General features: G+C 36.9%; 1 protein-coding gene across 1 annotated transcript; it reads left to right on the forward strand.

The window, feature by feature from the left end:
- Positions 1 to 18,607: 18,607 nt before the first annotated feature.
- TYRP1 (tyrosinase related protein 1) lies at positions 18,608 to 37,123 on the forward strand. The gene is made up of 7 exons (XM_004765758.3): positions 18,608 to 19,072; positions 20,355 to 20,677; positions 23,202 to 23,406; positions 28,597 to 28,764; positions 30,967 to 31,146; positions 35,704 to 35,850; positions 36,709 to 37,123. Exons 1-7 carry the CDS (start codon positions 18,688 to 18,690, stop codon positions 36,912 to 36,914), a joined length of 1,614 nt encoding a protein of 537 aa, XP_004765815.1. The 5' UTR covers positions 18,608 to 18,687; the 3' UTR covers positions 36,915 to 37,123.
- The last annotated feature ends 34,966 nt before the right edge of the window (positions 37,124 to 72,089 follow it).

Genomic DNA, 72,089 nt, shown 5'->3' on the forward strand with positions numbered 1-72,089 from the left:
ATGTATTTTATCAGGCCATAAAATTGACAAAATTGAACTAGTTAACTATAACAGGAATAAGCCAACACTGAAAGCAGAATTCCAAGGTAAAAGAAATTTAAGGGAAGTGATTTGTCTATCAACCACACATATAAAGAATTCAGGTTTGGATGCTGAGGCTGCTAAAAGCAACAACAACAACACAATCTTAGGATTTATTTTAATTAAAGAATAGAATTCAAAAATGGTGACTGAAGTCCCACATTATTCCATGGTGGGGTGAACATGCTTAAAGACCTGGACATAACTCTAGGTACCACAATTTAAATGGTCCATTGACCTGAGGGAGAATGTTGGCTAGATATCAACAGAGTAGGCATAGTCCTGGAAATGGTATAGTTAAAAAAAAAAACAAAACTATATATGTATGTATATAAGTATGTGTGTTTGTGTGTGTGTATGTATGTGTGTGTGTGTGTGTGTGTGTGTGTGTATAATCATGGAATAATTGTGGAGAAGAGAGAATGCTGGGGTAGGTGGGGGCAGATGACAGCTATAAAGACATCCCAGCTCAAACTGGTCTAATCCTTTGTGACTGTGTACATGACACCATGGAGCAGAAATTACTAAGAGACTTAATCTGTTTCTGCGGCTGAACTTTAAATGCTATACCTACAATAAGGGGGAAAAAATTCCTGCTTCATTGCCTGTATCTGATTAGCTCAAGCCTTGGCTCGATAACTATTTAAGAAACCAACTTTTTAGGAATGCCTCCAGGAGGGGTGCCTGGGAGCTCAGTTGTTTTAAGTGTCTGCCTTCAATTCAGGTCATAATCCTAGGATCCTGGAATCTGTCTTTGCCACCTGTCTCACCAGGGTTGGACTGCCTGCCAAATGGGGAATCTGTTTCTCCTACCCCCTGCTCTTGTGCTCGCTCTCGCTCTCTCTTCCACTCTCAAATAAATAAACAAAATCTTAAAAAAAAAAAAAAAAAAGGAATGCTTCCAGGATATTGTTGAAAACATTGTAAGATACAATGTCTTTGCCCAGTATGAAACCCCATCAGAGAAATATCTTCATTATTTTTAACAGAAAAATTTTCATCCTTTATCAGGAAAACATTTCCTTATTGGACAATAAAATGTCTGTAACTTATCATATCCCCCTTTCCCTTCTATTGCTTACAAACGCAGAATTCACACACTCACTCACTCATTTATTCTATGTGGATTATTATAAATGCCAGGTACAGTTCAGAAATTGCTGGGTTCTAGGTACTGGGAATGCAGCAGTGAAAATGACGGGCAAAGAGCATTGTCTTGCAACATCCATTCTTGTGAACCTGGGAAGTAGAAAGATGAAACAAACAAATGAAGGAATACCTGAGAGAAATAATTTCAGTAAAGAGGATGTTAGGAAGAAAATGAAATACATTCACATGATTGAGAGAATCTGGCATTTTAGATTAGAATTGAGTCCTAATTCAGGGCAACTGTCAAAACTCTGGACCAGAGTGTCTAAACAAAGCGAACTTCAAGTAAAAAAGCCCCAAGAAAGTCAACAACTAAACCATTGATGGAAAATGAGAGGAGAAGGAAGAGGCCACAGATGTGGCTAGACTTAGCGTGTAATCAGGTGGGACAGAGAAACGGGCAAGACGAGGCAGTGCCAATATTGTAGCATGAAGAAGTGATTAGAACCACGTGTGAGGAGAAATCATTTGAGGGTCTTCAATAGGAAACAGCAATATTTATCAATCACTCTATAATGTGGTAAACTCTTTAGAAATCTTGGATATACATATATAAGCATGTGCAATCTTAGTTTCTCCATCTTGATCTTCTAGTCCGGTTTCTTTCCTCTCTAGGTTTGTCAGTTTATTATTTAAATTTCTCTCTCTCTCTGTCTCTGTCTCTCTCTCTCTATGTATATGTATGTATACACACATACACACACATACATGTATATATATAAAATAAATCACACATATTTACACACACACACACTAAATACATATCATTGCTAGCATCCTCATTTACTTAGCTCAGAATGACTACCCAAAATGATGTAGCTTTCCGCGTATTGTCACATATTGGGTATAGAAATATTAGGAGCCTGTGATCCAAGTCCTACCTCCTTGAGTATACCATGTTACCAACCCCTGTGGGACTTGCCACGTTCTTTGTTTTCCACCAGAGAGCACTTCTAAGGTAGCCATTACTGTCTAGACAACTCCCCCAATATATCCCTACACATGCCCACCTGTCTCATTCCCTTACATAATACAGCTTCCCTAAACTTCGTTATGATACTTTGCTCTCTTGCAGTAAATCAAATGGAATCCCTTCAAACCTTTATTCAAATGTGAGGGACTAGAGAAATAAATAAAGATTAAATGAAAACTATTCCTTCAATAACATACTGTATCTTTTACAAATCATTACCATCTGAAGGTACAGTTTTAGTCTAAAAAGCATATGAAAATTGTGGCAGCAAGTCACTAACAAATCACAAATGTTGCTTTCTGAATTTTCTTCCTATCAAATTTGTTTTCATTATAAATGTCATTTACTTAAGGAAAATATAAAACATTATATGAAAACACATGCTGGCAAATTAGTGAAGAAAGTACAGAAAGTACGGACTTTTTTAGGACAAAGGAGCAAAAGGAATTAAACTACTCAAAGGTAAAGTAATGAATGTAAAATCCTGATGTTTATGAGTTTTAGAGGAAATTAATTGTGAATTTGCAATTTCTGCCTTCAGTCTCTGATTATATGATTATAAAACCAGTATCTGTGGTTCTTTGATTATTCCAGGGGCCTTCTGTAAATGGGTCAGCCATAGTATCCCATATAGATCAATCATTTTTTGTAATGATTAGATAAGATCAAGAGTAATGGTTTAAAATGTTTAATAACAGTAAGAGAGCTTCACTGATCAGCGGACAGATATAAGTAAGAGAGTCCTATAGCTCCTGGCTTTAATCCAGTACTTGTAAGATGGTGAGAAGTACACAGGGTCTTAAGAAAGGAGCTTGAGTGGGATGGGCTCTGGGGACTATTTGCCCATCGGTGGAGAAGTGTTTCAGTGCTTTAGTAGCTAACAGCAGCTCTGCTGGTATGTAGCAGCTGTTATGTAGGTAACCACATAAATCCCACTCTGTGAGCTAGGGAAGTTGGGTCAAGTAAATTCAAGTGTTTCTTCTTTCTATATTAAAAGCAGAAAAATGAAATTAATTACCTATGTTACAGATGGTATATGAAAGATGTAATTTGAAATTCAGTGTAAGCAGCATTTTAAGAGTTTCATATTAAATGCCACCTCCTCAAAAAAAACCCTTCCTGATCTCCTCATTAAAAATGAAATAGGTTTCCGAACTCTCCACTGTGAGCTACTTTTCCATCCCTGTATCTGTTCCTTCATACTGCCTTTCACAATTTACATTTCTAATTCTTGCATCTGTTTGTTGAATTGCAGGGTTTGGGACTCATTTTTTAATTGTTCTCTCTCTCTCTAGAATGTGTGTGCGTGTGCACATGTGTTTATGTATTTGCACTCGTTCTTTTACTAGAATACAAACTTCTTGAGAACAGGGCCACTTTTGCAATGTACAGTCAGAATTCCCTTTGTATTCACAGTGCCTGGCACGTAGGTGATCAATAATTTGTTGAAGAAAATAATGATCCTAGATCATTAACCAAAAGTAATCACTCCATTCTCTGTATTTCCATTTCTTCGGTCATTTATCTCCATTTTAGCAATTAATAATTTGTGCCATTTTATAATGATTTGAGCTCCTTGGGAATAGGAGGCACACCTCATTCCTTTGTGCGCCATTCCATTACCCAGTGCCAAACCCATAGACAGAGTTACTAAATATTAGCCAAAATGAGAAAGGAAGACAGAGAAAGCTGCTTCTGTTACTTTCCTTCAACAAAGACATGATTATTTGGCCAGACATTGAGATACTTAGCTACTCAGAGACTGGATCTCAGTCTCAAAACATTGGGTGTTTTCCAGGATCATATGAGTTACAATGAAAAAAGAAGAAAGGTATGTAAACTATTTCTGCCTGAAAGCACAGTCTCACTGTAAAGTCATATGAAAAATCCAGCAACAAGTACTGACAAATCAGAAACATTGCTATCTGAATTTCTCTAATTACATATTCCAAATACTTTGTATTAGGAAACAAAGAATACCATTACCTAAAACTGGTTTTTCTTCCAACTTCTAGAAAGCTGGGGAAATGATTAGGCTATGGAACTTACAAATAGCTCAAATCTTGCTCCACCTCAGAGAACCAAAGATTTGGGACCCATAGAAGGATTATGTTAAATTTTTAACAAGTTGATCCAAGGCAGCATCCACAGCCCATGAAAGTGGTGAATTGGTGAAAGTCCTCCATTGAGGTGAATGCTGGCAGGGAAAAGGGCCCTGTGGTCAGTCTAGTTCTACTATCACATGGCAGCTTAGGCCAAGGGGTGGCAGCTGGGTCTTTGCATTTCAGTTGAGGGGCAAGGAGTTTATCAGTTTTATTCAAATCAAATCATCCACATTTTTTGTTTGAGAATAGTCTGGAAGAATAATAACCAATATTTTTTTTGCATTTTAATGTGAAAAAAAATTACACTGCTCTTCATGATATAGTGTTTACTGTGACTATGGAATCGTAGACATAGTGTGTGCCTTGAAGACTCTATGTTAGGGATGCCAGATTCAAAAAATAAGGTTATAGGATTTCTGGGTAAATAGGGAATTTGTTTGGGATTTTATAAATAATATTTATATTATATTTTACATATTATGTGTCAATAAGCAGCATTTTTTTTGGTTAAGTATGCCCCATGCAACATATTTACAATGAAAAAATCATTGTTTATTTGAAATTCAAATTTATTTGGGAGTCCTGTGTTGTATCTGGCAACTCTTCCCTAAGTTCAAATTCCAATTTTTTTTCTGGACTACCTTTTGATAGTTATTTATAACCTCTCTGAGACTTACTTATCTAGGAAATTTGAATGAACAAATCTTTCTTCCATGGCTTTTAAGACAATTTTTTTTTTAAAGATTGTATTTATTTATTTATTTGTCAGATAGAAAGAGTACAGAAGCAGGCAAAGCAGCAGGCAGAGGGAGAGGGAGAAGCAGACTTCCTGCTTAGCAGGGAGCCCGATGTGGGGCTCGATTCCAGGACACTGGGCTCATGCCCCGAGCCCAAGGCAGACACTTAGCCAACTGAGCCACTCAGCCATCCAGCTTTTGAGATAATTTAACAAGACTTTGTTGTGTTGTTAGCATGGATGCCAGATCAGAAGTAAACTCAAACATATCTCTTAACGTAAAGGTGTATTATTAGTCAAGGTAAGGTTAACCAGATACTGTGCAAAAAAAGTCCAGCTCGGTCTCCTAACATGAAAAAAGCTTGTTTCTCACGCTTGCAGTACTACTTTGAATTCCAAGTATGCCCTGTAATTTAGACTGCCTGGATGTTGTAGCCCTGCCGTTCAGTTCAGTATGGAGCCTCCTTCAGATCTGTCAGGCACAAGCGAGAACGCTGTAAGAATCGTGCCAGTAATTAAATCCTTCAGCTTGGAAGTGATAGACTTCACTGTCATACGTGATCCATAGGCAAAACTCATCACATGGGACTACTTATCTACAAGGGGGCTACTTACTATACACCCCATGCCTGGGGGTGAATGGTAACAAGAGTGGGAGAGTGCTAGATGCTTTCACCACAATGTGTATCATGGTACTGTTAGGTAGGCGCTAGACAACAGTAGTGTAAGGAACACCCTGAGGCAGAGTCCCATGTCCTTGAACTCAAATGATAGAGACCTGAGCTGGAGGCAAGGACAATGATATATAAACTAAATATTCAAAGCCTGGGACTCAACATCCTGACCTTGTGGCTTCCAAGATCTTAGGCCGGCCCGGACAGACCAAGAGCCACAAGTACAGAACCTGCTCCTTTTCCACCTCTGCTGCAGGGTAACCCCTGCCACAGGGTAACCCCTAGACTCTTTTTTTTTTTTTTAAGATTTTATTTATTTATTTGACAGACAGAGATCACAAGTAGACAAAGAGGCAGGCAGAGAGAGGAAGGAAAGCAGGCTCCCTGCTGAGAAGAAAGCCCAATGTGGGACTCGATCCCAGGGTCCTGGGATCATGACCTGAGCCGAAAGCAGAGGCTTTAACCCACTGAGCCACCCAGGCGCCCCAACCAACATTAGTTTTTGATGTAGTGTTTAATGACTCATTAGTTGCATATAACACCCAGTGCTCATCACAACGGTGCCCTCCTTAATACCTGTCACCTGGCTACCGCATCCCTCCATCCCCCTCCTTTTAGTAACCCTCAGTGTGTTTCCCTGAGTCCAGAATGTGTCCCGCTCTCTGATTTCTTCCCATTCAGGTTTTCCTCCCTTCCCCTGTGGTCCTCCATACTATTCCATATGTTTCACATAAGAATGAAACCATATGATAATTGTCTTTATTCTTCATTCCTAAAATAATTATGCCTTCTGAATTTGTACCTTACTTTGTATGGTATTTAATTTTTATTCAAGTTTTTAAAAAAAAAATTTTAGTAAAATTCAAACACTGGCTGTGACATCCAGAGTGAAGCAAATTTTAGGAATTATACAGAAGCAGATTTCAGGTTAACAAAGCCCAACAAAGAAGAAAATCTTTAATAATGAGCCATGAGCCGCATGTCACTTTAGGCATTCAATAATAATGTCAAATAAACAAATAAAAATCTTAAAAAAAAAAACTAATGTTGACTAATTGAACATAAAAAACATTTAAAAGAATGAAGAATCAACAAATACTTGAAAAAATAATAGACCACTTTAAAGGCTAAGAATGCTTAACAAAAATCACAATATAGGGGCGCCTGGGTGGCTCAGTGGGTTACGCTGCTGCCTTTGGCTCAGGTCATGATCTCAAGGTCCTGGGATCGAGTCCCGCATCGGGCTTTCTGCTCAGCAGGGAGCCTGCTTCCTCCTCTCTCTCTCTCTGCCTGCCTCTCTGCCTATTTGTGGTCTCTGTCTGTCAAATAAATAAATAAAATCTTAAAAAAAAAATCACAATATAAATCAGTTTTTTTTTAATTTCTTACAAGCGAATCTTCTGAAGGTGGGGATAGAGGTGCAGTGGTGGGGGGTACTTAACGCTTTTCCTTTTGCTCTTTGTTCAGGTTGCTATGTGTTTTCCACTTTTATTTTGAAAGAATAGTTTTAATGTGGAAAATTCCTAGCTGAATAAAACAATTTAATTGCTTTGGCCAATTTTAGGCTAAATTTCTTAATCTAATAGCCAAGAAAAGGATGTAGTTTACCACATTATGTTTTAAAAATAAATAATAATAATAACAAACTGCAGTGACAGCAGTGCCTAATATTTTAAGAACCTTTTTCTAATTCAGGGATCAAAATAATAATCAGAATATTTAATATATACTTAAATGAATAGAAAACACGAGTTATTTTGTAACTGGACTACTATGCTTCATCTATTCAAAGGAAAGCTTCTGTTTGCTTCCATTTGATCTTTCCTACTGATTAGTATCTGGGCTTAATTTTCCTTCTCATCAAGTTCCTATTTTGTTCGTTTAAACCTCTCATGCATGCTGGGGGAAAATCACTGAGCACTTCAGAAATACAGAGCTCTATTTTTACTGACCTACTTGTAGCTTTGCATAGGATAACAATCCGGTGGTAAAGCTCATTTCCAAATATAGGAAAACATTTAATAATGACCACTGATAGAAAGGAGACTCAAATAGCCCCAAAACATTGCACCACAGTTAGACAAGGAGTTTGATATTAAAAGGTTGTAAGACTATAACCTTTTATAGTCTCAAGAGCTCATAAATGAAAAACATGTCTTCTATCAACCAATTTATCAGTTCCTTCGACCATTTTTTTAAAATTCCGTCTGTGCTCCATTGATCCCCAAAGCCTGCCACAACTGTCCTGTTTATTTCAAACTATAGAATAACACAACTACAATCAGCTGTAATGTTATGGAAATGTCACTGAAAATGAGACTAAGAAAACACATTCAATCCCAGATTGCTTATTTACTGGCGTACAAACTTCAGCAAATCATTTCAGTCTTATGAACCTCTACGGGTAAGGATATGTATCTTATAGAGTTGGTGTGAGGATTATATGCAAAATGGGTTTCAAATGTGCCCCCAATATTGTAAGTACTCTTGGAGTGTGAGTGCCTTTCCCTTACTGATGTCCACAGAAATGAAAGGGTGGATAATGAACGGTTAAGTGAGGAATGTGTTTACCATGAACAGCCCAGACAAAGAGTTACATTATGGAACAACAAAAGACAAATATAAAAACTGAAAAATGGCAATTAATGAGTCCTTGAAAGATATAGAATATGAATTAAGCAGTGCTAATAGGTTATTTCCTAATAAAAAACAAAAGACCCATCCCTATAAAGTCTGTATAAGCACTTTTCTTAGAACCCTACCCAGGAATGTTTACAATGTTCTTAAAAGGTAAGAAGTCACTGTTGACATTATCAAAACCTTTTTGTAAATCTCAGAAATTTCTAGATACTGGAAGCAATATGTGGAATAAACAGGCATGCCATTCACAATGGGTAGTATACTACAATCTGCCTCACTTTCTCAGTGTGACCCATAAGAAAATCAACATATTTTTTTCTTCTACTTTCATCTATGGTGTGCATTTCTGCCTGAAGACTACTGTTCCCGACGCCCGTCCACCCTCACAGCAAACATTCCAGGAGAATAATCAAGTGCAGAAAATTCTTTTACATTAGAGATAGGAATTGTAACTCTGCTGTGACCCTAATTTATAAGGACAGGGTGGTTGAGCGCTTCCAAATATAAGTTTTAACCGACAAAGTTCACTCAGTTTTAGACAGAACTCATTTTTAACTATCTGCTTAATTTAAATTTAAGGGGTGTTTCTCAACGATACAGAGTCCATGGGGTGGCAACAATCGAGAGTGCCTTCTCCAGGGTACAGCAAGATCCATGGGACAGCCTCCTGACTCAGTCCTGGTCTTCCAATGTCACCTTAAAGAACTCTGCACACCCTTCCTCTGCCCCCTCTACCTGGCTCCCAGGACTTCAGACTTCAGACCTGACCGCTTCCTCGTACCCTCCTGTTGTGGTATAACTTCTGAGGCCCAGCCTCTCTCCCATGGATTATCAGAGGGAGTGTGGAGGGAAAAGAGAGTGAATTTTGGTTCTGGGGAAAAAGTAAAAAAGGTAGGGGAATCCTCCACCATTGTGTCACATCTCAAAGGTTATCTAAAAATTAAGGGGGTATCTTTAATGTGAGTATTCACCAAATGTTAGCTGTCTCTTCAAACTTTTTTTTAAAAGCTTCTTATAGTAAAAAAAATAAAACAAAACAAAACAAAAGAAAAACAAATCTGTCTTCTTATCTAAATATGATTTAATTTACCAAAATTCCCTCAGACAAGTTTCAGTGTAAGGAATGTATGTGTCTATGTGTGTGTGTGTGTGTGTGTGTGTGTGTGTGTGTGTGTGTAAAGGGAAAAAGGGAGGCATGATAATCCTTCAAAACATATCAAAACTACTTATAAAAGGGGCACCTGAGTGGCTCAGTGGGTCAAGGCCTCTCCCTTTGGCTCAGGTCATGATCCCAGGTCTTGGGATCAAGCCCCGTGTTGGGCTCTCTGCTCAGCAGGGAGCCTGCTTTCTCCTCCTCTCTCTCTGCCTCTCTGCCTACTTGTGATCTCTGTCTGTCAAATAAATAAATAAAAATCTTTAAAAAAAAACTACTTATAAAAAACAATATCAGTAATCACATATGCAACACAAATCCCTTGATGTTGATAATGCTTTTAATTTATATCTCTGAATTCCCTAATTTTAAGTTTTTAATGTTCCATTTTCCCATTCTATAAATAGGAAAATTATAATATTAATTCAATTGTAAAAAATATTTGAAATGAAAATAAGCTAATTTGATCTTCCTCAATTCATGACTGCATATGGATTTCGTCCTATTTTCTTAGTAAATTTGACACTAATTATGGTAAAACCTTTCCACTGCCTTACTTCTGCATCTGCATATTTCAAAGTTTAAGTTTAACTTCTAAGGGAATGATTTTTTAAAAATCTTTAACCTCTTACAGGATTTCAAAGAATTTTTTCCCCCCTGAAGGAGAGCTGTCTTTTGGCTGACAGGCAGTAAACAACCTGTCCCTAAAGGCAGTGAACTTCTCCTTCCAAAGTCCTCACATTACCTGCTCTGGTATATACCATTTCCATTTTATAAGTAATTTCTTCCAAATTTCTTACTCTCTGAGTATTTCCCTAATACTTCCCAAAGCTAATCGTTTTTTCTGGCCTCAGAATCATCTCATGTCCTTTAGCAGAAGAGGCAGTTTCTATAAAAGATCTGTTAAGAAAAAAAAAAATTACCAATGTCCTTCAAGAAGGTAATAAGAAGGGGAGTTGAATCCAAGACTCAGGACACTTCCTTTGGTTAGCAGTATTTAATTTCTGGTAGGACTCATTTTATTGCATTAGTGAAGATACTTCTAAAAATCAGTGCAGCAGTCTAGTCAATGTTTCAAAGAAAACAGACCTTTTGTACTTCTTTTAATGCTTGTCATTGCATTATCTGTGAATGGGGACCAGATGTGTTGTGAAACAGGAAAGTGATTTTGCCACCCCTAGGCTTCCCGTTTGGTAGAGGATTACTAAGAGAATGATAATTGATTTCTCAGTTGAAAATGTCCCTGGCTTCTCTAGCCCATAGAATTGCCCCCTGCTGTACAGACTAGGCCAGGGTTTGAATGTCACATTTTTTTCTCCACATCTATTTATCTCCTGGGTCACTGAGTTCCTCACCTCCTCCTGGGCTTCTTTCTCAGTGGAACAGTTATCACAGAAGCAGTTAGGTAGTGTGCTGCCAAAAGTTTAATGATATTACAAGCATGTGATATCCATTCTATCCAAGCAACAGCAGTATAAGCACAGAATGTTATCTTGGCGCCAGAGCACTTCATTCAGTCCCCACTCAATCCCCAATCCTCAACACGATTTTCTTCAAGACTCTGCCCTGAAAAACAACACTGATCATGCATCAAGTCATAATGATCTTACTGTTGGTCAAATTTCCATGTCTTATATAGTAAGTCTCAGTTATTTCAACATACTTTGGGGATCGTCATTCTCTCAGCTAGATGTACCCTCATTGAGAAAGAGGGGTAGTTCCTACTTTTCTTTTATGTTTGAGACATTGGCCAGGATATGAAGAGTTTTACCCATGAGCTATATCCATCTATTTAGAAATCCTGTCAGAGGACTTCTAATGAGTGGTGTGAACATAGGTCAGGTCCAAGAAAACTGAATCAAGTGAAATAATGAATCATTAATGAAATCTACATCTCAAAAATATGAATCTTCCATCTGCAACATTAATAAATTTATATTTATAATTTTTATGCTGGCTTTTTTGGGTCCTTAAAAGTACTTAATGGTTGGTCAGTGGAATAGAGACTACTGGGTATGTGTATTTCCTCTTTCTCCTTAGCATATAGCTCATCTACATTCTCCAACCTCCCTTGTAGTTGTGTGGACCACTGACTAATGATGAATAATTTCTAGCCAATGGAATTTTGTAGGAAGTGATGAAAGCTCCTTTCAGTTCTAGCTAGTAAAAAAAAAAAAAATTCCTATGTGATACTCCATATTCCTTTCATATTTACTATATTGATGCAAACCATGGTGATCTTTGAAGCCATTATGTTGAAGTTGAAAGACTCACAAATGGAAGGAATATAAGTTCTCTCACTTCAAGAAGAACCACTGTGGTAAGAAGCATCTATTTCACACATCACATGAAGAGGAAATTGATAAGCTATTGGGTGAGATTTGTAACTAGAGTTAGAAAAATATATTGCACAAGTTATCATGTTTAAAGAAGAGAAAGAAGAAATGTCAACAACCAGCTTCTGGCCTCATCCCCAACCACGAAGCCAGACTGGTGTGCCACAGATGTTATAGGACTCTGTCATGTAAGGTGTATCTCAGAAAAAGCCCCAATGTCCATTTTACATGTGCATCAAATTAAACACAGAGACTAATTTCCAGAGCAGTCACTTCCACAAATTTTATACATATATATATATATATATGTGTGTGTGTGTGTGTGTATACATATAAACACACAAACACACACATACATTTTATTACATACTATATTTGCTTACAATTTATTTACTACACATGATATATAGCTATTATATGATAGACATCTATACGTGTAACTTATAAATAGAACTTATATATAAATTAAAATTATAACATATATGTTACATTTTTGAAGTAATGAGCAAGAAAAATATTGTTTACTATTCATTATTCATACATTGACATCTTTTTCACTATGTGCCTTCTTAAATCTCTTTTTACTACTAAAATTTATCACTATCCCTTTATATTATGAATATTGTAATAGAAGTTAAAGCAGAAACAGTGTCAACATTATTGATACAGATTATGCAAACTTGATATTTTGCTCTTCCCTACATCATTTCAAAATATGGATGGCTCAGTGGATTAAAGCCTCTGCCTTTGGCTCAGGTCATGATCCCAGGGTCCTGGGATCAAGCCCCGCATCGGGTTCTCTTCTCGGCAGGGAGCCTTTCCCCCCCCCCCCTCTCTGCCTGCCTCTCTGCCTACTTGTGATCTCTGTCTGTTAAATAAAATCTTTGGAAAAGAAAAAATAAATATATGGTTAAAAAGTAAAGAGCCAATATGTGCACTCTTTCTCACTCATTCTTGCTCTCTCATTCTGTCTCTCTCTATATATACATGTATATATATACACACACACACACATAAACACACATAATCTCTGTATGCACTTTTAACTATTTTATAAGCATTTGGGGTATAACAGCCATATTACCCATCATTTTCAAAGCATCAGCCCTGGTTCAGCCTCTTGCACACGGTAGATGCTAAATAAGAGGAATATGTCTATGATGATGACTACAGAGATAGGTTTAGAAATGTCAAGATAAGAGAAACTTCATATTTTACTAATATTATAGGGCAAACATAATCTTTGGAAATAAACACAATAATTTTAACTAAAAAACAAATGCACTACTTAATTCAAGTCCAACATACGTATTTCTCATTGTTTTGACTTTGATGCCTAACACACATGTATTAAGAAATCTTTCCATAGGGAAAGCTTACAATATCATTGGCTGAAACAAGAAGAATATAAGCCATCAGCAAAAGAAATACTTTACATGTTTTAAAACATGTAGTGAAATTCTCTCATGTTTTTACACGTTTTAAAACATGATTCTTTCTCAAACTCAAATTTCTTCATGTTTTCACATGTTTTAAAACATGTAGTGAAATTCTTTCACTAGAAATTCTTTCTAGTGAAACCAAATTATTGTTAACTGTCTTATGCCAGTATTTGCAATATTGTGTAAAGATCTGAAAATGCAAATAAGAAACTAATGGCAGGTTTTACCAAAGACCACTTTAGCTGAGACCTCAATTTTTAATATTCTACCCTAAAATAGAAATGTTATGTTTGACAGAAACTCTGTTTAGTGACACAAAAACACAGGCCTAACATTCTTCCCCTTTGCTTTCACTGAATTTAAGCTTCTCCATGAGGTGAAAGCACATGACTGACCTAACAGATGACTTGGAGTTAGTTGCCTTAATGCCTTTGGAATTCTAGCCATTAATCTAAGCTTAGTACAAGTAAGCACACAATTTAATAACATATAATCCAATTGGACAATGAATATACTCAGTATCATTTGCCACAGATGATCATGAAAGATATTAATATTCATTAACAATTTTATGAGAAAATTAAGATGCTCCTAAAACTTTTTTCTCTTCAATTTAACCTCAATTCCTGGTCATTATCATTTAGATTTCTGATAACTTCTTTTATAAATGACATTCATAAGACTTGAAAGGAAAAAACAGGAAGTTAAGAACTAATCCTTTTTCCTGAGATGCGATTTTCACATCCGCTGTGATGGTATGGCATACACACCAACGGTGACCCCTGGCAAGTTTTCTTATGCTGCTAACATGTGCATTTCTGATCAGCCCAGTTCTTTAAAAATTACTGTATAAAATGTAATTTCCATTAAAGAAGTCTTAGCAATAATTTCTGTAGTGGGTCAAGGAGTATCCCCCATGTATTTTAACATTCATTTCTGACCTATGCTTTGCTGGATGATGGCATTTTAACCACTCCACGATGTTGAGAATGACATCCGTGTATGCAGTAAAATGTACTTCTCGTCATCTACTTGCAGGTTTTCACAATTAATGACACTGCCATTTCAGCTTTTCCTTTCTTCAGTGCCTGGAATTCTTTTTTTTTTTTTTTTTTTTTTTTTTAGATTTTATTTATTTATTTGACAGACAGAGATCACAAGTAGGCAGAGAGGCAGGCAGAGAGAGAGAGGAGGAAGTAGGCTCTCTGCCGAGCCAAGAGCCCAATGCGAGACCCGATCCCCGGACCCTGAGATCATGACCTGAGCCGAAGGCAGAGGCTTTAACCTAACACTGAGCCACCCAGGTGCCCCAGTGCCTGGAATTCTTATTCCACAGCACTACTTGTAACATTGATTGAATATTTAGTAATAATGAAGACACTGTAAAGTGCATTCCAGTCTACTAAGATAATCATGAATAAGATATTAATTTCAGCATTTTCAACTATTTTACAATTTCTACCATTGTTCATTTACTAGTTAAACTAGAATTGATCAATCACATGCATTCTGCTGGTTATTTTTATCTGAGTTTATTTACCTCAACAGTACATTTTATTACATATAACTTACAGATGAGGGATGGAGACTCAGGGAAGTGGCACTTTTTTATGAGTGTATTTTTACTGGTATATTTTATGACTCAAAGTGCATTGCTTTTTCCATTCTCCAGCCTTCTTTTTTTAGAATGTCAGCAGTACTTGCAAAGCACAAACATTTAGTTTTTGAACCAAACTAAGTTGTCTTCAGAACCTAAAAATGCCACTTACACACTAAATGATTTTTAAAGAACTTTTAATCTCCAGAAGTCTCTCTGTCTTCATCTGCAAAACAGGAATAAAAGTAATAGTTTAATATTTTTTTAAAGATTTTATTTATTTATTTGACAGAGAGAGAGAGAGATCACAAGTAGGCAGAGAGGCAGGCAGGGGGAGGGGGGAAGCAGGCTCCCTGCTGAGCAGAGAGCCCAATGCAGGGCTCGATCCCAGAAACCTGAGATCATGACCTGAGCCAAAGGCAGAGGTCCAACCCACTGAGCCACACAGGCGCCCCTAGTTTGATATTTTTAAAGAATGATTTGTCTGTATAAAATTTAATCTGCAACATATAATGTATGTAATGTATAACATATAATAGTGTATGTAACACATTTAGGAAGTAATAGATGTATATTAATAGTAAGAGATAAAGGGGAGCCTGGTGGCCCAGTCAGGTAAATGTCTGCCTTCAGCTCAGGTCATGATCCCAGGGTCCCGGGATAAAGCCCGAGTTGCCTGGATCCCTGCTCAGCAGGGAGCCTGCTTCTCCCTTTCCTCCCCACTTGTACTCTCTCTCTCTCAAATAAATAAAATCTTTTAAAATAGTAAGTAATAAATACCTACTTATTTCCTGGAAGAAATAAGAAAATATTACTGGAGATAAGTTATATCTATTCCTTTAAATGGGAATACGGATTAATCACTAGGCTGGGAGTAAAATAAATCAGATGTCTAGCCCTTCTTCGCTGAAAAAAAAAAAACTATATGGTACATGGTTCTCTAAAGATCTCTCGGGTCAATATTGAAAAAGAAAGACAAAAAATGTCTCTCTGATGAGTGAGAGAAACAATGAAAATATACTATGTAATAAAAATTACAGGAAGTGTTTGGTACTACAAAGACTAAGTCCTTAAAAGGAAGTGATGAACCATGAGGTTAGGAACTAGCATGCGGGATTGTCAGGCAAGGCCTCTCTGAAGAAGTAACATTGGAACAGAGACCTGAATGAAGTGACACAGAAAGTCATACATACACCTGGGGCCATGGCAGAGCAGGCAATAAGATTGCAATTGAACAAAGACGTTAACAGGGAGGACGGAAGGAGGTTGTCAGAGATAGGAGGGGCCAGATCACATAGACTTCTGTAAGCATTTGGGTTTCATTCTATGTGTGTTTAGAAGCCACTGACGGGTTTTATTGAGAGCAGTGGTCATCAGGTATTAGCAATAAAAGATCTCTCAGGCTGCTAAGTGTAGAATAACATCTTATATGGAGAATACACTCCTGTGTGGTTAAGCATGGAAGGTAAGGAGATAAATTAGTTGCCACAGGGCAGGAAAGAGCTAATGATGGCTTCAAGTTAGACTCTGTTAGTTCAACTAATGAATAGTTTGCATTAAACAGAGAAGAAAAACAAAACAAAACAAAACAAAATGACTTCTGTGTGTAGGGTTTTTTTTTTCCCCCAAAGCAATAGGATAAACAATGATTCCACTTACTGAGATGGGAAAGTAGAGGAACACATTTTATAAGTGTCTGATGAATCTCCTGGGCACCAAAGTGGATTTAGCAAGTAGGCAGTTAGATATGTATGTCAGGACCTCTGGGGAGCGAGTGTTATTAGAGCTCCTAACTTGGGATTCAGCAGTCCATAGATGAATTCCATGTGACTGGATGAGATGGTCTCCCTTAGTAATGATCTCCAGAATGGGAGTCTCACAATCACCTAAAGGGGTCCAGAAAGAAAAGACCACGACATCATTTTATATTTATTCTTACATTTAATTTTAATTAATATTATGTGATTTGATACTGATGCCCTCGCATTGTGCTTATCGTGTACCACACTGCACACAGGGTACCCTGAGGTCACTGCAGGAATTACATAACAAGGAGGTATAATGGGCAAAGCTTCATTTTTTTTTTCTTTCAACATAATGTGACACACTGTGGTATACTTATCTCTGCCCACATGAATATATATGTGAATATATATGAATAGATTACCTAGTTTTTAAAATAGCTTTTTAAAATAAACATTGTATTTTTATAATAATTTTAGATATACAGAAAAGTTACACAGATAATACAGAGTTTCCAAATATTCATCACTCTGTTCTCCTAAAGGCACCATACATGACCTCAGTTCCTTTGTCAAAATTAAGAAACCAAGGGTACATGACTACCACCTTTATTAGAGAGAAAAATGATCATCTACTTTGATCCAGTAAGAAGTTGGACTAAAAAATTCAAATAGCCAAAAAGACTATCTGAATATCATTTTCAGACCTTATTTTTCACCCTTCAATGTACCCCAAGAGTATATGAACGTGAGATATTGACTAATGTTTGTATGAAGCCACTAAAATTCCCACACTTTTAAAATTTAAAATTAGTGTCCTTGGATTAAGACTGCTTACAGAGAAAGCCAGAGAGAAGAAGATACTAAGTGGTTACCTCCTAACCAACAGAAGTAGCAGTGTCCCTGGGATGCTCTGCCACCGAGACAGACCCTACCCCAAAGAGGAAAGGGAGTTGGAGTACTCAGTTGTCAACACCAGAGGCACCAGGGAAGGCACTGCCATGTGATTTGATGGAATTGTATCTGATGACTTTTCTACTACAATTATTCTCCATAGAAATTATAAGAATGGCAGCATCTGTTTTCAAGACCAAAGGTAATCAAAAGCAGATAAAGTACTCGTCTAGCCCTGTGTCACTAAGTGTAAATAATCTCATTTATTTTCTAAAGATATAAATCAAAGGAGAAAAAAAAAAACCTAAATCTCTACAATGCAAACAAAAGCTCCCTAGTTTCTCTGACTTCTATTCCAAATTACCGCCTCTGACCTTTTCTTAAAACTTTAAGCATCACAAGGAAATCAGTGGGAAGGGAATCATGTGCTAACCAAGTACTTAAAGAGCAGAAAAAACGCACTGGAGTGAAAGGGGATTAGTAAAGGGTGGGGAAGAGGACAAAGACCCTCCCAGTTCCAGTGAGCAGATTTGGGATTAGTAATCAAGCAGAAACCCGCATGCAATTAACGACTCTGACATCAGGGGAGAAGCCAATATAAAACACTCAGCTGTAAGAGGGGTTCATCGGAGAATCCCCTCCGGAGTGAAAGGTACTGGAGAGAAGCTCTATGGGGAGTGGGTGGACTCCCGCCAAATCTCCATTAGGATGGGAGACTTGAAGTCACGGAAACTAACCCGCTGAAGATCCTCTGCCAATTCTTCCAGCTTCATGGTTAAATGTAATTAATGGCTGTGACCTGCTAATGAATGCTTTTGATAAGAGACATCTATGATGAGTTCTTTTTTTAATAAATAGAAATTTAAAATGAAGAAAACTAAATGCTCAGAGAGGGGATTTAATTATGTAGGTATTATACATGTCAAGTTTCTCAAGGTAAATTCGTGTTTTTATGATTCGCTAGAAATGTCATTTTACAGATACGAAAGGTATTTTGAAGGGGGTTGGGAAGGGCTCATGCCTGTTTATAACAAAACCGAAAAAGCACTGGCACAATTTCATTTTGTTTTCTTCTTTTCAGCCTCCTTTTTTTATTGGTGTGCTTCAGTCTCCACACAAAGGGCTGCAAACCAGAGATTTGTTCTTCGCTCTTGTTTACAGCAGAATGAAAGCTCATAAACTCCTCTCCCTGGGATGCGTCTTCTTGCCCCTGCTTTTTTTTCATCAGACCTGGGCTCAGTTCCCAAGAGAGTGTGCCACTGTCGAGGCCTTGAGAAACGGTGTGTGTTGCCCCGATCTGTCCCCGCTGTCTGGGCCTGGGACTGACCGCTGTGGCTCCACATCGGGGAGGGGCAGGTGTGAGGCAGTGACCGCAGACTCCCGACCCCACAGCCCCCATTACCCCCATGATGGCAGAGATGATCGGGAGGCTTGGCCCACACAGTTCTTCAACAGGACATGTCACTGCAATGGCAATTTCTCAGGACACAACTGTGGGACTTGCCGTCCTGGATGGAGAGGAGTTGCCTGTGACCAGAGGGTTCTCACAGGTAAGTGAGGATATCAATGGAGGAGACACAGTTCTTCCTGAGACTCAATGCATTTAACAGAAACCTAAATCACTGGAGCTAGAAAAATACCTGGAAATCCTATTACTCAGCTGAGGGAGATGAGGCTTGAGAGGATAATAAGTTATGCAGTTTAAAGAGTCAAGGCTCAGATGTGAGTTATGCGATTTTCTTCTAAAACACTAACTGGGCAACTATGCTATTCAAGGAATTGTGCTAGGTGTTTATGACTAGAACATTTTTTTTCTTTTTTTTTTAGATTTTATTTATTTATTTGACAGAGAAAGAGAGAGATCATAAGCAGAGAGAGAAGCAGGCAGAGGGAGAGAGGGAAGCAGGCTCCCTGCTAAGCAGAGAGCCTGATGTAAGGCTTGATCCCAGGACCCTGAGAGCATGACATGAGCCGAAGGCAGAGCCTTAACCCACTGAGCCACCCAGGCACCCCATGAATAGACCTTTTTGTAACTTCTCAAGGTAGTTATGTTAATGGTCATAAGCGAGGTTCAGAAAGGTCTAATCCATATAGCTGGGACTTGGAAACCCTGGAATTCACCCCTGAGGTCAGTCTAGCTCTAAATCATGAGCTTCTTCCACTGCCCTTGCTAAGCCACAACGAAACTGCCCACTGTTATGGTCAAGTTCAGCCATTTTAGATGACGAACCTCACCTATGCCCTATTAAATAGCAATAAATAGCAAAGCTCTAAAGAGTAAATCCAGAAATACTTGCTTGTTTTCTATGTGCCAAACACTGGACCAAAGGGTCTAACAAGAGTTTTATTGAGTCTTTATTATGAGCCAGGCTCTGATAGAATTTTATGTGTGTACTCTTTAATATTTACAATTCTGTAAAGCAGATATTGTTTTTACATACACCTGACAGATGAAAAACTGAGACTTAGAAAAATGAGTGCAGTCATAGAATGAGTTTCTGGCCTTAACCACTGTACCATGTTCTTGCAAGGCTTATGATTTTAAGAATGTAGAAAGTTCCCAAAATATAGCATTGTTAAGCAGAACTAATTACAAGATCACAGAATCATAAAGTCCACAGTCAGATTAAAGAAAACTAACAGAAATCCTAGGGTAAGGGGTGGGGGATGAAAACAGGCCTAAAGAAGGCATTTTAGTAAGAGGCATTTTAAAAAAGTATAAAATGATTTAAACATGCATGCAGATTATCGTTAGTGGGTAAACGGGACACGGCGTTATGATTATGGTTCATGAGGCGGATGCTTTCATGGTTGAATTTTGTATCCTTGAAGTCAGGAGAAACCTTCTGGACTTAAGTGCAGAAGAGAAGAACCACTTCATCCAGGCCTTAGACATGGCAAAGCGCACAATTCACCCTCAATTTGTCATTGCGACCAGGAGATCAGAAGAAATACTGGGACCAGATGGCAACACGCCACAATTTGAGAACATTTCCATTTATAACTACTTTGTTTGGACACACTATTACTCAGTTAAAAAGACTTTCCTCGGGCCAGGACAGGAAAGCTTTGGTGAAGTGGATTTCTCTCATGAAGGACCAGCTTTCCTCACGTGGCACCGGTACCATCTCCTGCAGCTGGAGAGAGACCTGCAGGTATGTGTGGAACATTTCTGTTCTCGGGTCCAGTTTGTACATCATCTTAACTCACTGTGTTCTTAATGATCTAAACATGTGATTAATCTGCCTCTGACATTCGTGAAGTTTCTCCCTCTACTGATTACTTACTCATTTATTAATCTTTCTCTTTTGTGAAGGGTTTATGAAAAGATGGTAGTGTCAATGATGAGAGAGCCAGTTGGGACATTTGTAGGTGTGATTTAAAGTGTTGGACATATTCTATAGCTCTGTAATTGAAAAAATGATCTTCATATGGCTTGCAACAAAAGAATCTCATTTGCTATGTCTTCCTTCTTGAATATAAACTAATACTCCCTCCTCCTGATTTGGACGAAACAAGTGTGCATACACTTCTGAGGCTACCAAGGCCCAAATACATCCCCCATTACGCCAGCTGATGATTCTAATACAGTACAGGGTTTAAATTATGGAAAATATATTTTACATTTATATAGTCATATTTTCATTGAGTGCCATTTTGCTTCCATGACCCCTGACACTTCAAGGCCTGTGGAAGAAACCTAATAAAATATCATATCAATCAGACAGCATTTTTCTTTAAATAGCATCAACTTTTGGGGGTGCATAAAGTGAACCTCAACCCAGACATAAGTATTTCCTGCTTATTTTTAAGCAGAGAAGCTCTAGCCACATTAAAGGATCCGTTAACACAGATATCTTTATTACCGTAGTTTCTTTTGCCAATTGCTTTTTCTTGAGAGAAGTATTGGAATTTTCAAGTGACATTTTAAATTATTATATCTCAACTAGGAAATCCAGAGTGAACCCATTCTCTAAATGAAATGAATTCTTTCCCTCAAATTAAAATCTGAAAACTAATCTGAAAATATCTGAGGGTAGAAAAGGTGTTTAGAGTCACCTATTGATTTGTAGTATGCCTGCTGTCAGCATTATCACAAGAAAATAAATGGTTGGAATACAGAATAAAATATGGGTATGAAAGCCGTCCAAACATACGCAGTTTGAGAGTGATTAAATTAATTCATCTGATACTCTGAACTTCATATTTTATAGTTCTGATTACAAGTAAGACATTTAGTAGATTATGAGTAGATAAATCTGTCATCTGTAATCAGCTCCAGATCTCCGTGCCTTTAAGTCATTTTCCCATGGGCACACCAAAATGAAAGGGCAGGTGGAAAGTATCTAAATGCTTCGTTTTTGCCTGTGTAAACTTCAACCTCTATGACTTACAATTTTCAAACCCAACAGCACAAGGGATCCAACAAATTACAATCTAAATGTAATGCACAGTTGAAATGCCACATGAATATGTTCCAGCTCCCAAATGTCAGCTCTGAACCACAAACTGACTCTTATTGATCCCTTGGAAGCTGTCACTAATTTTTGTGAACCAGAACAATGGCTTCTAAACAAGGGCTCTCAACCCCTGGAGATCAATAACTGAGGCTCCTTGGAAAGCTTTGGGTCCTCTAAAACACCTTGAGGACATGGGAATACTTCCTGGGAAGGGTTTAAAGTAAAAAGGCAGAAAAGTACTAAATGCTTTGGAGGTGAGATAAAACAATAGCAGGCTCTCCATCTCAATTCCATGCTTTAAACATACTCACCAAAGGCCTAAGGGGAATGAGAACAAGTACAATAAATGCATGTTTTAGGGAACTCAATAAAAGAAGCATGTGAGCATGAGTCCAGTACATTTAAGAACTGTTGAGTCAGCTCAGAAGGGAAACTTGGTTTAAAGAACAGTATGCACAAAGAAGTATTTTGCTTCTGTTCAGTATTTCCTGATGGTATTAGTTTCGAGCAGAAACCCAAGTCTTAACAGTTTAGATTCTGAAGCAGGGGTCTTTAAGTAAAACACCTTCAGTGTCCCGGCGGGTAAGGTAAGTGCGAAACACTATGTAACCTGCGAAAAGTCAAATTCTTGTGTCTGGGGCTTGGAAAACCTGGATTGTACCACTGCGGTCTTCGTCGCCCCGATCCATAGGCTTCTCCCACTGCCCTTGCTAACCCACAAAACATTTTAAAGGCCAGACTCCAAATGCCTGAAGTCGTTCAAGTTAAATTTTAAAAGACAGAAACAAAACAAAAAGTACTGCTCTACTTATTTAAAGGCTGGATCTGGCTCCAGACCCAGACTTACTGAGGCTTGAATTCAAGATCTGAAAACAGAAGGAGGTAAAGTGTCAAAGGGTGAAAGTTATTATTGGTATTTTTTGGTATAACCAATAGAAATGTGATTACCTGCTTAAAAAAGAAAGGGAAGAATCCCTCCTTCCCCCCCAAAAATCATTTGCAGAAACTTCTGTATGCTGAATGACTTCTTGTAGTACATCAGAAGCCTTGTTAAATAAGGTGTTTAATTCCTCTGGCCTCTCAGACACTACTGATACATTCCCTGGTTCGAATTGCTCAGAGAGAGCCGACAAAAAGACACCGCTGGGGAGAAAACCAAGCCAAGATGGAGAATTTTAAACAAAAGCAGAGAATACTAATAAAAGTTTCTGTGATCTAGGAAATGTTGCAGGATCCCTCGTTCTCCCTTCCCTACTGGAATTTTGCGACTGGGAAGAACATCTGTGACATTTGCACCGATGACCTAATGGGATCCCGAAGCAACTTTGATCCCACTCTGATCAGCCTGAATTCTGTCTTCTCTCAATGGCGAGTGGTCTGTGAATCCTTGGAGGATTATGATTCCCTGGGAACTCTTTGTAATAGTAAGTTCTAAATGACATCCAGGGTTCAGAATTCCCTATTAGATAAAGAGATTAAATGTGTGGCCCTTCATTCTGATGAAGTCCCAGAACCTAAGTCAGGTTCAGTGGGGTGAGGTTCGGAGCTGATGACTAAAGAAAGAATTCTTAAGACATCTTTGGTGCAAAATGGTGGTTTATTAAAGCACGGGGACAGGACCCGTGGGCAGGAAGAGCTGCTGCCCCGGGTTGTGAGGAGTGGTTGGTTATATACACAGGAGTTGGGTAGGTGAGGACAAAGGGGTGTTCAGAAGGGCTATTGGGGCAAAGAATACTATCAGGATATTGAAGGCTTAGTTGCTATCAAGTAAAGACAATTGGAAGTCTGGCGGAATGTTACATTCCTGCTATCAAGCATCCTTGTTAATGAGATTTAGGTTTTAGAAGAAATTTAACTTTATTTACTTTTCCTTCTACCTCCACCTCCTTCGGTTTTTATGGAGGGGAGGGTGACATTAGGCTTGAGGAACTGAGTTCTGTGTCTTTGGAAATTGGGCTATTGATAAGGTAACTTCTTTGTTGTAATCTCAAGGACATTTGCAAACCAAGGGAGACTCCTGTTTTGCAGGGTTGCGATCTCAACAAGTTAACTATTTATCATTTTATGGCAGTCAAGGGTGCCTGAGCAATGCTACACATATGGAGGGGAGCGGATGAAGGGGGGGTGCAAGGTGCCAGCTTTTGCTTTGTCCTCAGCCAGCCTCCTGCTTCCTCATCAATTCTACGAAGGACTTCAGAGTAACGTCTACTTTTGCTATATAGAGAATCCATGTACAGATCTATTCCTTGAACACTGGGGCTATTCAAGGCAATCTCAAAGGTCCCAGGGGAGACTAAACATTTTGAAATGGCTTTTCTTAAGCACTTTGGTTAGTGCATTGCTCACTCTCTCTTATTTTGTAAATGTTCACTGTCTTATTTTGGAAATGTATGATTGTATAAAATTCACCCTCTTAGCACACTCAGCACTGCTCAGGAGTCATGTGTCTTCTGCTGGACTTTCACAGAAAATTGTTTCCCTGAGAAATCTGGAATGTGCAGAAACAGTTGAAGAGCCCAAAGAGTAAAATTCGAGTCAAAGGGTCAAACCCAAAAGGTGATATGAAGGATATCCTTAAGTAAAGGAAGATGCTGGGGCACCTGGATGGCTCAGTTGGTTAAGTGTCAAGAGTCTTGGTTTTGCCTCAGGTCATTATCTCAGGGCTCTGGGATGGAGCCAGGTATCCGTCTCTGTGCTCAGCAGGGTACATGCTTGAGATTCTCTCTCTGCCTTTTCCCCCTGCTCTCTCTCTCTCAAGTAAACAAAACTAATAAATAAGTCTTTTTTAAAAAGAAAAGGAAAGGAAGGTTACTGCACAGAAAAGATCTGCCAGCCAATCACTTTCCACCTCTCTCAAAGCAAACACATAAAGAGAATGCTTAACCAGCTGTCCTAGCTAGCATCCTCTCTTCAGTGATTTAAATGCCACTTCTGCCTTAGGCCAAGTTTCTGTTGTATGTGGATGTGTTCCTGAGTGTACCATTCTCTTCCTTGGATCACATTATTAGTCTCTGTGGTACTAACACAGGTCTTAATTATTAGAGTCTCCCTACCCTGTCTTATTTTTCTTCTTCAGGCATGCTCAGGGATTTTAAGTTTGTTCTTCCATGTAAAAACTAGATTTCAGGAATTCATTTTATTACTATCTTCATAGCACATTTTATGTACATTCTTTTAAGTTTAAAATATTAAATTCCTTTATAAACGTAAAAAAAAGGATATTCTTAAAAAGAATATTCTAAAAAGAACAAAAAATTCAGTAGATTTTTCTTACCATTAGAAAATTATTTAGCTGTGTATAGGAATAAAGGATGAGGGAAATGACAGTATATTAATTTTTTTTTTCTGTAGAAGCTTAAAACTTAGAGTAAAAATTTTATTTGTTTGGCATGCTGAATGAGTAACCACACCTTGAAATACAATTGAGAATTAATATATCTTTAGATACCAAAACATTAATTTTTGAGCAGGCTATTGTATTTTGGCCTGGGATTTTTTTTCCCAGACATTTTCGGATGATGCAGATAATTGGATACCAAAATGTAGCATAGTTTAAATGGGTAAATAGGAGAGAAGTCCCTTGGTCACAGTATCTTGGTCAATTAGTCTAAGTCTCATAACAGGACACAGAGTTTCATGAAAAATTGAAGATTATGTATTTTAAATGAAGCAAATTTGAAGATTACTCCTTGTCTTAGTTCAAAATATAAATGCCAAGCATTTTATTTATTATTAGCCAGTGAAAGATAAAAGGAAACTAATAGTTGATTCAACACATGCTATGCAACTGATATGGTGCCAAATGCTTTAATATAACACTGTATTTAATTCTCCTAGAGAGGGGTACCTGGGAGGCTCAGTTGGTCAAGCCTCTGTCTTCTGCTCAGGTCATGATCCCAGGGTCATGGGATCCATCAAGCCCTAAGTCTGGCTCCCTGCTGAGCAGGGCTTCTCTCTGTGCCTTTTGCCCCTCCCCCCTGCTTGTGCTTACATGCTCTCTCTCACTCTCTCTAATAAATAAATAAAATCTTTTAAAAAACAATTCTCCTAGAGATTCTTTCCTTTCTTTACTATTCCTGTGGATTTCTGTTATCATATTTTACAGGAGAGCCATGCATAGACATATCACATGCCTGTGTTTTCATGGGCTTGTTGCACCATGTCTCTCCAATGTTCTATTAATGCACCAAACTTGGTACTTTGAAAGAATGAATTAGGGACATCTAAGCCTCTTCTAACCAGTAAAATATCATGTTTGATACATCACATGAAAAACACTGTTGTTTCTACACAGTATTTCCTCCATCTACTTTCTCCTTCACACACTCAGAACTTTTTATTCCTTCCTACATGAAAACTTCACAAGACTCCAATCTATACAATGTTTTTAGGTGTATTTTAGGCAGAGGTTGTCCATGCCTGTTTGGTCCAAACCTAAAGACCCTTGGGTTGGGGCACCTGGGTGGCTCAGTGGGTTAAGCCTCTGCCTTCTGCTCAGGTCATGATCCCAGGGTCCTGGGATCGAGCCCCACGTCGGGCTCTCTGCTCTGCCGGGAGCCTGCTTCCTCCTCTCTCTCTGCCTGCCTCTCTGCCTACTTGTGATCTCTGTCAGATAAATAAAAAAACTTAAAAAAAAGAAAAAAAGACCCTTGGGTTAAATTAAACTGCTTTAAACTAGTTTCTTTACTATCTGAATTCTCCACTATGAAACTCCATGAGGGCAAAATTAGAAATGTAGTGTTTTCAAAACCCACAGGATTTATTATTTTTTCTTGGAATTTATTGACAGTTCCTGAACAATAATCCCTAAAACATAAACTTGAATTGATAGATTAGCCCGTGGTATCTGAAACTTCTAGTAATAATATATACCTAAAAAAATGTACATCTACTTTCTAATCTCAATATTGCCATATGTTTAATTTTTATATTATATAAATAAATTTGCTATGCTAATTCATCAGGTATTAACCGTTAGGTCAGTTATAAACATTACAACATAATAAGCTTTATGAATGAGGTGAAATGTATACAAGTTGCAGTTGTAAGATCACCTCTCCCATCCCATAAATGCAGATTATTCTGCATATACTAGTAAGACACACACATTCCTCTGGGGACCACCGAACAGATAAATGCAAAAGGCTCCTAACCAATCTCCTTTCCTCCCAACTATCTAAGATTTCTCTTCACTTCCTATTGAATTAAATAAAAATTTTCCTATTGCTCTTGATTTCTTCACGTATGGTTCTGGTCTAGCTTTTCATTGTTCTCACCGTCCACTACTCTCATACATCACCCTGTGCTCAAGGCAAGTTATTTCCCACACAGGCCCTCTTTTATAGCCGACATGATCTTTCCATACATCAGCATATACCAAACGATGATTTAGCATCTGTTACATGCCAGACACTATACCAAGATTAAGGGGTGTGCTGGTGAGCGAGTACAGAGAGCATTCTTGCTCTGACAGAACATATCTCATAGACAGGAGAAAGCTTATCATCTGTCCTTATTACCTCTGTCTAAAATCTCTGACTTGTAACATTTCTCCTGTTTCACTTGAAAATTCTCCTCAGTCCTTCAGGGTTCTTTGCAAATCTCTCTTCTTTAATGACACCCTTCTGGAGTCATTCAACTAAAAAGGATTGATATTCTCTCTCAGTCTCTCTCAGTCTCTTTGTCTCTCTCTCTCTGTCTCCCTCTCTGTCCCTCTCTCTGTCTCCTTTCTCTACCTTCCTGTCTGCCTCTTTCCCTCTCTTTCTCTCCCTCCCTCCCTTAAGGCACCTATCCCATTACCCCTACTATCACAGTTCTTTGTTTCCTGTTTGTCCTACTGCCTTTTAATTTTTTTTTAAAGATTTTATTTATTTATTTGACAGAGAGAAATCACAAGTAGATAGAGAAGCAGGCAGAGAGAGAGAGAGGGAAGCAGGCTCCCTGCTGAGCAGAGAGCCCGATGCGGGACTCGATTCCAGGACCCTGAGATCATGACCTGAGCCGAAGGCAGCGGCTTAACCCACTGAGCCACCCAGGCGCCCCCTACTGCCTTTTAAAAAGTCTAATTGTTTCTCACATCAATTGCTGTAAAACATGAATTGATTGAAGTACAGACCATGTCCCAAAGAGTTTTGGATTGTTTTTCTTTATTTCTCTGAAGGCTTGAAACAAATAACATTTGAGTACAAAATTTCACATATATGTGAAATACAGATTTCACCGTGGAATTTAGGTTTATGAGGTTTTGGTAAAATTCAATTTTCCAAGGAATTTTTATGTTAATATAATCTCACTACAGAAGCATACATCGATTAAAAATATCAGAACCTCTACCTATTTGTGATTTTATAGATTCCACTGATTTTATAGATCACATATCTATTTTAAAATCTTCTATTGATTTTATGGATTGCATATCTAATTCTGTTCACAGAAGTGGCCATGATAACTTAGATTTTCTCACTGTAATGCTCCTAAGTAAGCATTTTTAAAAATTTTCTCTTCTACAAAGGAGAACTTATCTTTCCATGTTCTTGCTATTAATAAAAATTAAAGAGCAAAGATAAGATCTCTAAATATTCTATAAATATTTACATAGTCCATCCTTTTTCCAGGTACTGAGGGTGGACCAATTAGGAGAAATCCAGCTGGAAATGTGGCTAGACCAATGGTGCAACGTCTTCCTGAACCACAGGATGTCGCTCAGTGCTTGGAAGTTGGTATATTCGACACCCCTCCTTTTTATTCCAATTCTACAAACAGTTTCCGAAACACAGTGGAAGGTAAGTTAAAGAAATCAGCGTTTTGAATTCATCTGGTTATCATAGTAAACTGAACTGTTCACGTTCAGATCTTTTTGAAAAATCTTTGAAAGCCGCATTGATCCTGTGAATTTACAGGAATGTTGCTTCCAATTATGATGCAGTCACAGTTCTTTGCTCAAGAAAGAACTTGTTAAAGAAAAGTGTCAGACCATGAAACTCTTTAATTATCATAAGACAAGCCCTTGGAAATTGTTCTTCAATCTCTTAAATACCTAAAAAGTATTTAAACAAATCTGTTAGGTGGCTGATCAATAAGTGTATAACTATATCAAATTCTAGTAGAGTCGAATAATATTCAAGACTTTGAGAGCTTATTAAAATTTTTTCTGAAAAACTAACAATAAAAAATTCTAAACAATTAGTTGACAGCCAATAAAGCCTGGTTGGGGCATTCATTTTATTTAAGTTTATATCATCCTGTAACTTTTCTAAAAGGTCTAAAAATATTCAAATTACCATGTAATGATATTTACTTTGATTTTCCTTATTTAATTCAAGCATTTTAAAGCTGAGGAAACTAAAGACCAAAGAGCTACAGTGAATATCCCCCAAAATACTCAGTAACAGAGCACAATTTCAAATCCAAATTTTCTAAGTCCAGTGTCTTTATATGATGAATTTTGATATCGCTAAATCATTATTGAAACATATTTAAAGTTTTAAAACAACAGAATCACATTTATATATTAAAAATCTCTTACTGTCAAAATTCACATTATATGTAGCATTAAACATATTAGACTCCTCCCCCTGAAAAACAATGGGAATAGATCTCTCTGGCCCCATGATCTGAGATACTTGAAACATAAATCTCATCATTATTTTCATTCTCTCCCCTTTATCATCAAAAGTGTATGCCATTCTCTTCTATCTTCATGTTAATTTTAGATTTGTAGATTATTCAATACATCAGCGCTATATTTTGACTAAACTGGTATATATAAACTAAGGCCATAAGCACTAATGTTTAAAAGAATGTGTAGATTGCATCTTACTGAAGCTCAATCAAAAGACAAATAGCTCTGATGTCCTGACAGCACATATGAAAAGGACCAGCCCCTACCAACATGCCCATCATGTTACAGGCAATCTTTAAATATTTTATAAATAAAAAACAATAATGGGATAAAAGTACGAAACATGGCTATATAAATGCGAGTAATTATACAAATGGGTTAATGTATTTTAAATTCTAATTTTATTTTATAGTATGTAAATTTTCCCTGCTGTCCCACCTCTGATTCTTACTCCATCCCACATCATAGACCTCCATTTTTGTTTGTGATCTTTCCTCACCTTTTGCCATTTATACATATATACATATACGTATACATATACATGTATACGTATATGTATGAAATATATACACATGTATATATATGCATATACACATGTATATGTGTGAAATATATATTATATGTACATATATGTATATGTATGAAAATGTGTATGGAAAATACATATATAACAGAAATATATATAATACATGTATTATAGGAAGTATACATATTATATGGGAATAGCATATATATATCATATAGAATATGGGAAATATATATGTAGAATATAGATAATTATCAAAAGTCCTAGAAATATTTCAACCAATAGGCTGTCCAGATGTTTAAAACTAGTACAGACGTGATAAGAACGTTATGAGAAATTGTGACTTTTCTACAAAAATAAGATAACTTTCTAAAAATAAATGTGCTGACAGTCAAAAGGAATAAGGCAGGAAACTAAAGTAATATCTGTCCATGTAAGTTCTAGGACAGTCAGAGGGATGTTCTCCCAATTGTGCCAGCAGTTTTTAGAAGAAGCTGGAGATTTCCATTGTCTTTATTTCCACTAGACCAATGTTTGCCTTGTCAAAATAGTGTGTTCTATATATTTTGACTGGTATCCTTCGCAGGCCATGATTTTTAACCTAGAGGCTACATTTAGCAAATCAGGCCACTAGTTTAAAGCTAACCAAGCTCTGGCTTAGGAGCAGGAAATGACACCAACCATAGGAACAGAGAAGCAGTGCTATTACAGTAAAGTAAAAATTGGCCTGAGAAGCTTAGGAAAAAATTGTTTCCCAATTTAATCACTGCCACTGATTTGGAAAGTAAGATGTTTGTGATGGCTTTTACTAGTCTCACCCATGTTTTTTTTATCTAGGTTACAGTGATCCCACAGGAAAATATGACCCTGCTATTCGAAGCCTTCACAATCTGGCTCATCTGTTTCTGAATGGAACAGGGGGACAAACCCATTTATCTCCAAATGATCCTATTTTTGTCCTCCTACATACTTTCACTGATGCAGTCTTTGATGAATGGATGAGGAGATATAATGCTGGTGAGATGTTTTCATATGCTTTTTTGCAGGCTCGGCAAGGACACTGCTTAGGTGATAGAGTTATCACTATAGAGTAAGCACTCGACACATCCAAACTACACTTCAAAATAAGGATAAAATAGCTGTGATATCTAGACATTTCCAAATATCCCAAACTACTTTGAAAATGCAGATGAAACATCTCTTACAGCGGTTATAAGATATTTATTATCATCCACTCAGACTAAGCACAGAACCCCTTCCCATGTTGTATGAAAAGGTGACTATCAGACTCCTCAATTGTTTCTTCCCCGTATCTTCCAATGAACATTGGCATTACATTTTTTTTTCTTTTTTTTTTGGAACGTTCTCATTGTGAATAAAAAAATCCTACTGAGCTCTTCCTCAATACCCAAAAGACAAAAAAATTATACTCACAATCCACAGTTTTGATTTTTATTACTTTTGGCCTCTTACAAATGGAAATTTTATTCAACTTGAAAAGTTAATGTTGGCTTTTTATCACTGCATAGATAATCTCTTTCAGCTTCATTTTAATGCATTTTTAAAAAATATTATTTAAAAGGCCATTTTCCCTTCAGTTCTACTCAGCTGAGAGGTTCACATTACTTTTCAAATAACAAAAGTGCTTCTATCGGTTAAAACGTCATGCATTTTCATATTTCAAAACTGTTCTAAATTTTTGCTTCTGTGCCTTTACATCATCACACACATAAACATAATGTTGGGGATTAACTATTGATTTATCTATCCAATTCGTCCAGTCTCTTATTTGTGTGTGAGTGTGTGTGTGTGTGTGTGTGTGTGTGTGTATTTATACACCAGAAACCTCTAATCCAAACTGATTATGAGCATTAACTACTGTATTGATCAAAATCGAATGTTCCATCAAAAAATCCGTAAAGGATCAAATAACTTCCACGTAAATATTTGCTCATCAACCTGCTATGAATTCATTGAATGGAGTGCCACCTTATTTCACATGTATTTACCTACATACCTACAAACATAACGAATTACCTAGAATTTACAATGTCTATTTTTTAAGTGAAATAAGAAATTAACAACGCTTAAGATGCAATGAATGCAGTATTATTGTGGATTTTCATAATGCCTACCTTATCTTTACAACCATAGTGCTCACTCCTAAATCTTACCCAATATCTCAGGCATTCATCTTCAACAAATCTTTCCTAAGCATTCATATATTTAATATAACACAACATCCATTTATTTTCACAGTCATAATTATCATTTTATGTATGCTTAGCTGTATTACTTTTAGGACAATAACAAGTAAATAGGAGTTAATAGGTTTAGGAATGAACAAAAAGGTTCATTAAATATACACTTCTGAGAACTAGACAATGATGTACAAACTGCACTTACGCAGCCATTCAAAATGGACTGTTTCTAAGTTTTTCTTACTTAACACTTACTTAGGAAGTCAGAAGTGGAGAATCTTGGTTACTCTGGCAAGTCTCTTAAAGGGAGCTTGCTTTCATCCATGAAAACAAATGTTCCTTTGCCTTACATATCTTGATTGAAAAGATCATTATTTCACATTCATAACAATCCATTAAAAGGCCATTGATGAACCAGATAAAACACTTTTGCTTTTTAGCTATTTTCTTCCTGCTCCCTTTGTGTATGCTATAAATAGCATAAGATCTCTCAGTTACCTGGAGGGTAACGGACGGAAAAGCACTGTAAATGAAAAATAGGGAACCTGAAGCCTATTCTGACAAAATACAGCCATAAAATTATAGGACAAGCCAATGTAAACACTAATAAATTGCATGAACACTAAACACTAACAGTTAACTACCCACTTAAATATTCCATACACCTGCAAATGCCCCTTGAAAAACAGTGTCATAGAACAACTATGTTAAAGAAAAAATAAAACGATTGGAAAAATTTCTAAAATTATCCATATAGTAGAAGTCTTTGTTGAAAATAAGTCTATGAGTGGAGGATGGAATTATATTTTCAAAATGTATTAAACAGCTTTTATAGATAACGAGAACTCTTCAAAAATCATAAGATTATAAAATTATTAGGATCAGAATGGAATAAGAGTTACATTTTACAGCTGAAGGAAATTATAGTCATTTACAGGGAAAAGTCTATTACAGAATCCTTTCATTAGACATGAGGTAGAACAATATAGAACATCCAAACTAATACTAATTTTTATTCACTAACATTTTTTATCTATGTGCACATTTACTTCAAATCTCTTTTTTTTTTTCCAAATGAGAATCGTGTGAATTAAGTTTTAAATATAGTACTCCAGAAGTTCAGTGAATTTTTCAGAAGAAGCAGTTTATATATTTCCTAGCCCAATCACTACTATTATGCCCTGAAAGAAATGAAGTAATTACACACACACTCAAATCCTTTCACATATATTATCTGATTCCATATCCTGGTTATTGTGAATAATGCTACAATAAACCCTGATGCAGACATCTCTTTGAGATACTAATTTCACATCTTTTAGATATACCCCCAAAGTGACATTGCTGGATCATATGGTGGTTCTATTTTTATATCTTGAGGAACTTCCATTCTGTTTCCATAGTAGCTGCACCAATTCCCACCAATAGTGTGCAATGGCTCTCATTTCTCCACACTCTTGCCAACACTTGCTATCTCTTTTCTTTTTGATAATCGCCATCCTAAAATATGTGCTCTCTCATTACAGTCCTAATCTGCATTTTCTGATGATTAGTGATATTCAATACCTTTTCACATACCGGTTGCCCATTTGTAAATCATCATGTCGTACATCTTAAATATATACAATTTTTTGGCCAGGTGGACCTCAGAAAAGCTGGAAAAAATACTATGGGCACCTACGATTCCATACATTGTCTTCTAGATACCAGAAATACAGTAGTATACAAAACACACAAAAATAGTTTCCCTCCTGGAACCCTCCTCGTTGTTAGTAGAAATGACAGTAAAAATATGTAAGTAAATATATAGTATGTTAGATGGGGGAAAGTCTTTTTAAGCAAAGAAAATCAGGAAAGTGGTTAGGGGGTACGAGGTAAATACATGGCGGAAGATCATCCGTAGGTGAGCAAAGGAGCCCACTCTGACTGGAGAGTGGAGGGAAAATGATGGGAAGTAAGGTCAGAGGGACAACAGGTGGAGATTTTGAGGGATATTAGATGTATTTCTAGGATGCGGAGCCCCTGAAGGGTCTTGCATAGGAAAGTTTCATGACAATTCTGCTGTTACTGTTTATTATTTTTATGATTATTCCTCCACTCATTAATGGGTATAACACTTTATCACATAGCTGACGCTGAACTGGGTTGAGGCTGACCAAGTCAGGATCTAGTAGAAAGGTGAAATGAAAAGTTAAAAAATTATCTAAATTATTAACTTTAGTATCTAACTTTAATAAATAATTAACAGTAGTACACCAAAATGTGAACTTCTTGAAGCCAGGCATTTTGTCTGTTTTGTTCAGTGTCATCACCTCCATGGCTAGACCAGTGTCTGGCATTGGTAAGAGCTCAATGGATTTGAATAGATAAATATTTAATTAGCATTAATACATAGTAAATTAAAAGTCACAAAAATATAAACACTACATACCATTTTAATGATCAAAAATGTTTTTTCAAAGGAGATGCTAAAACCCTCTTCTGAGCTTCCTAGGATCACAGTGACTGTTTAGGTAATATATTGCTTACAAACAAAAAATCTAATACTCCATTAGCCTTCTCACATACCCCAGCTCTTCTAAATATATTCCCACTCATGTCCTGCCCAAGTCCATTTCCAACTCTGGTCTTGAGATATCCCATCTGGTTTAGTTGTATTGACAAAAATGCAGAACAACAATAACAAAAAAGAATAATCTTTTGCCACAAAGAGCATATCACTCTTTTTATCCCTGATGACAGAAACTCACTAATAATATAAATGCCTGTATTTGCATTTAAGTAGAAAGAGGAGAGGAGGCAGGAGGTAAATAATATTTCAGGACCTTGATTTAAAATTTTAAGTGTTTTTTCTAACAGAGTATCTGGAGATAAGTTAATATTTATATCTCTGAAGATAAATAGAAAAAGTAAAGAATACCAAACAGATATATTTATATTCAAGGGCAAACTTCCATTATATATAGTACCTCTCAAATTTAAATTTTAGATGAAGCTACAGCAGACTACAGGTCCATCTTTTTTAAGCTTTGAAAAATAACTTCAGTAAATTTTTTCAAATAAGTTTTTGTAATTTAAAAATAAAACAATAAATGATCATCATAGATGATAAAATATTAAAACTTCCCTGCTTTTAAACTCTCTTGATCTACTGAATGATGTGCTAGGGCTGTATTCAAAGCATTTGAACTCTGTTTTATGCAATTCCCTGTTCTGCTGTAGTGAAACTATTTTTATGTCTTTTTCAGTATAAATTATAAAAGAAATTTTTATCTTATCCTAGAATATTTCAAGTCACCTTCAGAATATAATAATAATCTATTAATACTAACTTTATTATGTCTAATAATGAGATGTCTTTGGCGTATTTTAGATGCATCCAAATTTCCACTGGAAAATGCCCCGATTGGGCACAATAGACAATACAACATGGTACCATTCTGGCCCCCAGTTACCAACATAGAAATGTTTGTTACTGCTCCAGACAATTTGGGATATACTTATGAAGTTCAATGGCCAAGTGAGTATTGAAAATGTAACTACTGTGGAAATTTCCTAAAGCAAATTTGTTGCCTTTTAAGGTAATCACAGTATTCTGTGGCCTATATTTTCCACTTAGATTTAGAAGGTGTTATTTGGATTTTTATTTGGGGATAAAGAGATGAAATTTAACATTTGTTGAGAGCCTACCCTGACCTGGAATTAAGTTGATTATATAGCACACTCTCTCACTTAATCCCTACAACCCTCTGAGATAAGTATTGTAATCCTCATTTTACAAGTAAGGAAGAAGGGGCTGGCCATGATTAGTTTAGAAAGGATAAATGTCAAAGATCACATTTTTAGTAGGCAGGGAGAATTAATTTTGAGCTTAGACCTGTGTAATATGCCCAATTTATTCTACTACATAATTGTGCCTCCTTATCTTTATTCTGAAAAAAAAATGGAGTGAGATAATGCTTACTGCTTTTTCTGAGATTCTGAAATTGAAAAGTTTCTTGTTTAATTTCCAATCCCTTCCCAACAAAGGCAGGAGGGTGGAAGAGCACACAACACGTAGATTCTGAAAGACTTGGGCTCTAAAACCAACTCTAGTGCCTCCTGACCAAGTGACCCAAGAGGTTCAAACCCCACAGCATCATTGTCTCAACTTTAGAATGGAATTAATAATAACTATCCCAGGAGGGTCCATTTATTATGAGAAATTGGGAAGTGCCTTTAAAATAACAGGTGCTATTATCAGCAATGTGGCCAGTAAAAATTATATATGAAGAATGTGGTAAAATGCCTGCAACAGTGTCTAAGTTTAGGGTGTCTGATTTTTGGGAGGCAACTATTTTACTGTTTATTTTTAATTCTCCTTTTATTTTTCCAATAGGTCGGAATCTTAGTATTTCTGAGATTGTTACCATAGGAGTAGTTGCCGCTTTATTACTGGTTGCAGTCATTTTCGCAGGTGCTTCTTGCCTGATTCGTGCCAGAAGCAACATGGATGAAACAAATCAGCCTCTTCTCACTGATCAGTATCAACACTATGCTGAAGACTATCAAAATATGCAGAATCCTAATCAGTCTATGGTCTAATGACAAATGACCAATTCACGTATGTACTAGTATCACAAAAACACTTGGTTGAAAATAATAGATTAAATTGCTTGGTGTATTTTCTTTCCCTCTGTTACTTTCTTCCTTATGCATGCACTTGTTAGAACTAAAGCTCTAAATATTGTTTTTCATAACTAGGAAGACTCAAAATATTTTTTAATGGGATCTAGGTTTCAAATCTTTAAAATGGTAAGTTGTATGTTAACTAACCAAAATTTAATCAAAATTTGAAACAATTTTTAAAAAATGAAATAAAATGAAACGGTAGTTTGTAGGCACATACCCTAACTGCTAACCCTAATTTCTAACCCTAACCCTACCTCTAACCCTAACACTAACCCTCTTGAGAGGTCCCTGAACAGCAAAATACCAAGGACATGCCCTAACCCTAACCCTCAGTCTGAGAAAGTGGCTTCCTGAGTACATAATAAGAAGCTGAGAAGACCCTAGAGAAGACCCCAAACACTTAAGTATTGGTAATATTTCTGAAAACGGATGTGAAGGTAAAGTTTAAAAAAAAAAAAAAAAGTAGGTTGCACCAACTCCATGGTATTTAAGGAGAGTGTGAAGGTTTGGGGCACATTTTACAAGTCAACTATATGACAATGTTAATAAGCTACTGTGCTCTGTTTATGTATAAAGAAAAATCATGATAATAAATCTCTGATTAAAATACAGGAGTAAGAATATCTACAACGTAAAATGTAAATATCTTTCCGTTCACTTACATTGAAGAACAGATATATAGGAAGCCACTTTTATGAGTTAAAATCAATTATGTGGAGCTAGAAATGAGATCCCAATTAATTTTTTCAAACTAGAATTCCCCGTTGGACATCCGCACACATTTTAGTCTAAGGTTCAAAGTCGCAAAAAATCATAATCACTGTCACATTCTGAAGTGGTAAAAACATCACTTTGTTTAAAGGACAATTGATACTGCCTCTGTTTGCCACTATGTTCTCCCTCTCAATTCACTGAAAAAGGAACTACCCATCTGTACACTTCACCTCCCAGTTCCTCTGCCAGTATCTTAGAGGTCCACAAGCCAACCACTAAGGTGGAGAACACACAGTACAGTGTTCTACAGTTACCATTCAATTCATTGTGTTTACCCCAAATAGCATTCTCTTATCATTTACCAGCCTTTTATATGTTTTCAAGACCAAGTATTTAAAATATTATTTCATCAGCTCCCCTTTTCTATGTAATCATGCAAGATTGTCATCGATTGTTTTCTTCTTCCTAGCTTCTAACATAAACTATTTTTTACTATTTTTGATCTTGGGGTACTGAAACAATATTCCCAAAGAACTTTAAAGGCTGGTCACTGTGAAAAAACATTTTCGATAAAATAGGTAAAAAGAAATACTAACAATGGTAATCACACACTACAGAAAATGGAGATTCTGGTATTCCCAACTCAAGAAATAGAAACTAGATTAAAGTTAAATCCACACAGGGATGCCTGGGTGGCGTAGTTTGTTAAGCATCTGCCTTTGGCTTAGGTCATGATCCCAGGGTCCTGGGACGGAGTCAGACATTAGGGTCCTTGTTCAGTGGGGAGTCTGCTTCTCCCTCTCCCTCTGACACTCCCCCTGCTCATGCTCTCTCATTTGTTTTCTGTCAAATAAATAAATAAAATACTTAAAAAAAAACTTTAAAAAAGTATGCACCCACAATTGGTTACTGGTTTTCCCTATACTAAGCAACCGTAAGGCTATGGGCACAAGATAAATAAACAAAATGTGATCGAGAAGGAGAATGCATATACTAATAGTATCTTTTTAAATTTTCAAATAGCATTACTGAATTGATTTTCTGAATACATTTGATTTATTAAAATACTATATACTCATAGCTTTCCAGATAACCTATTGTATAATGTAAGATTTCTTTTCATATAAGTATCAATAAAACCAAATCTACCACATCATATTTTTAGAGATTTTTTAAGTACTCATTTCATAAACATTTATTAGGCATATTCTCTATTTTTAGACACAGTTCCAGGTACTGTGGATTGGGGAGGGAAAAGTAAGAAATACAAAATTTGAGAAAGTCAAATTTGATGTGGGCTTCAAGGAAAGCTAATGGATTTACCAAATACAAGAGTAGAGAAGGGGGGCGCCTGGGTGGCTCAGTGGGTTAAGCCTCTGCCTTCGGCTCAGGTCATGATCTCAGGGTCTTGGGATCAAGCCCCGCATCAGGCTCTCTGCTCAGTGGGGAACCTGTTTCCCTCCCTCTCTCTGCCTGCCTCTCTGCCTACTGTGATCTCTGTCTGTCAAATAAATAAATAAAATCTTAAAAAAAAAAAAAAAAGAGTAGAGAAGGACACTTCATGCAGAAATGACAGCAGGAGCAAAGTGACAGAAGTTTGGATAAGCATGGAACATTCAAAAATATGAAGTAGGTCAGTGTGTAGAACATAGTTTTCATGGGGACAGTTGAAAGATAAATCAGGAATAAAATTGGTGTCCTGTATGAAGTCCTGACAAGTTTGGAATTCATTCTACAGGTAAGAGGGAACAGGGAAGAGTCACCAGTAAAGAATGTTTTACAAAGATAATGATGGTGGTGATGTTTGTAAATAACATCTATTAAGAATAATTTGGAATAGTAAAAGCAGAGACTAGCTAATATCAAAATATTTCATGGGACAGAGGAGGAGGGCCTATCCTAAAGCATAAACATTAATTCTAAAAACAAAAACAAAAACAAACAAACAAAAACAGGGCACCTGGGTGGTTCAGTCAGTTAAGTGTCTGCCTTCAGCTTAGGTCATGATCTCAGGGTCCTGGGATCAAACCCCACATCAGGCTTTTTGCTCAGCAGGGAGCCTGCTTTCTCCCACTCCCTCTGCCTGCTACTCCCCCTGCTTATGCTCTCTCTCTCTGTCATATAAGTAAATAAAATCTGTAAAATAAAATAAAAATAAATACATAAATTTTAAAAAATACATAAATTTTAAAAAATTTTTAAAAGACAATTATAAGAGAAAACTACACCCATTATATTGTAACTGTAACTTTGACTATTTCTCCCTAAATATGTGGTTTTATATTTCTTTCTTTCAAGGACTCCTATTTATTTTTCAGCACTGTATGATTTTAGGAGTTATCTTGATCAGGTGACCATTACTCTTCTATAGTATGTCATAGCATTCTCTTCAGATAATAGTCATTTGCAATCTTGGATATTTTCTACTGTTCTCAGTCCTTCGGTTCTCTTATAGTCAATGAAGGTATTATGCACTCACTAGAAAGCCCTTTCTACACCACTTGATTTTGTCCGGTTGCATCAGCACCCATTATATGCCATTGCCCCAACTGAGCTAAGCATTATGGTTTAAGCAGAGTGAATAAGAAGGCTGACTGGGTCTTCCTATTTAATCAGAAATGAAAAGCTTTTACTTTTGTGCGTCTCTGAAGATCTATACTATCTTCATCCCTAGAAGCAGACTTCAGAGCCAGTGCTCACTTAAGGCTCTCATAATCTTTAAATTTGGATGCAGGGGTAAATATTTTGACTATTAAGACCTCTCTTTCAAGATTTGATTATAAGACCTTTATTCTGAGCTCAGCTCATGAGTATACACCAATGTTATGAATTTTGTCCTTTGTCTGGCCAATTTTTTTATTAAACAACCAGCCAGTGGAACATCATGTTGGGCAGAGAGCTAATATGAAATAGAAAAATAACAAAAAATTTTGAGATATAATAACAGACCAGGAACAGGGCCTGATATAAAATGTAAAAAGGAAAAATGCAAAATCTGGCACTTCAAAAGCACAAGTGCAAAACTGGAGGATGAAGGAAGATAAGAACTACCAGGATTCTTTACAAAATAACCAGATTCTAGTAGATTTCAACTCCAATGTAAGCCAATAGTGCAATACAACCAATAAAGGGGGAAAATGCTACACTACTGAAAAGTGAGGAAAAGTACTGTGCAAATGGGAATATGTTGTGCTTCATTAATACAGAAATAGAAATCTGTGGTGTTAGAGTCACATCTGGAGTATCTATTCAACCTTAAAGCCACTGTTTAAGGGAGACATTGACAAACAAGAAAGTGCTTCCTCATCTTTCACATGATACAATACTACAGTTACTGGCCCAAGAGAGAACCTTGGAAGTCACTTTTAAATTCTACCATCCCTCTCAATCCTCACATCTAATTAGTTAACAAGTTTGTTAATCCTGAGCACTGAACCCATCCTCTAAAGTAGTGGCTCCCAACTGGCGGGCAATTTACACCTGGGAGTCATTTGGGTGTGGGATGGCTGCTGGCATTTATTGGGTACACCCAGGAGTGCTGCTAAATATCCTACCATGTACAAAATTGCCTCCACATTGAAAAATTAATCAGCCTAAGATGTCAATAGTGCTGAGGTTCAGAAAATGTGATATAGAGCTACAAGGATAAACAAGTTTTACAGTGTTCCTGGCTCCTTCGAACTTAATACCTAATGGGAAAGAATGATAAAAACACAATGTACTTTATTAGGAATACATTATTTCCTCACAAAAGAAGTTTAGAAGGTAGAGAGTCCAAGCACAATACTTTCAAGGACTCAAGCTCTTTTTAACTTTCCCCTACTACCTTCAGTGTGGGGCCTTCCTCCTTTTGTTTACACTGTCAGGGCTGCTAAATGGCTATTCCATTGGCAGACCTTATATCTATCCCACACAGAAGTTTTCTTTTTGTTCAGAAATGGATGCCACCCACCCCAAAATTCTACCTCTATCGCATTAGATGTTTGTTAGATAGAAAGAGAGTGTAGAGAATTGAGGGTCCTTTTTTAGTGTTTTGTTTTTCTTTGTTAGTTGGTTACTATCCTGAATAAAGTCAGAATTCTAGTAGTTAATCAGAATATCTAGTAGGGATAAGAGAGAATAAATTTGGGATTGTGGTAACTCAGAGTATTGCCACAACAAGGAAACAAGGAAAAAATCAAGATAATAATTAGAGCAGTATGAAAGAAACACACAGTGTGCTTTCCTTAGGAAAAAAAAAAATTCAGTGGAAGCTATTTAATTCAGACAGGTGATTGAAAGATTAACGGAGGAAGTGAAGTTCAACTGAACTAGGGTACAAGAACACCACTGGAAGAGTTAATCCAACAGGGCTAGGATAAAAGCCAAGTCCTCATTATCCACAGTAGAATGTTAAAACATGCTACATCTATTTTTTAAATATAAGAAATAGAATTTTAAATACACTATTTAGGAATATGAAGGCAAAATCAGAAGAAGCAACTTGAATAGATGAAAATTATTATTTGCAGAAAGTATGATTTGTGTGGGGGAGGATTGGAGCAGGAGAGGACCTTTGTGGTTCTTCATGAATCTTGACATTTTGAAAGGAAATTCCATTTTTAAAAATATTTTGTTTATTTATTAGACATAGATCACAAGCAGGTAGAGAGGCAGGCAGAGAGAGATGGGGAAGCAGGCTCTCTGCTCAACTGGGAGCTGAGCTGCTTTCAGCGCAATCCAGGACCCTGACATCATGACCTGAGTTGAAGGCAGAGACTTAACCCACTGAGCCACCCAGGTGCCCCGAAAGGAAATTTTAAAGAAGAGAGTGAGTCTTCTGGAAATCTCAGTAAAGAATAATTGGTTTCAAAATTTATATCACTAAGCAGAAGTTTATTCTTACATTTTTCCTCTGTGAAATAGGAAACTTTAGAACTTCAAGTTTGGGGAGAGGGAAAGAAAAAGGACAATGAATAAAATCCATCATAGCTTTCAAATAGAAACTGTTAACGAAATGAGTAAGACAGTTATTTATCAATTACACTAAATACATTATACAGGGAAATACGCTCTTGTTGTCTATGTACACGGGCTTCAAAATACAAGTTTTTCAAATGTATTTCTGCAATATACATTCCTTCTCGTCTTCAGAGTTAGTCAGACTTTTATCGATATATCTGCTAAAAATTGAATAGAACATTACCACAAGATGGCAGCTTTGAATTTGAACATGTTGATTATGAACATCAGATGCCTCCAACTGAAATGAACAGTGAGACATCTGCTCTTCCTCTCTGGTTTAAAAAAATGTTCATGTGATCCTTGAAAGCAGAATAAATGCAATGTTTCATTTTGGTGGAAAAATGGCATGTGAGACTAGTTATCTTCAAGTGGCTGAAGTTTTCAACCAAATAATAATGACCAAAATGTGTCTTCCTGTTGACTGGAACTCTCCCATATACGTTACCCTCCTTCATCATTATCACTTATCATTAGGGCTTTCTGGGCCACAAAATGAAGAGTGAGTGGCATATCACCCCAATGGTTTCACATACAATAGACAATTACGCCAGCACCAAAGACACTGATAATTTGTGACAAGAGTGAAAGGGCTAGTCAGCGATGGGAATCGTCTCCATTCAGCCGCTGAGACTACAGATAATGAGATTCACGGTTAACTTTATAAATGTGCACCTAAAGTTTTCAAAGAAAAACCAGCCTAATAGAAGTTTAAAAAACAAACAAAACTCACTTTTAAATGACTTTGAAAAAAAAAAATCCAATCACAGAATAGTTGCAAGAATACAGTGAACTCCCCCATACACTGCACCTAAATTTACCAGTTGCCAGTATTTTGCACATTTTCCTTGTCACTCTATTTCCATATGTACTAATGTATGTATTTCTTTTTTTTTTTTTTTTTCCTGAACAGACAGAAAGTATCAGATACCATCACCTCTTCCCTGTATTTATACTCACCCTCTAGGACTAAAGCCATTCTCTTAAATAACCACAACACAGCTGTCAAATTCAGAAAATTTAACATGATACAACGGTTTTCTATTACACAGTTCATATTAAACGCTCTGATTGTTCCAACAGAGTCCTCTAGAGTAACTTTTTAAAAAATATAAACATGTGAACGCTTTAAAAAAGAAATTAAAATACCATGATATAAAAATATCAAAAATATAAGAAAAACTTCTATAACTTAAGTTGAACAAAGCCGAGATAATCCAAAGAGGAGGGGGAAAAGGAAATGTGAAGATCTTCTACAGAATTTCGTTTAAAAAAAGAAGAGAAGAGAAGAGAAAAGTAGTCAGCACCTGCTTGTGTACACAACATGAGAGGACCAACCAACTTTGTATCCAAACACCCGTAGGTTGGTTTCACGTCTTTCTATTAGGAATGTGTCATTGAACAAGTTCCATTACTTCTATAAGCCTCAGTTTCCTTATCCATAAAATAAGGACGGTTTTTACAAAACAGGGATTTTTAGAACATTAAAAATGCAGTGTATGGCAAGTACGTCTTCCCATACCTGGAATGTAGTAAGGGCTTAATAAATTGTAACTTTCATCCGTAGAATCATGAAAATGTAACACTTTCTCACAACATCCTTTAAAAAAAACAGTCAAAAATAAACCTGACACCCCAAATTTAAACCTCGCGATTCACGATGCCATGTTGCACACTGGTTTCCAAATGAACACTCGCATCCCACTGCCATCGAGGGGCATGTCACAGCTAATTATCTGTCATCACGCCCTGTTGCATAGGCAGTACCTTGCCTGCTGCTGCTGGGACCTCCGCGCTGTCTGTTGATTCATTTGCATTGCCTCCTGAGTATCTCTGCTCTGTATGGGTCACACAGAATGAAGCCCAGGGGCCAACTGGCAGGCCCATCTGAATTGTGGAACATATCTAAGGCCCCTCCTCATTACTTAGTGAGTAATGTGGGGGATGTTCGCTGGTTCACACACCCTGGCAATGTAAACGGTCATCTGCTGCCTCATCTGCTTTTCTGCGTCGGGGGTGCAGGACCAGATCGGCTGAGGAACTTTGCTAGCACTTATGCAAATAGCTGTGGGAGCTCCTGGGTTTGGCAACATTTCCCTTCCAAAGTCTCATTTGTGGCTGCACCGTCTGCCTCTTTTGTGCTTTCACAGCTTTGTGAGGCAACCTCAAAATAGATCTCTCCCCTACTCTTGTTGTATTTATGTCCCTTTACCACGGAAAAACTGAAACTCTTCTCGGTACATTTAATGCACCCTGTTCTGGGAATGTGATGTTTCTGTTTAAACTCCAAAAGAACATACATTTAAGACCGAATCAGACTATGCATATCCAATTCTCCAAACTAACGGGAAATGCATTTCCTTAACTGACTCCCCAATTTAGTTTTAAAATATATAAATACATTCTTAAAGCATGTGGAGACATAACACAATGAATCCTAAACTGTCAGGCATATATACATAATATAATATTGTTCCAATACAAACTTTATTTTTCCAAATATACTGCATAAAAGACACTTAAAAAAAATAAAGCTAACTTGATTCAAATTTTGTAAATTATCTTCAAATAGCTAACTTCCCAGAGTACAGTGGAATCTGCAATAGTGCATTACTAAGTAACAAGGATACAGTTTAATTTTGGTATGAATTTCTATTCCATCAATAGATCAGATTTCGTAATTTTTCCTTCTCTTTTATCTGTCTTATGCTATATAGCTTATGATCTGAAACGCTTCTACAGAAACTAAATTCAAGTTCGCTTAGAAGAGAAAACAAACAAAACAAAACAAAACATGGTAAATACCCCCCACTGTGGGAAATTTACCTAACAAGAGACCAAGAAAAACCACAGGAGGTAAGTGATACTTGAAACTGATTTCCTCTAGGTGTCAGTCTAGTCCCAGAACTTAAAAACCTTAGAACTAATGAAAAAAATAAGAGCACAGTAAAATAAATATGTTTATGCCAGTCTATACTATTTATACATTTGAAAGATTTTTCTTTTGAAAACTGAGCTAAATTTGCAACTGTGAATGTTCATCCGCAGATGACAGGATGGTTTTTGTCCTAGAAGGAACAAAATGTGGCAATGGTATACTTCTGCAAACACACATTATTTTCCACATCTTTTTTGGCATTGTAAGACCCTATCATTCATTGTTCGGTAGCATAACTTACCTACTCCTGTCTAGACACGTAATGTTATAAAAACACACTAAGCATTATCTGAGGTTACTTTTGATATCTATTACAGTCATTGGAGTTGATTCAACATGCTCATTGGCATGGAGTCTTGAATGACATCTTTATCACCAACACTGGGTGCTAACACAGAATTTAAAAAGTGAAAAACAAGGTGAAGGGGGTTAAGAGTACACTTATCTTGATGACCACTGAGGAATATATGGAAATATTGAATCACCATGCAGTTCGCCTGCAACTAGCATAGCATTGTACATTAATTACACTGGAATTAAAATAAGAAACTAAAAAAATAAATAAATAAAAATAAAACAATAGGACGCTTGGGTAGCTCAGTGGGTTAAAGCCTCTGCTTTCGACTCAGGTCATGATCCCAGGGTCCTGGGATAGAGCCCCGCATCGGGCTCTCTGCTCCGTGGAGAGCCTGCTTCCTCCTCTCTCTCTGCCTACTTGTGATCTCTCTCTGTCAAATAAATAAATAAAATGCTAAAATAAAATAAAACAATAAAACCAAGGAACTAAATAATTATTTTACATTAAAAATAATACACGAGCATACAAAGATTTGAATGAGTATCTTCTTGATATGTTTCACAATATGCTCTCTATTAAAATGCCCATTCCTTCAGTCAGATCTTTTTCTCTCCAACTGAAGTTTCTCCGTAGGTTATATATTTCATCTGGATGCCTTCCAAGGATCAAACCAGAGAATAGCAATATCTCTATACTTACAGATCTAGTGCATTTCAGAAATTCACTATGCTTTATCTCTTAATTTTTCTCTAACCTTTATTTTGAAAAAAATCAAGCCCTCAGATAACTGAAAAAGCAAAACAATGAATACTGACATATACTTCAGTCTTTAGTCCAATTCCTATATTGTAGGACACATGAAATCTTCATGTATGTATGCATCTAATTGCCTAGTGGTATGATTTGTAGAACCCCCCAAAACTTGGAGATATGGATCATGCAGATGATCACACACAAAGCAGTTCAGGAAATAATAAGATGATGGCATCTTAGCAATCTCTCCCTGAGCTCACACTACCCAGCCAACCCAGCCTCCATCTCCTCCAAACAGCCAGGGCACTTCCTACCTTATAATCACTCACATGACCTGTTATCTGAGAAGGGAAAATTTATGGGGAAAGCTAGATGGCTTGGAGCACGAAGCTATAAGGCTGTGGGAGACATCACTGGAAAATTCAGAAATAGGGTTCTAATGACCTTACAGACAACTCTATTCACTTAATGGAAAACATAAAGTGGTCCCTCTTTGATCAATTCCTCTGAGAGGAATTTGAGAAAGAACAAGAAAAAGAAGAAGGAGGAGGAGGAAGAGAGGCAATAATTGACAATCTGTGATAGAAATGACAACTGCCAAAAAAAAATGAAATGACAACTGCCTACAAAATAAATGAATATATATTTATTCATTTATCAGTTTGAATGGCTGAAAAATTATAACCCTATCCTGGATACCAAATATTATGCTACTCAATTTGCTTTCATAGCCCTGTGGTCAACTCTACTGATCGTGTCATTCTTAGAGTTGAAGTTTGAAGTTCATTTATCAAAGTTCTCTAGTACTTTGATTCAAAGTTCTCCAGTACTGGATTGAAACTGTGCCCACTTTTTGTGAGGTTTTATTTTGTACTTCGTCAAAACATTTGTATAAATATTTCTACCTTTGTTCAAGTACAGGATTTTTTTTTTCTTACTTAAGAATAATTTCTAGAGAAATTATCTTTATAAGCTTAAAATACTGCTTTAGTTTCCTACTTGCCACAGTAAAAAATTACCATAAACTTGATGGCTTACAACAATGCAAATTTATTTTCCCAAAGTTCTGGAGGCCAGGTGTCCGAAATCAGCTTCGCTGGGTTGAAATCAAGGTATAAGGAGAACTATGCTCCCTTGGGAGGTTCTCGGAGAGAATCCTTCTCCTGGCCTTTTCCAGCTCCTAGAGAGCATCATTCCATTCCTCTTATGGCTCCTTCCTCCACCTCCAAGGCCAGCAGGGCTGTCCCTATCTAATTTAGCTCTGTTCTATGGCCTTCCCTTCTATTTGTAAAATCTTCCTTTGCCTTCCTTTAAGTAGGACAGTTGTGATTGCATTTAAGATCTAGATGACCAGGATAATATCTCCATCTTGAGATCCTTAATTTAAAAAATCCATTTTGTCCTATGAGATAACATACACAATTTCCAGAGATTAGGACTTGGATATGTTTGGGAGCTGTTCTTTAGCCAACCATAAATACTTTCTTTGTGTGTCCATTTTGAGAAATTGGCTCAGTTACTACCAATAAAGAAAAATTTAGCCAGTTCCAAATTCTTCATTTTTCTTCATTAAACGCCATGAAAAGTTTATCCTTAGCCTTTCTTCTGATAGATGACAGAAGATATTGAATCAAGACTAAACCAACTAAAGATTTCTGCTTTGTTCTTATAAATCTTCCATGAAATTTCCTGCTCTCCAGTTATTTTCCCTCTTCTCTACCTTGAATCCTTATTTTCTGCTATGTTTCTTTTCTAATACTATAATAAACATTTTGGTTTAGCCATATAGCAGGAATTTACAGATTCTTTCTCTTCATTATAGTTCCCCACCCCCCCCTTTTCTTTAAACTTCCATGTAATCAAGATGCCCACAATTTTCACAAGAAAGGCAATCCACTTGCCCTTGTCAAAATATACTTCAGACTTAAGAAGTGTCCCTGGGACATCTGGTAACACAGTCGGTTAATCATCTACTAACTCTTGGTTTCAGCTCAGGTCACGATCTCAGGGTCTTGGCAGGTAAGTGTGGAGGCTGCCTGAGATTCTCTCTCCCTTTGTCTCTGCCCCTCCTGCTTATGCTCGCTCTCTCTCTCTCTCTCTCTCTATCTCTTAAATAAATAAATCTTAAAAAAAAAAAAAAAGTGACCCAAAGAGGCAACCTCATTCCATTGCTCTTTGCAGACTGAAAACCCTCCTAAGTGTTTCAATCATTTTCATAGTTTTGATTTTCCTCTCAAAGCTGATAATGCCCAAATCTCTAAAGTTAGCCTTGGCCACTGTCACAAACTTGAGTTTCACATATTTAACTGTAGGCTAAACAAATCCATTTGACTTGCAAGAATTTAAAATTACAAGAATTTAAAATTCTATGTATCCAAAGTGGAACTATTTCATTTCCCTACACTAAAATGATCCCTTCTTCCTTTAGCCTTTGCCTCAGGTAAAAGTGTCACCCCCTAGGAGTCACTGAGAACCTTGGACTCCTCTTTTCTCCTCCGTCTGCTAATTGGCTACCCCATCTTTATAACTAATCTACACCATATCTGTTCATTCATCTTCCAAAATATTTTTTATTTCCCTTTCTTTTACCACGGCCTACCTGAAATTTTTCTGGTACTTAAGAAAGGCCTTAGAGATGTTTTCATTTTGTGATACTTTCATAATAGGCCAAATCCATTATAAAACATAAAGTATATGTTAAATTCTTAGATTGAAAAATGCTCTCAATACAAGGAAATCGTGCTATTTGGGAGAAATTAATAGGACTCATTAAAAATACAGACTATATTACAGGAAATTTGGCTAATACTGGAACACAAGTTTGAAATTTCTTCATAATGTTGTCTTTCAAATCTATCAGTGTTGGGGCGCCTGGGGGGCTCAGTCAGTTAAGCATCAGGTCCCGATCCCAGGGTCCTGGAATGAGTCCCAGGTTGGGCACCCCGCTCAGTGGGGAATCTGCTTCTCCTATTCCCTCTGCCCCCCCCCCCCAGCTTGTGTTCTCTGTCAAATAAATAAATAAAATATTTTAAAAAAACACTGTCAGTGTTTACCTAAGTCTGAAAGCATAATTTTATTTCAAGATGGTATCAAAAATCTGTATTTGAGGTTCTTTGTGAATGGGAGTCTAATACAACACCTCCTTCCTATAATTTCCTTCCGCCCGGCCTCTCCCTCCTTGATAGGACCTGAGGTTTCGGTCACCAGTTTCCTTGCTCTTCTCAAATCTATCCTCCTTTCTACTAAAACACTGCTTTACTAAATCTGAACTGTCTCCCTGCCTCCATCTAAAACACTGCTTTACTAAATCTGAACTGTCTCCCTGCCCCCATCTAAAACACTGCTTTACTAAATCTGAACTGTCTCCCTGCCCCCATCTAAAACAGTGAAGTACCATCTCCTTTGGGTGCCTTCTGCGACGAGGCTCATCTTTTGTCTCGTTCTTCTCCCCAGTTTTCAGTTCCAGGACTACAAACCTCTTGTTTTTCCCCAAAACAACAAACCACTTGCTTTTCTTCCTTCTGCACTAACATTCGTGCTATTATTCTTTGAGCACCTGCCTAGTCTTACTGGGCGCTGCAGTTTGCCCGAGGTATATCCTTGGCCGTTTCCAGGCTCGCAGCCTTGCAATCATACTACGTATTCTTTGAGAACAGAACGATGTCTTCCTTATTTTTATGACCAGATACTCCACAAATTACCTAGTGCAGGGTAGATGAAAGTAGCTATGTATTAAAATGAGCAAAATCAAGTAGAGCGAAATCAAAGGAGCTGTGCGTCCACCAGGTGGCGCTATTTTATTTTCAATAGAGACCAGGTCACAAACACAGGAAGCGCAGGGATGGGGTTCAGCGTATTTGTATCTTTCCCCGACATGTATGTGCGTATGGAGAGAGGAAATGTTCTCGCTGCTGCCCACTTCTACCAACACGAAATTCAAACTGTCAATTCTGGTATCTCCTTTTTGATCTTGGGCCTGGGGCTTATAAGCAAAGAGCCTTTCCTAGGTACAACTTTAAGCCTCTGGGATTTATGGATTCAAGTATAGAAAATGGCCCTAGTGTTTGCTTCCCTTTAAATTCTGATTAAAAGCTTAAATGCTGCACAACCTATAAGACATTTAAAGTGTTGGCCCAGTGAATAAACAGGGCAGGTGGCAATGATTCTTACCAGAGGAAGTTAGATGGATCAGGAAAGTTATAAATTTCATGTGGCTTTAATGTTAGTTAAAAGATAAGCTGAAGTATATTAAAAATGTAAAGAGTTTGACCAAAACTCTGTTGTAATCAGGGAGTGCCAGACCCGAAGTGGTTAGGAGCACTCTGCAGACAGGAACCAGGGAAGGGCTTCCATCATCTTGGAAGCAAAGAAAGGAAATTATTTGATTCGTTACAGCTTAAAGCCTAGTTGGCTGTGAATGATGGGTTGTCCTTAGTGCTTTGATTTCACAACCTTGAGGCATTTACCGGCATAGATAAATATGGTATAGAGACCACCGCAGCCCCAGAGCTCCAGCAAGCCTCCTAGTTTAATCAATCTAACAAGTTGAAAGAGTCAAAGTGCTTTTTGGTTTCAGCAGACTGCCTGGGCTAGAGTCTGTTTTAACTACTTTTTGGATGTGTTGTCATCTAAGCCTCATTTTTCTCAGCGGTAAAATGGACCTCAAGGAACTCTCTGCCTCATTTGATTGTTAAGAGGATTGGGGACGCCTGGGTGGCTCAGTTTGAACTCAACGTTGAGTCAACCTCAACTTTGAAGCGGCTGCCTTCGGCTCAGGTCATGATCCCAGCGTTCTGAGATCAAGTCCCACATCGGGCTCCTTGCTCCGCAGGGAGCCTGCTTCTCCCTCTTCCACTCTGTCTGACTGTGCGCTCGCTTGCTCTCTGTCTCCGACAAATAAATAAAATCTTAAAAAAAAAAAAAAAAAAAAAAGATTGATTTTAGCTCCTAGTCTAATCGTAAGACTGAGCAAGAGTGGAAGAAGCGTAGTGTGTGACAAGAGCTCTATTTGCGCAAAGTTCGATGCATTAGTCCCAAATCAGTATCCAAACCTCACTTTCAGGTCAGTGCATCATCCCACTAATGGTTCTGGATTCAAAAATAATGTTTAGGATCTTTCAATGGGGTTTAAAAATAAAACTTTATGTATATTTTGTAACCTCTCTCATCGACAAGGTGACATTTCCCTTTAAGGAAGCAAAGCCCTTTTCCCTAGTGTGTAGATTTACAGGGCAAATTCCATCCTACAGATGCTGCCTTAATTCCTGTGCTGGTGCTTCCCTCCTTGAGTGTGATAACAATGTCATTGTTACCAATAATATTTTATTTGGGAGTTCTGTCCTTCCTTGACAAAGTTTAGGCCCTTATTTTTTAAATATCAGGCAGCCATAGAAGGAACAGAAGAAACCTGGTATCTTCGCCAAAAAAAGGAAATTAATTTTAAAATTATTAACTATTTTAATATTAATATTTAATGTTATTTTAAATAATATTTTTAATATCCTTTGTTGCAAGTGCACACTTGGCTGTTGGTTAGTCTAAGCATAACAGACTGCCTACCATCATCATGATTGGAACACAAAAGATTGGGGAAGTGAACATCTGAGTGAATATTTCCCTCAATAAGTATTTAATTCCTAAAATTCCATGTTAAGATTCATTCTTTGGACTTAAAACCTTTGACTCCCTCCCTGGTAAACACATCCAAGGGCAGATGACTCTTGAAGTCTTATCAAATATTTGCGTTCAAATATGAGTGATCTTATCAGATTGCTTCTGCCTTAAGCAAGCTTTGAAAAGGTGAAAGTTGAGGAAGCATAAAGGGTGCAAAACCTGGAGGGCAGGGGGAAGGCTATTTGGAGTACACTAACTCCATGACTTTAAATACTCTTAACCATGCAGTGAAGTTCATATCTTTTAAGATATTTATTGACATTTTACAAATAAAATGAAGCTCAGAGAAGCTATGTAACATCAAGTAGCAGAACTTGTATTCAGATCAAAGTCCATATCTCTAAATTATAAATATCCGAAGACTGAGACCAAGGCAAAACTGACTTTAACAGTTAGTTTCTCCAACTGTGAATGCTGTTTCTTTCCCTTCTCATTCTGCCAGAAGGCTGCTAGGTTATGGACTGTTTAAGGAAAAGGAACTCCCTAAATAAGGAACCTTTCTTAAAATAGCAGTCTCAGGAGTGCCTGGGTGGCTCAGGCAGTTAAACGTGATTTCAGCTCAGATCGTATCTTGGGATCATGAGATGGAGCTACCCCCCCGCCTCCGTCAAGCTCCACATTCAGTGAGGAATCTGAGAGTCTCTCTCATTCTCTCTCTCTCTGCCTCTAACCCCCCCCCCACTCTCTCTCTCTCACTCAAAATAAATGAATAAATAAAATCTACCCAAAAATGGCAACCTCAACTTTAAAGATCTTACACTTACATCTAAGTCTTTCTTGTCCTTCCACTTACACTATTAAGTTTAATTTAATATATTTAAGAAACTTGAAGAATATGTTTCAAGTTCCAAGCTACCTTCTGGCAGTTATGAGTGTTCACAGAGAATGTCATAACCAGCAATCACTTTATAAACTTTTCTCCACAACCAAAAATTATTTCACTTGCTCTCCATCTTTTTTTTCCCCAACTTATCTTCAATTATAAGAGATGTTGTAAGGGAACCTAAAATGATACTATACTCCCTTCCTTCACAAAATTAAATATAGAAGTTGAAACTGGCCTCTGCTAAGATTCTTTCCACAAGTTCACTGTCACAGCTTGACAGAACTAACGACATTCTGCAAAAGTGATGGTGCTATGCTGAAATTGTCAACATTTCTATCACTGTTTTATTTTATAAGTGGCAGATACATTTTTACCAATAGAAGAACAGAAGTGAATTCATCAAACCCTTTGTAAGCAAATAATATTAATTAGCACAATACAAGATCAGATCTCATATATCATTTTTAAAAACCAACCACTTTGTTGAAACTCAACATGATGCAAGGCATGTTCAATAATTATGATCCATGGCGCAATTTTCTTACAAGTCCATGAATGTGGTTTTCTAACATGCTTTCTTCACTTGACTAATCAAAGCAACTGGAAAAAAGTTTTTCCAATTAAAGAATTTATAAGAAGTGGCAAAGTTTCATTTATTTGCTCATTGGTTCATTCAACAAGTAATGAATTGCAAGCCTACTGGTCATATAGCAGTATGAATTTACAAATATGTGTAAGGCAAGTTTCAGTTTGAGCTATTCAATCAAAAGAGGAGATCCAATTTAAATAGCTTAAACCACAGTAGGTGGGTTATTAAAGATTACATAATTGGTTAAAATCCAGAGATAGGACACTATTTCAGCTGTGGTTCAATCAGAACTAAAGCTCCATTTCTCTGAGATCCTTTTGGCCCTGGAGTTCTCAAAGGGTCTGCTTAGTCCTTTGGCTGGTGAAGAAATGACAGCAGCAGTTCTGAGCCTGACATCAAAGCACAGCAACAATCAGAAGAACAGAAACCACCTCTTTTGATGCCCCACCAAGTGTCCTATTATGTCTCATTTACCCATTTGTGAACCATTTCTCGTGGTGGATGGAAAGCCATTGATAGGTTAGTATAGTGCAGTGTTTCTGAATTAATCACTGGAGATAGAAATTGGATTTATCCTAAGACCAGCAAGTCTCAGTGTCAGGACTGGAGTAGGAGAGTATCAGCCTGAAGCCATACAGCTGAGGTGGATAATGGAATGAAAATCAAAAATTGTTGAGAAGGGGAAAATAGATTAGATAAGTAACCGATGATCTTCACCACAATAAATAAAAAATGCAACAAACACTTTTAGAAAATGAAAGAGAGGTGGAAAGGTGGTTGGGTATAAAAATTATGTTCATAGAATTCATTCCAAGAAAAGGAAAGGGTAGAGCAAAAGAGATATTTCTGAATGTGGATTTTTTGGGTGTTTGTTTGTTTTTGGTTTATGTTTTTTATGCAATGCCAAGTGGTTAACTAGAATTGAAAAATCAACTTATACTCCTTCCATCAGTGTCTGAGTTCTAGAAAGGGAGGGTTATTTGGCTTACACAAAAGTGGCTAATATTTGGATAGATTAGAATCTTAGGCTGGGCTGAACTATAGATTTTCTTAAAATGTAAGAATGAGGAATTTGAGCTTTTTTTGGACATGCTATTTTTTTCTTAAAAGGGTTTTGAAAGGACTTAAAGGACAAATAACATTAATTAACTAGTTAATCAGTGTAGGAGAATGAGAAGACAAGACATAAACTGGGAGAAAATATTTGCAAGAGACACATCAGATAAAGTACTGTTATCCAAAATATACAAAGAACTCCTAAAACAGCAAGCAACCTGATTGAAAAATGGAAAAAATGGCCTTAACAAACATCTTACCAAAGCATATATACAGATGGCAAGTAAGCAGATGAAAAGATGTTCAATACCATGTCATAGGGAACTGAAAATTAAAACAAAATGCCATTATATACCTAATAGAATGGCCAAATCTAAAGCACTGACAACATTAAATGCTAACAAGGATGTGGAGCAACAGGAACTCACATTCATTGTTGACAGGAATGCAAAATCGTACAGCCATTTTGGAAGACAGTCTGGGGGTTTCTTACTAAACTAAATATAAATATACTCTTACCATACAATCCAGCAGTTGTGCTCCTTGGAATTTACACAAATGAATCTGTATATTGATATTTATGTCAGCTTTATTTGTAAACACCAAAATTTGAAAGCAACCAAGATATCTTTCAATAAGTGAGTGGCTAAATAAACTGTGATATATGCAGAGAATCTAATACTATTTAGCTAAAAAGAAACGAGGTGTAGAGATACAGAGGAAACTTAAATGCTTCTTACTAAGTGAAGGAATCCAATCTGAAAAGACTACATACAGTTTATGCTTCGGACTATATGACATTCTGGAAAAGGTGAAAGTACAGAGAATAAAAAAGATTAATGGTTGCCAGAGGTTTGGAGGGTAGGGAGGAATGAGTAGGCAGAGAACAGAGGATTTTTAGATCTGTGAAAATACTATGTATGATGGTATAATAGTGGATATGGGATTATTATATGCTTCTCAAAACCTGTAGACTCTGTACAACACCAAGAATGAGCCCTAATGAAACTATGGACCTCAGAGAACTATGTGTCAATGGAGGTTCAGTTGTAACAAATGTACCACTAGTAGTTTGATAATGGGGAAAGTTACTTATGTGTGGTGATGAGGGGTATATGGGAAACTCTTGTCTACTTTCTGTTCAGTTTTGCTATGAATTTAAAACTGCTCTAAAAAATAATTATACACACACACACATACACACAGCTTCTTCTACAGCAGGGAATGGCCATGCTTTTGAAGATTTAACTTTGTTTAGGAAGTACTGTTTTGGAATTGTTGAGGAAGAACTGAAAAGTTAATGAAGCTGGTAGAGAAAGACAGGTAGAAAGCTGTTGTAATTGTCCAGACAAGAAGTCGTAAAATTCTGAAGTAGGATGGTGTCAGTAGACTACAATAGGCTACACATGGGAAGTAGAAGAACAATGAGATTTTCTACCAGACTGCATGTTGACCTGTTTGGGACAAGTTCCTACTAAATATTCATGGAGTTGGAGGAAAATTAGATCTAATTCCATAATCCTCAGTTGGTGAAAAGTCACTTGGAGCTAACCTTTGTCTGCCTTTTCTTCCTCATATCCTATAACTTCTCATTTATATTTTTACTCAAGCACATTGAATTATGTATAATTCCCAAACAAGACCACATTCTTTTATGCCTCTGTATCTTGTACAATCTATTCCAAGAGACTGAAGTATCCTGTTTTGACAGTGTGAGGTTAAAATATCTGCCATTTATTGGTTGTGTGACCATGGGCAAGTTAATTCTTTTTATGAGTCTCACTTGCTTTATCCATGAAATTGAGGTAAGAAAATAAAAATATGTAACTCACAGCATTGTCGAGGTAATAAATTAAGATAATACAATATGTCAAGCAAAGTGCCAGGAGCATATTCAATGTAAAATAATTTTTTTTTCTTCTCCCTTTTCAGTAACCCCTCAGCGTGCACACACACACACACACACACACACACACAAGCTCATCCTATTAAGTTCATTTATTCTTTATCAGCTCCTTTACATGTGATCATGTAAAGACCTGATAAAGGGATTTACCAAGTTACATAAGCCTTAAGCCCCCCAAAAAATCTATCTGAAATTTAAGCATCAGATGATAACTGCAAAAGATATTTTCTTAGGCAGGGGATCTTTACCAATATTCCTTATCCAGTCCCTGCTGTTCATTTCCTCCCAAAGTCACTCCAACAGCTAATTCTTCCTTAATACCATGAAGTTCTCAAACTATCCTCTTTCTGTGCTCTCACTGCATGGTGTGTGTGGCAGAAATCATTGCTATTGTTTGTATGTATTTCTTCCCTACCAGCCTGTAAACTGCTTGAAGGAGAGGACTTAGTTTTCTAAGTTTGCAACCTGAGGCCTTGTGGGGAAACTGGAAACCCACAGAATTACTATTTATTGGATGAATGATTTGAAAAAATACTGATAGCAAAGCAGTGGTCATTTTTTAACTTTAGTGCAAGAGACTTCTGACTCCTTCTCTCCTGGAGGCTCTATGAACATAAACGTTCAGGGACTACATTGGAATTGCCATAGGTATTTTCTGAACTATTTCATGGTTTCTTTTTTGAGATGAGACATGATCCTCTTTCCTTCCCTATCCACTTTATACCTCAACTTTTATCTTCAAACTTGAGAGGGAGAAGGTGGTTCTACTTGTGGAGTACTGGGTGAAACCCAAGTTTCTCTTTTATCTATCTTTATTTTATATATTTCATTTCATATTTTTCTTTTACATATATTTTTACTTTGGATATTTATTTTATTTTAAATACTTTATGTCCTTTCTATACATTTTATTTCATGTTATTATTTCTGAAGATCTACTCTATCAGAGCCAGTCTACCTCAGAGAAATGAACTTTATTGTAAAGGGTCAAATGGATAATATAGTGGGCTAAGAATTATTCCCAAATTATGTCTATATACTTATCCCAAGAATATGTGAATGTTGTTTCATTTGGGGAAAAAGAAAAAGGTTTTTATGGATATAATAAGTTAGGGATTTTAAGGTGAGGAGACTCTTCTGGATTATCTGGGTGATCTAAATGCCATTACAAGGGTCCTTATAAGACAGGCAGAAGGAAATTAAATACCATGGAAGAGACACAACACAACAATGTGAAGATGGAGGCAGAAATTGGGGTGATGTCTACAACCACCAGAAGATGAAAGAAGTGTGGAATGGATTCTTCCCCAGAGCCCTTAAAAGAAGCATGACCCTGCTGATGACCTCTGACTTCTGGTCTCCTTAATTGTGAGATAGTAAGCTTCTTTGGTTTTAAGCCACCAAGTTGGTGGTCATTTCTTACAGCGGGTACAGGAAACTAATATTACTAGGAATGGACCTGAACCAGTCAAGTGATCAATGATCTGGGCAACTTCAGAGATTGCTGATTTCCCTCTATTTTTCTTATGCAAGTGCCCAGCTCTTTCTAATTCCATATTCTCCTCTTCTTCTCAATGGAGCTTTTCTTCTCTATCTAGTTTCCACTTACTCTGGGTTTGTGTTACCTCATAATTTTTGCTTTCCACTATTTCTCACATTTGACTCTACATCACGGAATCACTCTGTTCATCTTTCTGTGTTTTCCTGTCCCCAGCTGCCAAATAATTTTATCAGTTTCTAGTTCAAATCCTGAAAGGGTGAAAATAACTGGCCCAGTATATCATAGGTTCCTTTGGATTTGTTTTTCTTGAGTTAGATCTCAGCTCTAGCTTGGGTCTCATGGTACCAACATGGCTGCCTATGGCTAGTCCTTCAGTAAGGATTCCGTAAGTATATAATTACACTTAAATATGGCTGTGGGTGTGATCTTCTGTAACAAACAACCTACCATATTTCTTATGTTCAGATACTTATAAGCATGCAGAAAGATGTATAATCCAGCCACCATCACCAGCATTCTACATCACCTTTCTCTTACTATTGGGAAAGCCAAATGGAAATTTTGTAGCCTCATGCTATCATAAAGTACATTTTATTCAATCTTTGGGCAAGAATTTTGTATGGGCATCACTGCAGTTGCTTGAACAATAGAATAACATTGCTTTGAAAAATCTTTTCTGATTACCTTTGAATATCCTTAAAAAATAAATGGACATATCTGGTCAGTTTACAAACAAGACTTAAGGGTAATACCTGATAGATTCATAGTGACTGTGAAAATAAAATGGCTGAATACCTTTTATTAGCTACATATTTAACCACAACTTAACACTGTTATGGGTTTTTTTTAATAGCCAATCCTATCTGGGTTGGGAGAGGATAAGAAGAAGTCCTAAGGATTCTTCTTTTCTCAAGATATCCTAAGTAAAATTGCACTCAGGATGCAGGAAGTTACAAAAATACTTTGGGGGGATTTCCTGAAGGCAGTTATTAAGAACCAATGTTAATTTAAAAAGCAGAGCCTTTGGCACAGGAGGACAGGAGCAACAGGATATAATGCTATACACAAAAGCTCACACATTCAATAGCACTAAATATGGGCAATGGGACGAAGACCATTGTTCTTCCTTCCCAACTCCATCTGCTTACACTCAGAAGGTAATTTGAAATGCCTTACATATGATACCTGTAGGCAACAAAGACAATGAAGCACAGATATAAAATAAAAGATTATTTAAAATTTAATTGCACCAAAATTTTTGTCACATTCCCAAACTTGCACATTTAATCACCAGATGTAAACACATTTTTCCTGTGTCATTTCATTCATTACTATTTAACTTCTTAATAAATGAACCATGCATCAAAAAAGCTATAAACACCATAGTAAATTACTTTTAATCCATCAACATAAGAATAAATGATCATAAATTATATACAAATAATATAATTTTGATGAAATATTACTGGTTTGTTTGAAAAAAATTAACATCTCCCTTCTATATTTATTCTATTAAACTAAGTTAATCCAAGTTGCCTTTTTGTATGTGTGCATGTGGGTGTGAGGCTACTCTGGATCTTTGTTAACCTTTAGGTAGGTGGTCTGGTCATGAGGATGAACTTCGATTTGATGAAAGTACATCTGCAGCTCCAAAGTGTAGAGACAAGCTCTGTATAGTTCTGGAACCTTAGAATCACAGGAGCTTATCTGACCTCCCAGTCTCCTTATTAAAAGAATGAAATTAGACACTCACCTCCCAAGAAGCTTTCTTCTAGACATCTTGGCATCTCCCTGGTTAAGACGGAGGATTAGAGATTCCCCTAGAACTCCCATTAGAGCTTTCCATCTCACATCTGTTTTCCCATCTGAATAAACCATTTCTCCCAGGTGATTGCCCCAGCAAGGACCTCATTTTGAAGGTGAGCCCTCAAAACTTTCCTAGATGGGGGCACCTGGGTGGCTCAGTGGGTTAAGGCCTCTGCCTTCAGCTCAGGTCATGATCCCAGGGTCCTGGGATCGAGCCCCGCATCGGGCTCTTTGCTCAGCAGGGAGCCTGCTTCCTCCCCTCTCTCTCTGTCTGCCTCTCTGCCCACTTGTAATCTCTGTCAAATAAAATAAATAAAATCTTAAAAAAAAAAAAAAACTTTCCTAGATGGGCATCACCTTATGATTCAGGCACAGTCTTATATATTTGCAGCCTAATTCAGCACACTTGTGGTTTCATTCATTCAGGTGGCAGAGCAGCTGGAAGTGATGGATATTTTAGCAATATTCCACAGAACATTTATATGTGGTTAAAATAAGCAGATGCATTATTTCACTCTAAATGAATTGAAACCTCTCAATGGATGTGTAATAGCAGGCATTAAAGGTCTGAAAAACTCATAGGAGAAAAATCCAAAGTTAAGAAAAATCTATACATGAATTTACTATATTATTTTCCTGAGTATAAGACTCCTATTGCATAATTTTACTTCAAGGAACACAAGTACTTTACAGCATGTGAATAACTACAATCCAGTAAACCAAGTATAACACACATAGTATTGTGGGCTGAAAGTGTGGCATCTGTGAGATTAACTGAGATACTACAGAGGGGAGAGTTGTCTTTTGTCCATAAGGACACTGAATGTGGATCTATCTTACAAAATGTTTTTTTTTTTCCCTCAGCCTCAAAGTTGGACCCCAAATCTACTACCCAATGAAATCTAGTTCATCTGTTTGGCTCTAGTAAAATGAGGTCCTATCACCCTATTTATAGACATTACACAATGATGTCAAGGCAATAAATGTGTGGTAATTTAGGATTATAGGATTTTTTGAGTCTAAAGATACAAAACCTCTTTGTTGAGTTCACTTGAAGCCATAGAGCTTGATTGGATTTTGAAGGAAATGTGTGGCCAGGGTAAATCAATTTTATAATTCTGATAATGTAAATACTATAACTGGTTTCATTATATTATTATTATTATTAGGATGCAATGTATTAGTCTCCATTAATGAGCTCATTTTTAAGTAAATCTAGCCTCTCTTCCCCCTAAAGTTCCTTTAGGACTCTTAACCATACAATTACACACAGGTAAGTGGCACTTGCTGCTCATTTTTACATATTTGCAATAGGGCTTTTCCAAGCTCTTAACAAAAGAATAAAATCATCTCTGGACACCTGAGTGGCTCAGTCAGCTAAGTGTCTGACCCTTGATTTTGGCTCAGGTCATGATCTCAATGTTTTGAGATCAAGCCCTGTGTCTCTCTCTCTCCCTCTGGCCTTCCCCTCCCCACCTTCCTCTTTAAAAAAAAAAAAAAAAGTAATAATAAGGTCATCTTATATGTAGCCTCAGTTTTCAATAAGACTCTTTAAATAAGAATGTTTGAAAGTACTCTCAGGGCACCACTGTGGGTGACTCAGTTAGTTGGCTAAGCATCTGCCTTCAGCTCAGGTCATGATCCCAGGACCCTGGACTCCCTGCTCAGTGGAGAATCTGCTTCTCCCTCTCCCTCTGCCCCTTCCCCCACTTTCACTCATTCTCTCTCTCAAATAAATAAATAAAATCTTTTTTCTTTAAAGTACTCTTGAACTATTTGTTTCATTAAAACAAACAAACAAACAAACAACAACAACAACAACAAAAACTGCAGCTCTGCCTGATATTCAGATGTGGGCTGAATGTGGAATGCTATGAACCAGTTTGGGGATAATGTCATTGTCTTATCGCGTAGTAGTTTTCTGGTTCATCTCTTCATAAAGTCTGTGAACAAAGGAGAGAGCCCTTTTCTTGTAGAACTGATGTAGGTCTTTTTAAAATTATGGTTAACACAGGGAGAATATTCCGAACCAATCCCAGCTTGCTGGAAAGCTGTGCTTGCTCCAGGTCACTTCCCTGTCTCTGGCCACCCTCGCCTTACAGGCACCTGGATGAGGTACTGCTGTGTGCCACATGACCATTATTGTTAGGCTTGCAATGTTTCCTCCAAGTGTGGTTCACAGAAACCTCATCAGAGTCACTTGGGGGTGCTTGCTAAAAATATAAAGTATTGGCTCTCAACCAACTCAGTTCAGTTCTCCTGAATCAGTTTCTGAGAGTGCTTCCCAGGAATCTACTTTTTGCAAGGCTCCCAAATGAATCTTACAAGCATTCATCTGAGAATAGTGGAGAAAAAATAGGATGATTATATTACAGCCCAGAGATACACTAGGTATCTAAATGTGGTTGGTGTCTAGTGGTTCTTAGGAGACAAACTTGGTGTGAAAATAAATTTAAATGGAGAGGGTTTTATATTTTTCTTCATGGGTTTAGAAACTCTACCTCAATGAAACCTGTATCTTTGTAGTAGATTTAAATCTAGCAGGCTGAGTACTCGTCCATCTGTTTTAGGATTTCAATGCTTCCATTTAAAAGTGACATCAAGCAACATGGAGGCTTAAGTGGGTAGAAGAAGAATAAATGAAACAAGATGGGATTGGGAGGGAGACAAACCATAAGTGACTCTTAATCTCACAAAACAAACTGAGGGTTGCTGGGGGGAGGGGGTTTGGGAGAAGGGGGTGGGATTATGGACATTGGGGAGGGTATGTGATTTGGTGAGTGCTGTGAAGTGTGTAAACCTGGTGATTCACAGACTTGTACCCCTGGGGATAAAAGTATATGTTTATAAAAAATAAAAAATTAAAACAGGGAAAAAAAAATAATAATAAAAGTGACATCAATTTGGTTGCATCAGAAATCTACGAAAGCATTTAATATCCAACTATAATATTAAATCTGTTGTGTAACAGGATAGCCAATAGTAACATCTGGGATCTAAGCTTTATTACAAGTCAAGTTTTAAGTTTGTTGGCATTGGCATCAAGGAACTAGTTTTATGCTGCTTTAGGAGGCTATGAGAAAAATATGAGTAGAAAGGATGTTTTAGTGGTGATACATGATTATGTTCATGTTTTATAGCTCTCAGCACAATTACTTGATTCTTTGTAGGGAATCACACTGCCTTTGCTTAGCAACCATTTTTCTTCTGTGGTCATTTTCATGTTAATATGCAGCTGGTTAAATATTTCTTTAACTACTAGTAAAAAATAAACACTTGATACAGTGAGATTATAGCCTGGATCAATTAAAGAGAGAGCAGGAAGGAATGAGAAAAAGAATGAATGGACTAGACCTCTCTTTTGACACTTGGCTCAGAAATCCCCACCCTATTTCAAAGCAGCTGAGGGAGATGTAAAGAGCATTGGGCCACAAGACAAGACCTCAGTCTTAGTTCTACTCTGCTACTATCTGTGTGATTAGGTAAATATTTTAAACCTCTCACTTACCATTTCTTTTTCTACAATGTAAAGGTATTAAACCTAAGTACCTCAAGGATTCCTTTAATTTCTAACTTTCCAATACTAAATACAGAAAATTTAATCCTACTCAGTAGAAAAGTAAAATGTATCATAAGCTGAACTAAGTTTTAATTAATTTGCAACAATATGAACAGTGGTTTAAAACTTTCTATGGTTGGGCAGCTCTTTTGTTAAAGATAACACTATGAATCCCATGTGATGGTATTTTTATTTTGGTTATAGACTGATTAAAAAAATCAAATTCTACTAGAAATCCAGAAATAGACTTAAAGGAATTTTTATTTTATTGGTCATAACACCATCTAGATACTTTTGAAAAACAGCATCCACAGACACAAAACAGAACCGAAAATAGGAGCTAGATCTTATTCATCTGAAGGAGGTAACGTAAAGTATTAGAACAAAAAAGCTAGGCACATAGAGCTGGGGAGAGAGAATTGCAGAGAGCATGGCCTGTGAAAGCCTGAAAGGCATGCTGGACTTGGCGATGGTACAAGTGGGTGGCATGGTTTCAGCAAAGTTAGATGTATGCTGGAGACTCTTCCAGTTCATCCAAAGAGTGTAGATTATGGCTAAGCACAAGGAGACTATAATGAAAGACTTTAAGCAAGGTAGAGACATAATGCAGCTACATTGTGAGAAAAATCACTTCTCCTGTTATAGAGGTAACAGATTGGAATGGGGAGAGAAAAAAATGAAAAGACAAGTAAAAAGACTTGTGCAGTGGTCCAGGGACAAGACGATGTTGGGCTGGAATAAAGGCAAAGACAGTAGATAGAAAGAGATGGAAGCGTGGAGAATATTTAGAATGACTGAGACAGCAGTGGGTTGAATACTTAGATTAAGGGAAACTGGGCGGCTGGAAGTGAACTCCAAGTCTTCTGGCTTGCATAACTGCTAATTCTTCTGAGACCTGGGAGATTATGACTGAGGAAATAAGCGCGATAGGGGAAAGTATGTGAACTATACTGACAGCTTTCTCCAAATGTGTCTGCGCCATCTATCGCTTGAGAAATAAGCAAGAGAATGAGTAGGATGTCCTAGATGTTAAAGGATAATTTGACCACAGTGTCTTTTCTTTTTTCAGGTTGAAAGCATTCTAATAGATACATTACATTTCTATTAATTGGGCCGTGTGAGTCTTTAGTGAAAACCTTCTTCCCACGGTTTGTCAGCAGAACCTTCACACTTAACTGTCCATACTGGCCTGATTCTTGTCCTTCCACTTGAAGTCTGTGTTCCCGGTGGGAACTTGTGTTTCGCTTAGCTGTCAGTCCTAAGCCCTGAGGCGGCATGCTGGAATGTGGAGTGGCAGGAGGCCGCCTATCATCCACCCCGTGTGGGTATCCACCTGCCCTGCGACTTCATTTCTGCTTCAGTGGAAAGAAGGGTAAGTGGGTGGATATGGCTCGAGGGCTGTCTGCCTAAGAACTGTGAGACTAATAATATTTTCAGCCTACCATATGCTGGAAAAATGTTAGAAGTAGTATTTTCTACATTTTTATTCTGAAAATGTCCAAAATACAACAAAACTGAAAAAATTTACAGTGAACACCTATACATCATCCACCACCTAAATTCTATCAGTAATATTTTAGTGAAGGTGTCTTATAATATATCTATTCACTTATTCACCCCTCTAGCCATCCTTTAATTCATCTTAATTTTGGAGGCATTTCCAAGCCGTCAATAGTACACTTTCCACCATACGTACTTCGGCTTGCAGATCATTTAATAGGATTGATGTTTGAGTTTTTTCACTTGTGAAAAATAATGATACCGGTAATATGCAATTCTTAAGTGTGCATTCACTGAATTTTGACAAATTTTTGTATCTATGGAAGTCAAAACCTGTTAAAATAGATATTACCAGCATCCCAGAAGTATTTCTCATATTTCTTCCCATATAATCTATTTCCACTTCCCCAGAGTCAATCAGTGTTCTGATTTCTTCCATTCAGGAACTTAATAGAAATGAATTTATAGAGGCAACTGGGTGACTTAGTCATTAAGCATCTACCTTCAGCTCAGGTCATGATTTTGGGGTCCTGGGATGGAGCCCTGCATCAGGCTCCCTGCTCAGCAGGGAGCCTGCTTCTCCCTCTCTTGCTCCCCCTGCTTGTGTTCTGTCTCTTGCTGTTTCTCTCTCTGTGTTAATTAAATTAATGAATAAAATCTTTAAAAATGAATCTAAAAGAATGAATTTATATAGCACATACTTTTTTGTGTGCATTTTAACTCAGTTAAGTGTTTTTGAAATTCATCCACTTTGTTGTGTGTATCAGCATTTCATTGCTTTTTATTGATGAATAGTATTCCAACGTATGAATGTACCATTATTTGTTTACCCAGTTTTGTGTTGATGGATACCTGAACTCTTCTAGTTTTTGCTATCCTGAATAAAATTGCTATGAATATTCTTTTTTTTTTTTTGCTATGAATATTCTTAAACACAGCTTTTTGTGGGTATATATTTTTATTCTCTTTGGGTACATTTCTAAAAGTAAAATCACAGAGTCATAAAGTAGGTTCACATTTAGACTTATTAGTAACTTCCAGAAGTTTTTCCAAATTAGATGTACCATTTTCTCTTTCAACCAGTAAGAGCTCCAGTTGCTCCACTTTCTTACCAACATTTGGTTTATCTGTTTAAAAAATTCTAGACTTATTAGTGCGTGCACAATTGTATTTCATTGTTGTTGTAGTTTGAATTTCACTGGTGACTAATGATGTTATTTTTTCCTGTGTTGATTACCATTCTTGTAACTTCTTTTCATAAAGCTTCTGTTTAAATATTTTGCCTATTTTTAAATCGAGTTGTTTGTGTTTTTATTATTGAATTGTAAGAGTTCTTTATATACTTTTAACATCAGTCTTTTGTAAGATATATGTCTTACAGATACTTTTTTCCAAACCTGTGGCTATTTTTCTAGTGATGTCTGCTAATAACCAGAAGTTTTATGTTTCAAAAAAGTCTAATTTATCTTGTTTTTTAATTTTCTGGTTATTGTTTTTTATGACAAAAATACCCTTGGTTTACTACTAAGTCAAAAAGATTCCTCTGTGTTTTCCTACAAAAGTTCTATAGTTTAAGCTTCAGATTGTGAATTTATTTGGGGGTATGGAATAAGGCAAAGATCAAGGTTCTTTAAAAAAAAAATGGATACCCAGTTTTTGTTACAATTTATTGAAAAAGTTTCCTTCCCTGAGCAACCAATTACCTTCTTGCTATGTATTGCTTACTTAGAACTGTACTTCTTTAAGATACATACATATATATATATATACAATATAAATATATATTCATATAAAACATATATTACATATTTTTTTAAATTTATTTTTAAAGTAGTCTCCGTGCCCAGCATGGAGCCTAAGAGATTAAGCATGAGATTAAGACTTGAGCTGAGATGGAAGGTCCAAGGCGCCCTTGCACTTATTTAATTTTTTAAGAAAAATGTAGAGTAAGCACTTTTTACTTTGTATCGATACTATAAAACCTGCCTCATCCTCCATAGCAAAAGCCAGCCATAATAGACTGGGTGAGTCTGACCCAAGCTTGCATTTCCTCCTCATTGACAAAGACTGCTTATTACACAGAATAAGGAAACTTTGTAACATTCAGATGATTCAGAGATCCAGGAATATGATTAGTTAGCTTTGATTCATATGGGAGTTCCTTTAGTGTGGCTTACTAGGTGTGGTCTGTGGCTCCTCTCCTACCATTCCTTGACAGATACTCTGTCTTCAACAATTCTGAAATACCTATTCCCAGAAAAGCCCAGGCTTTTCTCACTTCCATAGATCTGCATATGCTATGACCCTTACCCACAATGCTCTTCTCCTGATGTCTGAGAAACTATTCATCTCAGAGGAAACTGTATTCAATCTCCTCATAGGTGTTTAATATCCCCTCTTGAATGTTTCCATGGCACATTGGTCATAAAGGCATTACATTGGTATATGTATTCCTCTAATTATTCATCCTGTGTTTTTCTCTCCTCCCTACACACAGGCTCCTTAATATGAGCCTCTGGAAAGCATAATTATAGTCTTTCTTTGTACCTCAGGAAGGTAAAACACAACAGATTTTCTGAATGAAAGAATTTGAATTTATGATGTAGCTTAAATTTCAAATCTCCTCCACTTATGCAGAAGTATATCTACATTTTATTTTATATTTATTATTATTTTATGTTTGTTTACAAGATCTCACAGCCTAATCATTTGCTTTAGAATTTAACATTCTTCCTATATCATATAATGGAGGAAAACAATTCCCTTTAAAGAATAAAACATCTGTAATTTCACCCAGTGTATATGTTGAAGTCAGCTTTTATACAGAGATTGAAATAATGATTGTACTAGGACATTTGAGGTATATCTTCTCAAAAAAGTTTATTAGGTGTAGCCTACTGTTTTCTAAATTAAATTTCTTCTAGATGTTATTTGAGATTCTGGAAAGAAAACTAATAAGAAAGTAGAGTCCCAATTCTTCTAATTAGTAGCTTTGTGAAAGTACCAGTGAGGATAGACTGGATTAATAGTGATCTTGAAAATTGCAGTGGTCTCACTCACATTATAAGGCCCATCATGGATTGGCCACGGCCCTATTTGATGTTGTCATCATTCTGGGAATCAGGTTATTTTAACAACCTGTATTTGGAATATTGCCAATCATTGAGACAAAGGGAAAAGAGACATTTCAAACCTGGCTCTTGAAGCTTCTTCCTCTGAATATTACCCACATTACTAATGGCCACTCCTGAGTTTATCAGAATAGAATGCTAATCTTCAATTACGAAGAGAATTTGGGATAGTTTCAGCAAAAGTAATTCAATCTACCAAATAAGTGGTAATTTTGAGGAAAACATATAGTCTATCTGTATCTCTGTTTCCTCGTCTATAAAACCATAATGCAGTGATAATAGTAATTACTACATAGGGTTATATGGATTAATGGAAATAATGATCTAAAACACACAGTACATGGCATATAATATTACTCAACAAATGTTTGCTATAAAATTGAAAAGAATTTTCTATTTCTCTGTCAAGTTAGTAATAGACTAATGGAGCTCATTGATATCTGGAGTTTCACCTGAGTTGTTTGAATAGTTAGTGATGACTGGGATGATGGCTCCATTTGGGACATATGCTTTGGGTCCTAATGGAGTCTTTGGACTAAAATATGCAAGATAACCCCTCCACTCAAATGTCCAAACCTAGGCTAGGGCAGCCGTAACTTCTCGGGTCTGGTCACCATCACTCTATAACCACACATGGTAAACTCAGGTAGCCTTACAACCTAGGTGACAGCTGGCTTCTCACTGAACAAAAATGACAAAAGTGTGCATTTTAGATTCAGTTTATCTAAAGGTATGAAAAATCACGTTGTTTTTTTATTTGTATTGCATTAAAACTATAAATCAGTCTGGGAAGAATTGGTATTTAACTACATTGAATATTCTATCCATGAGATGTAAATGTCTCTCTACTTATTTGGGTGTTCTTTTTTTTTCTTTTTAAAAATAAGTATTTTGCAGTTTTGGGCATACAGGTCCTGCATGTTTTGTTAGATTTATCCTTGAGTATTTTCCTATTTGGAGCTACTACAAAAGGTACTTTTTTATTGTAATTGTCAATTATTCATTCACAGCATAAAGAAATATGATTTTTTAAAGATTTTATTTATTTATTTATTTGACAGATAGAGATCACAATTAGGCAGAGAGGCAGGCAGAGAGAGAGAGGAGGAAGCAGGCTCCCTGCTGAGCAGAGAGCCCGACTCGGGACTCCATCCCAGGACCCTGAGGTCATGACCTGAGCCAAAGGCAGAGGCTTTAACTGAGCCACCCAGGCGCCCCGATTGATTTTTTTTTTTTTTTTAATGTTGACACTGTATAATAAGACTTGTTAAATTCACTTATTAGTTCCAGGAGTTTTATTGTGGATTCTTTGGGTTTCTATGTAGACCATCATGAGAAGAGGAACTATTTTAATTTTTTCCTTCCTACACTCCTTCCTTCCTTCCTTCCTTCCTTCCTTCCTTCCCTTCTCTCTCTTTCTTTGTTTCTTGTCCTAATGCACTGGCTAAGACTTCTGGGACCATGCTAAATAGCCAGGGAAAGGGTGAACATCCTGCCTTGTTCAATATCAAAGTAATGTGGCCTTTCATCATGAAGTTAGCTAAGGGGTTTTGTTGTTGTTGTTGTTATTTTGGTTTGTTTATGTTTGTTTGTTTGTTTGTTTGTTTTTTATAGATTTCTTTTATCTGCTTAAAGAACTTCCCTTCTGGGGCACCTGGATGGCTCATTGAGTTTAGTGTCACTCTTGATTTTGGATCAGGTCATAATCTTGGAGTCCTGAGATTGAGCCCTGTATCCAACTCTGTGCTCATGGGGCAATCTGCTTTGGATTCTTTTTCTCCTTCTCCCTCTGCCCCTCTCCTGCTGGGGAGCATGCTCTCTCTCTCTCTAAACTAGGTAAAAATAATTTTTTTTAAAGAAAGAAGTTCCAGGGACACCTGGCTGGTTCAGTAGGTTAAGCATTTATTTCCCTTTGGCTCAGGTCATGATCTAAGCGTCCTGGAATAGAGCCCTGCGTTGGTCTCCCTGCTCAGCAGTGAGATCGCTTCTCTCTCCCTCTCTGCCCCCCCCCTGGCTCTTGCTCTCTCTCTCTCTAAGATAAATAAATAATCTTAAAAGTTCCCTTCTTTTCCCAGTTTCCTCAGTTTTTTTTCATGAATACATGTTAAATTTTGTCAAATGATGTTTCTGTATGATGAATAGTTATAAATATCTAGTTTACCTTTTTAGTCTATTAATATGATTAACTACATAAAATGCTTTTCAAATGTTTAATTAGTCTTACATCCCAGGATAAAGCTCACTTGGTTGTTACCTACTATTCTTTTCATATGTGCTAAATTTGAATTGCTAATACTGTGTTAAGGATTTTTGTGGCTATGTTCTTGAGGGAAATTGGTCTCTAGTTTTCTTTTCTTGACTACTGTCTTTGGGTGCCAGGGTAATTCTGCCCTCATAAAATAAGTTGGCAAGTATTTTCTCTTCCTGAATTTCCTGGAAAATGTTGCTGTAGAATTCGTGTTATTCTTTCTGCAAAAGTTTGGTAGAATTTACCTCTAAAACAATCTGGGACTGGAGATTTCCTTTTTGGAAAATGTTATACTATAATTCAATTTCTCTAATAGACATAGATTTATTCATGTTATCTACTTTGTTGGTGAATTTAGTGTTTTCAGGCTTTCAAGGAATTGACCCACTTGATCCCCATTGTTGAATGTATGCTCTTGGTATTTCCTTATTACCATTTTAATGCCTGTAATAACATTCCTCTTTTTGTTGCTGACAGTGATAATTTTGTGTCTTTTCTTACTTACTGAGTCATTTCAGATGGAGGTTTTCAACTTTCTTAACCCTTTTAAAAAAATAGCTTTTGATTCCATTGATTATCCTCTCTTTTTTGTTTGTTTGTTTTTCTATTTATTTATTTCTGACCTTACTCTTATTATTTATTTCTTTATAATTTCTTTGGACTAATATTGCTCTCATTTTCTAGCTTTGTTTTAAAAGATTTAATTCATTTATTTGAGAGAGAGACAGTGAGAGAGAGCATGAGAAGGGAGAAGGTCAGAGGCAGAAGCAGACTCACCGCAAAGCTGGGAGCCCAATGAGGGACTCAATCTGGGACTCCATGATCATGACCTGAGGCAAAGGCAGTTGCCCAACCAACTGAGCCGTCCTCTCATTTTCTAGTTTTTAAAGTTCTTTAAGTTTTTTCTAGTTTTTTAAGTTTTCTCATTTATATTGTTGACTAAAGACTTTTCTTCTTAAAGTTTTTTTAAAGATTTTATTTATTTGACAGAGATCACAAGTAGGAGAGAGGCAGATGGGGGGTGGTGGGGGGGAAGCAGGGTCCCCGCCGAGCAGAAAGCCCAATGCGAGCGCTATCCCAGGATCCCAGCATCATGACCCGAGCCGAAAGCAGAGGCTTTAACCCCCTGAGCCAGGCTTTAACCCCCTGAGCCGCCCAGGCACCCCTTCTTTTAATATAAGCCTGTAATGCTATAAATTTCCTTTAGAGTACTTGACATAGCTTAATTCCATACATTTTCACCTATTATATTTACATCTTAGTTTAGGCCAACACATTTTCTAATTCCCATTAAGCCTTTATCTTTGATCTCATGAATTATTTATAAGAATGTTTTTATTTGGGGATTTTCCAGATTTTCTGTTATTGATCTTTAGTTTAATCATATTGTTGTCAGAGAATATACCTTGTATAAATTCAATCCTTGAACATTTGTTAAGGTTTATTTTATGATATGGGCCTTGGTCTATCTTGATGACTGTTTCATGGACACTTAAAAAAGAATGTGTATTCTAATGTTGGGTAGAACATCCTATGAATACCGAGTAGGTCCAACTGGATGACTGTGTTGTTCAGTTTTTTATTCTTGC

Source organism: Mustela putorius, unplaced genomic scaffold (assembly GCF_011764305.1).
Source record: "Mustela putorius furo isolate JIRA1106 unplaced genomic scaffold, ASM1176430v1.1 tig00000421_pilon_pilon_pilon, whole genome shotgun sequence".
In the NCBI taxonomy this organism is placed as follows: domain Eukaryota; kingdom Metazoa; phylum Chordata; class Mammalia; order Carnivora; family Mustelidae; genus Mustela; species Mustela putorius.

What these genes read in the sequence shown, in the direction of transcription:
- TYRP1 (XM_004765758.3), top strand. Translation starts at nt 18,688, where the DNA reads ATGAAAGCTCATAAACTCCTCTCCCTGGGATGCGTCTTCTTGCCCCTG. An exon ending in TGACCAGAGGGTTCTCACAG is followed by an intron (nt 19,073 to 20,354) that starts GTAAGTGAGGAT and finishes GTATCCTTGAAG; the next exon opens with TCAGGAGAAACCTTCTGGAC. An exon ending in GATGAGGAGATATAATGCTG is followed by an intron (nt 31,147 to 35,703) that starts GTGAGATGTTTT and finishes GGCGTATTTTAG; the next exon opens with ATGCATCCAAATTTCCACTG.